Raw genomic sequence first — 72,089 nt, 5'->3', positions numbered from 1 at the left:
TGTCGTTGCCCGCACCACGGCCTTCGTGGTTGTTGAAGTCCCCCCCCCAGGGGCCAGAGGAGTCGAGGCAGTAGGAGGCCCTGCTGTAGCCCCTGGGGGTTGTGGCAGGTCGGGCCGCAGTGCAGGACAGTTGGGGGGCAGTGTTGGCTCATCCCCTGGAGAGGAGCAGTACCAAAAGCATACTGCAGGTATATCTCTCCCCTCCAAGGCCCAACCCCTCTTCCCCAGAGAGGCAGGGGGAAATTTATGTGCTGTTCCCTCCCCGCCCGCCTTGGTGGTCATGGGGCTGGAGGCCCCACCCCCCCAGCCTTTCCCAGAATACGATTGGCTGGGGGAAGGCAGGGGGCGTGGCCAGGGTGGGGAGTGTCAGCCATGTCACTTCCTGCCCCACCCCTGGTTTATCAGGAGGTGGGCTGGGCTGGGCTGGGCTGGGCTGGGCTGGGCGGGGCAGGGGCCTAGTTCCCTCTCCAGGGCCCAGACACACGGTCGCTGCGGGAGGTTGGGTAGCGGTGGTCCCCTGCAGGTTAGTGCCAGAGTGTGGCTGGCTGGCTGGCGTGGGGCGGGGCTCAGCTCGGGGTCCCCCAGGCAGAGTATTGCAGCGCCGGGGCGGGTGTTGAAGCCCCAGGGGTTTCTCTATCGGGGTCGGGTAGATGTGGGGTCAGGGTTCCCGCGCTGGGGTGACGCTGGCACGGCCGCAGGGCCATTGTCGTGCCGGGGCGGGGCAGGTCGTGGGCTGGGTGTCGGGGAAGGGGATAGGGTGGTCTCCCCGTGGGCGGGCTTGAAGCGACGCGTCTTTCTGAGCACCTTTTGGCCGGCTGGACGTTCACCCCCCTCCCGGCTGGAGGATTGGAAGCCTCCGGCTTGGGTTCTGGTGCCGGGGCTTGTGGTGTTGACTTTGGGGGAGGGGGAGTGGGTGTGGCGGCACCACCGTCAGCCGTTGGCGCGGTCTGGGCAGCCTTCTGGGTGGGGCAGTTTTTCCTAATGTGCCCCACCTCGTGGCACAGGTGGCACCGCACGCCGTCCGCCGTCCAGAAGGCGCGGTAGGCTGCGCCCTCGTGGAGGAGGGTAAACGAGCCCTCGGTGACCTCCTCCCGGGCCATGCAAATAAACACCTGGCATCGGAAGGAGTAGATGTGCCGGAGGGCGGGGTCCTTCAGACCGAGCAGGAGCGGTTGGATCCCTGACCGGATCTCCCCCAAGGTGGTGAGGTGGGGGAGAAGGAGCTCGCTGGCAATGAAGGGCGGGACGTTGGAGATCACGACCCTCTGGGCCGTAACCTCCAGAGGGTCAACGGGCAAATGTGTCCCGCCCACAGTGAGCCCTTTCTCCACGGCCAGGTGGACCGCCTGCTCGGTCTTCAGGAAAAATACGGCCTTCCCATACATTCGGGCCGCAGCGACGATGGCCAGTGGGCCGACCACACTAGCTATGGCCTTGCTGCAGGCCTTGATCATCATGTTGGGGTGGGGATAGGCCTTTACCCCCAGGCATTTGGTCAGGTGCCTGAAGTGGGTTTGGGTTGCGGCCGGGGTTGGAACAGCCAAGCCTAAGGCAGCGGCTACCCTGGCGTAGGTGCGGCTGGGCCCCGCAACCTTCGGGCTCGCCATACTCTGCTGCTGGACGTGGAGTCGGGCCTCTGGCAGCAGCAGTGGTGGAGGTTCTGGGGAGAGTCCCAGGCAGTGACGGTGGAGACCGGCCTCAGGTAACAACAGTGGTGGAGGCAGGCCTCGGGCGAGTTCCAGGTGGGCCCTCGGTCGCAGCGGTGGGGGGCTGACCTGTTGGGGAGGGTCCCCAAGGCAAATCCCAGGCAGCAGTAGCAGTAGTGGTGGTGGAGGTTGTGGGGAGGGGCCCGAGGCGAGTCCCAGGCAGCGGCGGTGGAGGCAGGCCTCAGGCAACAGTGGTAGCGGAGGCAGGCCTCTGGCCGCAGCAGTGGGGGGCAGACCTGCCGGGGAGGGTCCCTAAGGCAAGCCCCAGGCAGCAGCAGTGGCGGAGGCCACAGGGAGGGGCCCCAAGGCAAGTCCCAGGCAGCAGCAGTGAGGCAGCCCCCAAGCAGCAACAGGGAGAGTCCTTGCACGTGTGCACACACACATCCAATCTCCAAAAGGGGGAAAACACCAGAGTGGTCAGTGACAAGCACTGCCCTTCAAACCAAAGGGCAATGCTGTGTGATCAAAACAGTGAAGGGGAGGGTAGGGACTAAATCAAAATAGAGTTGGAGGCACTCCTGTTTATTTGTGTCAGTCAGGGCTCCTTGATTTGACCAGATTAACAGCCCCATTCAGAAAACACATGTTCTGTGAGATCCATCTGACTGACTTTGTCACAATTGCTACAGATACCACATTAAAGCAGTTCAGGAACAGGACTGCCCTTTGCAGCAGTCAGGTTGTCAGTTTTCAGGACCAATATGTTAAGATTTGCTGCTGTTATCTCTGACTGTAATGTGTGTAGAATTTCTGGGGTCAGTGGTTCTCCTATTCCTCAGTTCCTCAAATGATGATGCTTGGTGAATATATTAGGATACCTGAGTATATCAGACTTGCAAATACATATGTCAGACTTAACATGATTAAAAACTGACCAAAAGTTTTTACAAAAAACCTTAAAACTTATTAATTATTGTCAATATTAATATTAACAGCAATGGGCTTGCCACTTTATGTTGACGTATGTGAGATCCTATTTAGGAACTGCAGGCTTAACTGGGAAAAATTTTGCGTTGGTTTGAATGCACCAAACAAGTCAGTCATGACTACTGTATAGAAGCGAAAGACCGAAATAGATATATGGTGTTCAAACAGAAAAGGTGTTAATGAAAGGGGTAGTCCATGTGGAACTGGATATTAAACAGGATTAGGTAGGTACTTCAATAAAACACCACTCTAAAACACTTAAACTATGGCCTAACACTGAGGTCCAGATCCCATACTCTATGTATCAATGACACAAAATAACTTTCCACTTCATGCGAAAATGCTTCATTAACGCTTTAAAATAGTCTTAAAATTCGATCTTTACACGAGTATATATGGTGCTTTCTAGAGTAGAGATATGAGATGTGTTGGTTGCTGTATAGAAGGTAAAGAACTGCTCATTGTTCCAGGCAGTCAAGCGGAGACAGGGATTGGGGATGATGGTGGATCTGGAAGCAAGCCAGAGTAGGGAGCCTAAATGAGCAATTCTAAATCTCGTAGCTCACAAGGAGATGGAATACAATGTAAAATTTACATTGCTTACCCTCTGTGGCTATGGCTATGGTACTGGCAGAGTTTGAGGAATGGGTAGGCCACTGCTGGGCCAGCATCTCAGGTTAAAATGAAACACAAGCCTCTGGGTGGTGGATTGTCTATCTAAGAAGTGGGTTTTCTCGTTACTTTTAATTTAAAATTATGGTCAGCCAGATCGGGAAGGATAAGGAGTGGACTAAAGCCCACTCTTTAACCTGTCTGGTGTCCTTCAGGGACTGGGGAAGTTAATATCATGTTCAGAGTTACTGAGTATTTGGACAGGTATTAGTTGATTAAAATGAATCAACTTGCATTTGTAAATGGTTGGCTATCTGTATATATGGGTGTTACCAAGATAATATTTTGAGATCAGGCACAAGAGGAAATCAAATTTCAAGCACACTGTACAAATGAATGACAATGAGAAGAGGGACGGTTAGTAAAGGACTGAAGCTGTTTTATCTGAATGAACACAGTTTAAGGAATAAGGTAAATGAGCTTGTGGCATAGATCAAAATTGGCAGGAATGATATGATGGCATCATGATTGCAAGGGGATCAAGAATGGGAGCTGAATATCCAAGGAGATACATCCTATCGAAAAAATGGGTAGATGGTATGGGGTTCCTGTATTAGTAAGAAATGAAATTAAATCAATAGTAAGAAACAAAGTAGGGTCAGATGGTGTAGAATCTGTGGGGGTAGAATTGAAGAACTGCAACGGTAAAAAAAAAGACATAGTTGGAGTTATGTACAGGCTCCAAACAGTAGTCAGGAGCTGGGTGCTAGGTACATCAGAAGATAGAATAGATGTGGATGAAAGGCAAAGTTATTGAGATCATGGAGGATTTCAGTATGCAGGTGGACTGAGAAAATAAGGTTGGTAGTCGATTGTAAGAAAATAAATTTGTGGAATGTCCACAAGATGGCTGCTTGGAGCAACTAATGTTGGAGCCCACTACAGAACAGGCAATTCTGGATTTAGTGTTGAGCAATGACACAGATTTGATAAGGGAGCTTAAGATGAAGGAACCCTTAGGAGGCAGTGGTCATAATATGAATGAATTTACTCTGCAATTTGAGGAGGAGAGGATAGAATCAGAGGTAATGGTATTACAGCTGAATAAAAGCAACTGCAGAGGCATGAGGGAGGAGCCGGGTAGAATTGACTGGGAGAGCACCCTAGCAGGAAAGACAGTGGAACAGCAATGGCAAGAGTTAGAACATAGAACATTACAGCACAGTACAGGCCTCTCGGCCTGTGGATCCAATCTGAAGCCTATCTATCCTACACCATTCCATTTTCATCCATATGTTTATTCAGTGACCATTTAAATGCCTGTAACATTGCAAATCTGCTACAGTTAAAGGCAGTGTGTTCCATGCCCCTACTACACTCTGAGTAAAGAAACCACCTCTAACATCTGTCCTATATCTATCACCCCTCAATTTAAAGCTATGTACCCTTGTGCTAGCCATCACTATCTGAGGAAAAAGGCACTCACTGTCCACCCTATCTAACCCTCCGATTACCTTATACGTCTCAGTTAAGTCACTTCTCAACCTTCTCTCTAATGGAAACAGCCTCAAGTCCCTCAGTCTTTCCTCGTAAGACCTTCCCTCCATACCAGGCAATATCCCAGTAAATTTCCTCTGAACCCTTTCCAAAGTTTCCACGTCTTTCTTATAATGCAGTAACCAGAACTTTACACAACATTCCAGGTGCAGCTGCACCAGAGTTTTGTACAGCTGCAGCATGACCTCGTGGCTCTGAAACTCAAGCCCTCTACCAATAAAAGCTAACACACCATGTACTTTCTTAACAATCCTATCAATCTGCTGGCAACATTCAGGGATTCTTGGAATAATTCAGTAGACATAGCAGAGATCCATCCTGAGGAAAAAGAAGCATGATACAGGGAGGATGAGGTAACCATGGCTGACTAGGGAAATTAAGGATAGCATAAAAGCAAAACAGAAAGCATATAATTTAGCGAAGGGCAGTGGGAAACCAGAAGATTGGGAGGATAACAAAGACCAACAGAGGGCAACCAAAAAAAAGGAGGGAGAAGATGACATATGATGGTAAGCTAGTCAGTAATATAAAGGAAGACTGTAAGAGTTTAATTAAATATAAAAAGGACAAAGAGGCAAAAGGGGACATTGGCCTGCTGAAAGATGATACTTGAGAGACCGAGGTGGGGAACAAGGAAATGGCTGAGGAACTGAATAATTACTTTGCATCAATGTTCATGGTGGAAGACACGAGTAATGTTCCAAAGATTCAAGAAAGTAAGGATGACCATCACCAAGGAGAAGGTGCTAGAAAAACTGAATGGCCTGAAGGTGGATAAATCATCTGGACCAGTAGTTAAAACTTCAGCTCTACTCCATTCGAGCTTGTAATCTCAAATGTTAAGGCTGTTTCTGAGAGTATCAGAAAAATATCAGCTGGAAAGGAAACTTGGGAGGTGGATTGATTTTATTATTGGCTGAAATTCAGTTCACTTGTAGAGATGACACTGTTCTTTGTTTGTGCTCAGATGTTCATGGTACCAGTAAAATTTTTTTGTGCCACTGCTTAGCATTTTGAAATTGCTATCGCATGAAATTTAGTGGTAGTCTTGGGGATGAAATGTGCTATTTTCTATTGCCAGAACAGACCCCATCTAGTGGGTGGCATGGTGGCACAGTGGTTAGCACTGCTGCCTCACAGTGCCAGGGACCTGGGTTCAATTCCTGCCTCAGGCAACTGTCTGTGTGGAGTTTGCACATTCTCCCCGTGTCTGTGTGGGTTTCCTCCGGGTGCTCCAGTTTCCCCTCACAGTCCAAAGATGTGCAGGCTAGGTGAATTGGCTATGCTAAGTTGCTCATAGTGTTAGGTGAAGGGGTAAATGTAGGGGAATGGGTCTGGGTGGGTTGCTCTTTGGAGGGTCGGTGTGGACTTGTTGGGCCAAAGGGCCTGTTTCCACACTAAGTAATCTAATCTTGAGGAGGAGAAGGGAAAGAAAAGGCACTGCAATACACACCTTAATGCTCATTACACCATTTGTAATTTATCAGGTGAGGCATGGGTACCATGGGGAATGCAGTTTTTCATATCTAAGTAAGGGAGAGGAGTGGGGCCTGATAAAGACAGACCATTTTTCAAGTAAGGCTTTCAAATTGCTGTGAGTCTAACATACTTATTCTGTGACTCCAACATTCCAGGACCATGACTGAAGGCATGGAAAGCTGTTATATAGGTTTAAGTATGATTGGTTTAACACAATGAAAGAGTAGTTGATTATTGCAATATGGCATGGTTTTTCAGCATCACTATTGGTTATCATGGAACATAACACCTTTTGATAAACCCTTCAACCAATCTGATAGTTAACACAATTCTGGGATGTATGAGGGCTATTATTACTGATGTTGATTTGGTTGACGGGAGAAGTGGAGATCTCTGGTCAGTACTGGGAATTGACCTCTAGCATTACAAGATTTACATAGACAACAGTTTGTTTCAAATTACTGCTGCTCTCAGCAAATTACTGCTGCTGTAGTCAGTGATGAACAACCAAGTACTTGATTTTGAGTCAGTGAGAGTACAGTCTGTACTCAATGTGCAAGTACCTATAGCCAAACTGGATGGTGATATTATGAATACACTATGATAATTTATTATAGAGATAAATGGCCAGATGGCTTACATGCGGTTCCACTGGAAATTTCCATTGCAACTCCAACCGTTTCTTTTTCCTTTGTTATGATCATCACATAAAAGGAGAACAGAAGATCCTGAAATAATAAAATTTTAGATGACAAGGAGGAAACAGAACATCTATTACAGAATAGATTCAGTGATCTAACAGTTCCAATTTGGAGTTTTGTCAGAAATTAATGTCGGAGGTTTGGCTTTGACACTACAGTGCTAATTTAACAAATCTGAACCTGTCAAGTAAACGTCCTCACTGAAACCATGAAGATGCTGAATATATCTTCATACCATTGAATCCATATTATTACTTCTGAGGCCGACATTCTGGGTTTAAGTCCCATTTCAGGTAGTTCATAATGTGACCAGGCAGGTTGAGCAGTAATCTATAAATGCTTTTGAGATACCTGTGACAGGCAGTAAGAACAGGGGAGTTCTTTTTTGGTCAGGCAGAATGTGTGGTAATTGCAAAGCAATATTCTCCATATATTAAAATAAACACAGATTGTTGACTTGAACAAGTGTCATTCTCATTCTAAGGGATTGCCACAAATGCACACAAGAGATATAAATCTTAATCTGATAAGAAACACTGTTACTTTGTTAGTAAAGCTCACGATCTGCATACAAGTTGAAAACATTCTCAGAGTTATTTCAGGTCTATGCTGTCAATCCACCCCAAAACAAACAAAGTGGCAAGGTTCTTGGACTTTAGAGGTTTTAATTTAGATGTCATCTGGCTGAGACCAAGAAGGAAGGAAATGCATGACAAAAGTTGGGCAAACTTTTCTAAATCTCTTGACAATATTTTACACCGAATCTTTCTTAATGGAATTTATACATTCACTCTTTAATCCATCTGCTGGATCCAAGCTTCTTGCAGCTCTTCCTGTAGAACATTTAAGATGTTTTACAATCAAGAAAGGAGATATAACATGATTTCCCTCTTCTCCCACTCCCAATTTGTTAGTAACAGAGATTTTCCCTTTCCCTTGGCTGTTATTTTGCCAATTCGGTCTATCCCTGACGAAGTGCAGTCTGCAATATTTAAGTCAGCAGGTATTTTTACATTAAACACACAAACATTATCACATATACTATTCTAACCTTGTGGATTTTAGCAATATTACACTTCACACTGATATATACAAATATATTCTCAAATATACAAAAAAAAACAACTCTACAGAATAAGAGTTAAAGATATTAAACTTTGCCAACTAAAATGCAGTTTAAAGACTAAAATCAATAAAGGTTCTGATTGCATCCAAGTATTTTTATTTTTACTGAGGCAATCACTTTTCCATCCGAACTGGCATATTTCATTTCCTGCCAGAATCTCTCAACAACTTTTAGTGGAAAATCTGCGAAAGGGAATGTACACACTCTTTCTACCAAAATAAGGTTCAGAACTAAGATATAATTTTGATGAAAGAGATCGAGTGACATATTTATTTTGGTGGCTCATGTGGCCTTTGCCCAACTGGATCCTTACTACATTAGGAACACCAACAATTTTATTATGTGATGTCTCACATATTTGTACATTCCAAAGAACATAGAGGACTGGATCATACATAGTCATAGAGATGTACAGCACAGAAACAGAGCCTTCGGTCCAACTTGACCATGCCAACCAGATATCCCAACCCAATCTAGTCCCACCTGCCAGTATCCGGCCCAAATCCCTCCAAACCCTTCCTATTCATATATCCATCCAGATGCCTTTTAAATGTTGCAATCGTACCAGCCTCCACCACTTCCTCTGGCAGCTCATTGCATACACGTACCACCCTCTGCGGGAAAGTGTTGCCCCTTAGGTCTCTTTTATGTCTTTCCCCTCTCGCCCTAAATCTAAACTTTCTAGTTCGGGACTCCCCCACCCCAGAGAAGAAATTTTGTTATTTAGCCTATCCATGCCCCCATGATTTTATAAACCTCTATAAACTCAGCCTCCGAAGTTCCAGGGAAAACAGCCCTAGCCTATTCAATCTCTCCCTATAGCTCAAATCCTCCAACACTGACAACATCCTTGTAAATCTTTTCTGAACCCTTTCAAGGTTCACAACATCCTTCCAAAAGCGGCCTAACCAATGTCTTGTACAGCCGCAACATGACCTCCCAACTCCTGTACTCAATACACTAACCAATAAAAGAAAGCATACCAAACGCCTTCTTCACTATCCTATCTACCCATGACTCCACTTTCAAGGAGCTATGAACCTGCATTCCAAGGTCTCTTTGTTCAGCAACACTCCTTAGGACCTTACCATTAAGCATATAAGTCCTGCTAAGATTTGCTGCCCTAAAATCCAGCACCTCACATTTATCTAAATTAAACTCCATCTGCCACTCCTCAGCCCATCTGATCAAGATCCCGTTGTAGTCTGAGGCAACTTCTTCGCTGTCCACTACATCTCCAATTTTGGTGTCATCTGCAAACTTACTATCTATATCTCTTATGTACATATCCAAATCATTTATATAAATGATGAAATGTATTGGACCCAGCGCCGATCCTTGTGGCACTCCACTGGTCACAGGCCTCCAGTCTGAAAAACAAACCTCCACCACCACCCTCTGTCTTCTACCTTTGAGCCAGTTCTGTATCCAGATGGCTAGTTCTCCCTGTATTCCATGGGATCTAACCTTGCTAATTGGTCTCCCATTGGAGGACCTTGTCAAACACCTTACTAAAACATATATAGATCATGTCCACCACTCTGCCCTCATCAATCCTCTTTGTTACTTCTTCATAAAACTTAATCAAGTTTGTGAGACATGATTTCCCACGCAAAAAGCTATATTGATGATCCCTAATCAGTCCTTGCCTTTCCAAGTACATGTACACCCTGTCCCTCAGGTTACCGTCCAACAACTTCATAGCACAGGGAACAATTATTCTGAATATTTGATATGGATCACAATACAAGGTTTGAGTATAATATATAGTTTTGGTTGTCTTTCTTGAGAAAGGATTTACTGGAGGGGGTGCAGAGGAGATTCACTAGATTGATTCCAGAGTTAAGAGGGTAGGTTTATGAGGAAAGATTGAGTAGACTGGGTCTATAGTCTTTGAAATTTAGAAGAATGAGGGGAAATAGACAAGACAGAAGCAGGGAGGTTGTTTCCACTGGTGGGTGAAACTAGAACTAATGGGCCTAGCCTCAAAATAAGAGAGCAGATTTAGAACTAAGTTGAGGGGGAGTTTTGTCATCCAAAGGGTTGTGAATCTGAGGACTTCCTTGTTCACTGAAGCAGTTGAGGCTATATCGTTGAATGTTTTTAAGGCAAAGATGGATAGATTATTGAACAGTAAAAGGATTAAGGGTTATGGCAAGTGGATAGGTAAATGGAGCTGAATCAATGAAAAGATCAGCCATGATCTTAGTAATGGTGGAGCAGGCTTGAGGGGCCAGATGGCCTACTCCTGCTCCTACTTCTTACGTTCTTATATTCTTAACAAGTACAAGTGATTAGCAACATATTGTTATGTTCCCACTTAGTACTGATGCTTACATAAAGCATTGGTCAGACAATTAGTATTATAATGTTTAGTTCTGTCTCTTCATGAAATCTCCCATTATGCCTGAACAGGTTAAATGATATTTAAATCATCTATAATTTCTTGAAGGATGTAGAGTTTTAGTAAAGTTAGCATCTGACACTTTAGAAATTATATATTTCATTCTCCCAGGAGACAAACTTCATAAATCTCTTCTTCTACTTGAAATTGCTTCCTTGACAAATTCTGCCCCTGAGATGTGATGAAAAAAGTCTTCAGGGACTGAATGGTCCAGTCATACTTCAAATTTAAGTGGCAACAGAAAACATTGACAGTAACAAAGATCATGTATACTCAGTACCTTCGAAGGATATCAGAGGTTAATGTTTTCCACTGACAGAGGTGTGACTCTTTATTAGTGAGCAATTAATGCTGCTTAGCACCTCGGTAATGACACTTCTTTTCCAATTGGCCCTACTTCCTTGGTCTATATTAATAAATGATCTTGCATATTTGTCGGGCTTTATGTATGTTCTGACCCTGAAGCTCCTGCTGGCTAAGAAAATTTACGTATCTCTCTTTGACAGTGATTGGTAAATATTTCACCAGAACAATAACTATAGTCCACAGTCTGTTGTTAAGGTGCTAAGGTTCACTTGGCTGGGTGACTGGTTTATGATACAGAGTGACACCATCAGCATGGGTTTAACCTCTGCACTCATTAAGGTCTCTGTGAAGGACTCTCTCTCAACCTCTTCCTTTGCTTGGGTTGTGGTGACTGTCTGGTTAAACCACCACAAACTCTTGCTCGCTTACTCTCTCTCTCTCTCTCTCTCCCTCATGAGAGAGCAGCCCTGTGGCCTGATAAGACTGTGGTGACTTTACCTTATTCCCAGATCATACAGAGGGCAAGATTTTACACAAATTCACAAGTTGCAGCACATTAACACACTGTTAATGAATGTGCTGTTAATAATATTTAGAGAAAATTAAATGTGGCTGGTGTGGGGGCAAATATTATTGACTGTTTCAAAACATACCTGCAAATTGTAAGCACAGGTGTAACTAGCTATTGTAGTTTAATTCCATTGTGAAATTCATTGGAGCTCTGCAAACAAAGAGATTTCATTCGATCTGAATTCAGAGCAGTTCCATTCTCTTCAATCAAGGCCACCTAAATGGATAAGCAGGACCAGGAGTGCATAACCCAGGTATTCCAATTCTTTTGGTCTACAGTTTGGACCGGCTGTGAGCTAAAATGTACAAAGATGAACTTCAAATTGTTAGATTAGATTCCCTACAGTATGGAAGCAGGCCCTTCGGCCCAACAAGTCCACACCAATGCTCTGAAGAGTAACCTACCCACCCCTACCTTTACTTATCCGTTATGAATGCACCTAACAGTATGGACAATTTAGCATGGCCAATCCACCAGACCTGCACATCTTTGGATTGTGGAAGGAAACCCACAGAGATGAGGGGAGAATGTGCAAACTCCACACAGATAGTCGCCTGAGGTGGGAACCGAACCCAGGTCACTGGTACTATGAGACAGCAGTGCTAACCACTGAGTCACCATGCACTGAATTGCTAGCTACAGAAAAATGGATATGTGAAATAGGGCAAATAACCTTCCTAAATGTCTTATGATTCAGTTTGAAAGGAAAGAAGATCTAACATTAAGATATATTGGAACATGATTAGATTACTTACAGTGTGGAAACAGGCCCTTCGGCCCAACAAGTCCACACCGCCCCGCCGAAGCGCAACCCACCCATACCCCTACATCTACCCCTTACCTAACACTACGGGCAATTTAGCATGGCCAATTCACCTGACCTGCACATCTTTGGATTGTAGGAGGAAACCGGAGCACCCGGAGGAAACCCACGCAGACACAGGGAGAATGTGCAAACTCCACACAGTCAGTCGCCTGAGGTGGGAATTGAACCCGGGTCTCTGGTGCTGTGAGGCAGCAGTGCTAACCACTATGCCACCGTGCCGCCCACATGAATTGGTGTGGATAACTAGTTTTTATTGAAGATGCATTAGGGGAGATGATGGTCTACTGGTTATTGCTGGACTATTAATCCAGAGATCCAGGCAATGTTCTGGGGGGGAAATCGATGTTTCGGGCATATGCTCTTCATCAGGAATGATGAAGGGCTTATGCCAGAAACGTCGGTTCTCTTGCTCCTCGGATACTGCCTGACCTGCTGTGCTTTTCCAGCATTACACTCGCAACTCTGATCTCCAGCATCTGCAGTCCTCATTTTTGCCTGTTATTAGGTAATATCTGGTGGTGACAATGGTGAGCTCTATGTCTGAAGGCAGGTCCAATCTACAGCTCCAACAATCTCCCTGTGGGTAGAGCCAGGAGGCAGATTAGGAATCCACTCCAGGCAGAGTGGAATTGAGTCCAGTGTTGTTGGCGTCAATCTGATCCACATTAGCCATCATGTACTCCCCATCCCCAGGAGTCTGAGATGCCCTGATAACCAATACATTTGCATACCCATTGTAATCTGGAACAATAGATAGTGACAATAATGTCTCCAATTTTATTCTATTATATCGTCGACCAGGAATCTTTCCTGCTCTTAATGCTTGCCATTGCATTACGTTGGAAGTTGCTAATCAAATTGTTTTGCCACAATTTGAACATACTTCAATAAAACAAAGAACTATATGTGCTGGAAATCTGAAGAAAAATGGAAATTACTGGAGAAACTCATTTGGTCTGTCGAGAGAAAGCACAGTTAATGTTTCAAATCCAGTGAAACTTCTTCAGAACTCTTGTGTTCTGGTTCTGGAACATACTTCCCTTAGCAATCGAGGAGTAGGACTTAAACCCAGAGCTTCTGGCTCAAAGGAAAACATGTTACCCATTACACTGTGACCCTTTTCAATAGTTGGTAACTGCACAAAAGGGCAGGTTGGTGAATCAGCTCTTCAGTTTTGTAGTTCTATATGCAACCACTCAAGCGCCCTCAAGTGGAGGTTCCAACTGAATGTAGAAGATTAAGGAGCTTAGTGTGTAGGACAGAAAACCAGATGTTCTATCTAAAACAAACCATGAAGTTCTATTGCCAATAATCAACAGCCAATTACAAATATTCACCTCAACAAGGCAAAGATTGAGTAAATTCAGTCAATGTGAATCTTCCACTCTAGAAATGTGAAATGAACTTAAAATATTGATCCATTCATGGCCAGTTTAAACAATATGTTGCCATTTCCAACATGTTGACCATACCATTGTTCGCCGTTTAAATTTGCTGCTTGAAGGCTTTGCCAATCAACAGATTTTTCCACAGTCTGTGTCCTTTCTCTGCACATAGATACATTTGAATACAGTGTGAAACCTGAGCATTCAGAGTGAAATGGGCATCCTATTTCCTGTGATAGTGAGCAGCAACATAACAGGAAAGGATATCAAATTAATCTTAATAACCATTCAATATTTTCAAACCCAGTTACATATCTGTTCCAGATTCCTTTCGGGCCTCAGGTGATGTTTTAGTAGGGTCAGAGGTGGGGGCAAAAGAGGGGGGGGTGTGGCTTTGCTTGTCAAAGATAGTATTACAGCGGTGGAAAGGAAGATGGACGAAGATTTGCCATCTGAGGTAGTTTGGGTGGAGGTTAGGAATAGGAGAGGTGAGGTCACCCTGTTAGGAGTCTTTTACAGGCCTCCTAATAGTCCTAGAATCGTTGAAGAAAGGATTGCGAAGATGATTCAGGAGAAGAGCGACAGTAATAGGGTGATTGTTATGGGAGACTTTAACTTTCCTGATATTGATTGGGAAAGCTATAGCTCAAGTTCGTTAGATGGGTCAGTGTTTGTGCAATGTGTGCAGGAGAGTTTCCTGACACAATATGTAGATAAGCCTACAAGAGGTGAGGCCATACTGGATTTGGTTCTGGGTAACGAACCAGGCCAGGTATTAGAACTAGAGGTAGGTGAGCACTTTGGGGACAGTGACCACAATTCGGTGATTTTTACTCTCGTGATGGAGAGGGATAAGTGTGTACTACAGGGCAAGAGTTATAGCTGGGGGCAGGGAAATTATGATGCGTTGAGGCATGACTTAGGATGTGTGGATTGGAAAAGTAGATTCCAAGGCAAGAGCGTAATTGATATGTGGAACTTGTTCAAGGAGCAACTATTGAGTGTCCTTGATAAGTACGTACCTATCAGGCAGGGAGGAAAGGGTCCTGTGAGGGAGCCGTGGTTTAATAAGGAGTTGGAATCCCTTGTTAAACGGAAGAGGGCGGCCTTTGTAAAGATGAGGCGTGAAGGTTCAATAGGGGCAATTGAGAGTTATAAGGTAGCCCGGAAGGACCTGAAGAGAGAGCTAAGAGCAGCAAGGAGGGGACATGAAAGGTCCTTAGTTGGTAGGATTAGGGAAAACCCTAAGGCTTTCTATAGGTATGTTAGGAATAAAAGAATGACTAGGGAAGGAATAGGTCCAATCAAGGATAGTAATGGGAAGTTGCGTGTGGAGGCTGAAGAGATTGGGGAGGCGCTGAATGAATACTTTTCGTCAGTATTCACTCAGGAACAGGACATTGTTGTCGATATAAATACTGAGGCACGAATAAGTAGAATGGATGGCTTTGAGATATGTAGAGAAGAGGTGTTGGAAATTCTGGCAAAGGTGAAAATAGATAAGTCCCCTGGGCCTGATGGTATTTATCCTAGGATTCTCTGGGAAGCAAGGGAGGAGATTGCAGAGCCATTGGCCTTGATTTTTGTGTCCTCTTTGTCGACAGGAGTAGTGCCAGAGGACTGGAGGCTAGCAAACGTGGTTCCCTTGTTCAAGAAGGGGAGTAGGGATAATCCTAGTAACTATAGGCCAGTGAGTCTCACTTCTGTTGTGGGCAAAGTCTTAGAGAGAATTGTAAGGGATAGGATTTATGCACATCTGGATAAGAGTGATGTGATCAAGGATAGTCAGCATGGTTTTGTGAAGGGCAGGTCGTGCCTCACAAACCTTATTGAATTCTTTGAGAAGGTGACTAAGGAGGTAGATGAGGGGAAAGTGGTAGATGTGGTATATATGGATTTTAGTAAGGCGTTTGATAAGGTCCCCCATGGTAGGCTACTGCAGAAAATACAGAGATATGGCACTGAAGGTGAGTTGGAGGTTTGGATTAGGAATTGGCTCTCTGGAAGAAGACAGAGGGTAGTAGTTGATGGCAAAGGTTCATCTTGGAGTGCCGTCACTAGCGGTGTTCCGCAAGGATCTGTTTTGGGACCATTGCTGTTTGTCATTTTTATAAATGACCTGGAGGAAGGGTTAGAAGGTTGGGTGAGCAAGTTTGCGGATGATACGAAAGTCGGAGGAGTTGTAGACAGTGAGGAAGGATATGGCAGGTTACAGCGGGATATAGAGAAGCTGCAGAGCTGGGCAGAAAGGTGGCAAATGGAGTTCAATGTAGCTAAGTGTGAAGTGATTCACTTTGGTAAGAGTAATAAAAAGATGGATTACTGGGCTAATGGTCGGATACTTGGTAGTGTGGAAGAGCAGAGGGATCTTGGTGTCCATGTACACAGATCTCTGAAAGTTGCCACCCAGGTAAATAGTGCAGTGAAGAAGGCATATGGCGTACTGGCTTTTATTGGTAGAGGAATTGAGTTCCGGAGTCCTGAGGTCATGCTGCAGTTGTATAAGACTCTGGTGCGGCCGCATCTGGAATATTGTGTGCAGTTTTGGTCGCCATACTATAGGAAGGATGTGGAGGCACTGGAACGGGTGCAGAGGAAGTTTACCAGGATGTTGCCTGGTATGGTAGGAAAATCCTATGAGGAAAGGCTGAGGCACTTGGGGTTGTTTTCATTGGAGAAAAGAAGGTTTAGGGGTGATTTGATAGAGGTGTACAAGATGATTAGGGGGTTAGATCGGGTTGACAGTGAGAACCTTTTTCCACGTATGGAGTCAGCTATTACAAGGGGGCATAGCTTTAAATTAAGGGGGGGTAGATATAGGACTGATGTTAGGGGTAGGTTCTTCACTCAGCGAGTTGTAAGCTCATGGAATGCCCTGCCAGTAGCAGTAGTGGACTCTCCCTCTTTATGGGTATTTAAGCGGGCATTGGATAGGTATATGCAGGATAGTGGCTTAGTGTAGGTTAGGGGTGCTTTGATCGGCGCAACATCGAGGGCCGAAGGGCCTGTACTGCGCTGTAATGTTCTATGTTCTATGTTCTATGTTCTATGATGATGAGCATGCTAGCAAATGGGAAACGAACAAGGTTCGGTGGATTTATGATGACAACCATATACAGTAGTGTCAGACTTGTCATGGACAGCAGCAGATTTACAATAACAACAACCAGCATAAGCAAAGCCCAGAACTTTGCAATGACCCTGGTTCTCAGAATGACGAAGGTGGCCTGATGCATGCTGATCTCAAAACAACTGTCCATCTAAAATTGACACTGAAACAATTTGCAGATATCAGAAAATGCTCCAATGTGGTCTGTAAATTCTGCTCAAAGTAGAATAGTATCAAATATAGTTGGGCTTCAAGGATATTCTATACACTTGGATTCAAACCATAGGAAATGGGTAAGCCATTTAGCCCAACAAGCATGTTCTACCATTCAATGAGAACGTGGCTGATCTGTGGACTGATTCCATATATCTGCCTTTGACAATATCCCTTATTATCTTTGCTTAGCTAAAATTTGGCTATCTCAGATTTAAAATTGATTTAAAATTAACTGATCCTGTATTCATTTCTAGTTCTAGAAGAGAGTTCCAAATATCCCCCACCCTTAGTATGGAAAAGTGCTTCATAATATCTCCCTTGAATGGTCTGGCCCTAATTCTCAGACTGTGCCCTCTAGTTCTACAATCCCAAACCAGTGGAAATAGTTTATCTTCACCTACCCTGTCTTTTCCTGTTAATAGCTTGAAGACTAAGATCAGATCATCCCTTAACCTTCCAAATTCTTGAGAAAACAGGCCTAAGTCGTGTAACATCTCTTCATAAGTTAATCATTCAGATTTGAAGATAGAAGGATAAATTTTACAAATAAAAGTATCTAACATGGATCTAATCTGCTGCCAGATCAATTTGGAAATTGGGGCACACAAGTTAATAATTGCTACATGATTTTCTATCCCAAATGGTTTGAATATCTTTTGCAGTTTGATGAATATGTCTCCATATTTCCATAATGTGTGCTAGTAAACAAAGTTCTGTACAGGGAGTGCAAATTCAACCCTTTTATTCTATAGACTATTCTTATGGATCAGACCAGACATTTTATGAAGGGAGCCCAGACCCTAACGTTTCTAGTTGTTTTCAGGCAGATGTAAAGTGGATATCGCAGGATTGATGCAGATGGCTAAACCATCTGGCTTCAAGTAAAACAGAATGTATTTATGCATCATCAAAGGAAGCACAAGCAAATGAAAACAAAATTTGGAATAACAATGATTTGAAAACTTGACCACATGATATCCCCCACAACTTAGTAAAGAGTTATTCTGATTTCCTGCAACATCCCATAAACACTCTCCTTGGCAAAAAGTAAATTCAAACACAAGTTCTTACAGGAGAGAGAGAGAAGGTCAGCCAGAGATCACTTTCAGATTTTTCTCTGTCCCCAGCTAAAACTAAACCGATCTAAAAAAAATCCCTGAACAGGGAGAACTGACCACTCCCCTTTCATTGTGAAAGTGTTTTTAAAAAATCTTAAAAGTCCTTTTTCCTGATTTTTGTATTCGGCACAGTGTGTTCACTATAATCAAAATGGCCTTAACCCAGACAAATTGGAACCTTTGCCTTTTACAACCCCTTTGAAAAAAAACCAAGGACAACATGACCTTGTTAAAGGAGCAGCATTGTTGCACTATGAAGGGGGAAACTAGTCTGTTCCTGTGAAGGACCGCATGTCAAACTGAAATTTGAAAATTATGAAAAATATTGCACCTCTAATTGTTTCATTGCCTTTTAACTCTTTTTGATCAAAATGTATCTTTAAATTAACCCACTTTAATCAATAAGCAATATCACATTTCTTTTATTAGTGTCTGCACAGCTGTAAACTCTAACAGATTCTGGGAACAAGATTTGGTTTATATATTATGAAACAACATGAATTCATACAGACTATTTAACATCGGAAAAAAAAAGAAATTCCAAGGCTGGTTATGGTGTTACAATCAGACATAAATGGACTTTTAATCAAGGTAGTTATACATGTAGTTGGCAGAAATGGTGCTTAAATTAATTTTAAACATGATGTGTTATGGACCAGGCCAGACCCACTCAAAACATTTCAAGAAAGTAGCCCACCCCCTAACTTTGCTGGTTATTTTAAGCAGGTGTACATTGGCTATTCAGGAGTGATGCTGCTGATCAAACCACTTAGTTTTGAACAAAATAGAATTTATTTACAAGATTACCAAATGAAACATAAACAGAGGGGAACAGAACATAGAGTAACTTAACCTATCTGAAAACCTAACAGATTATCCAAATTTAATGATGCTGTTCCAAATTCCTGCACCAATCCCCATAGACACCCCTTGGCAAAAAAATGTAAAATCAAATACAAGGTCTTAGGGAGAGAGTGAGAAGACGGAGAGATTTTCTTCCATGTAGCTGTTTCTTTGACAGCAGCCTCATAACTGATTGAGGGCTTGCTTTGAACAGCTAGATGGCTGGGAGAACTGGCCACTCCCCTTTCATTGTACAACTTTTTTTTAAACATAAAAGCTTCTTCGAGTAGATAAAACCAGACATTTTGGAACCTGTGTCTTCACAAACTCTGAGAATAAAATAAGGACAATATAATCTTGTTAAAGAAGCTGCATTATGACAGATGTTAAAGTTGGAGTGCAAAGGTACAGAAGGGTAGCAAGGATATTTTAGAGTAAGAGATTTGATAATCTACAAGCATTGCCTTCATTGGAGTGTTGCAAGCAAGGGGAAATGCCCAAGGGTCAAGTTTTGATGCTTGAGAACAAGTAGGCAATTAATACAAATTTAAGTAGGTGGACTTTTTGATTATGTGAATATGGAGCCAAAAGTTCATCTCTGGGTTGATTAACACATTGAGGTCTTAAATAATTATGTTCATCAGGGTAGAATCAATTGAAAAGTTACTACAGCAAAAACCAAAGATCCCATCTTACCCACACTGAGCTAGAAGAATGTGGGGCTCAAGCAAGACTGGAGGTTAGACAACTAAACTGCATTCTCAGAAGCAGCACAGAGTGGAGAGATATGGCAAAGAAAGTGGGGTGATATGTGATCATTGTACATGCAGAAGCTGATCCTAGATTTGTAAATAATGTTGTCACAGGGCAGCACGTATCTATCAAAGAGGGTGTTTAGGACAAATGTCTTAAAATTCAGGGAGGATGTAAAGGAAAATGGAGAGAGAAATTGGATCAATATTAAGGCATTGAACATGAAGAAAAGAATGGAGTAAGTGTGGTAGATAAGTTGGATTGAATTTGTGATGAAGAAGTCACACTTATTATTAGAGTTCATGGTGAACAAGGCAAGTTTGAGGAGGTAGTGAAGAAAAGAAACTGGGAGTGTACTGTACAGGATAATCCTAGAGTAATGGCTGGTGGAATAGATGAGATCTGATGATGAGTAATTGCATGCACAGTTGGCTTTATATACTGAAGCTTGCACTATATTAACCTGAGGAAGAAAAAAATGTGGAAACTCCAGAGAGAGAGAGAGACACCTAAATTTAAGATTCATAGAATCATAGAATCCTTACAGTGTGGAATCAGGCCATTCAGCCCATTGAGTCTATACTGACCTTCCAAACAGCACCTTCCCGAAGACTTTCCTGAAGAAGGGCTTATGCCCGAAACGTCGATTCTCCTGCCACTTGGATGCTGCCTGACCTGCTGCGTTTTTCCAGCAACACATTTTTCAGCTCTGATCTCCAGCATCTGCAGTCCTCACTTTCTTCCAAACAGCACCCCAACCAGACCCAGCCCTCTACCCTCTCCCTACAACACTGTATTTCTCATGGCTAATCAACCTAGCCTGCACAACCCGGAACACTATGAGCAAGTTAACATGACCAATCCTCTAACCTGCACATCATTGGACAGTGGAAGGAAACTGGAGCACCTAGAAGATATATAGCCTTTGTCATTCTTCCATCAGTATACATCATCCCACATGACAAGACCTAAGCTACCTTGAATGATTCAGGAAAGGGTGCACAGCAAATATTGTCATAATGTAGTGACATATCAGATAAAAGTTACTATATGATTTCATTATCCTGTTTTCATGGCATGGAGCTTGTTTGGGAAAATTGGTAAAGTAGAAGGTTGAATATTAATGAGGTGGGTCATGCTGTTTCAAAGGCATTTGGCAATGATCACTGCCAATTGGCAACTTGTCACTGCCTAGCAAGAATCTCAATACACCATTTGTGAAAGCACAAAAGATGGCACAATTTGCTCCTGAAGTCAAGAAGGGCATCACCAGTTAAGTTACCTTATTCTGCCACATATTTCACCATAGCTTATGTCATTCAGGCCCCTATAAGAATCCATCCTATGCATTTTAACAAGCATTCCATAATTAAGGGAATGACCAATAGTTACAAACACAGGTGATATTGTCATTGAAAATATGAAAACATTAGTTTTGTTCATTATTGTATCAGTTTCCACAACACAAGAAAAATGATTAAGCACTGGAGATATGAGGAAAACTAGAAGTAAATCCAGATGACAAATTTCCTAGCGTTAATATGAAGATTCTTTTTAAGAAAATAGTGAGACTGAAGACTGATAAATTTCTAAAAAATGGTATTAATCAAACAGATAATGAAAGAGCAGGCACTTCAACCTCCAAAACTCCCTTCATTCAGTCCTTCATAGTAACCTCAGCCAATAAAGAAATCAGTCTGTACAGCCAATTGAACTATACAACCCTGGAGGTGACACCTCAACACACAGACTTTGGACTAGGATTGTCGATTCTTGGGTGAAAAAAATGGTCAATGTGATGTTATAATTTAAAGAAGGCAGGAGAGAGAAATCACAAACATACAAAATTAGAGTGGTTACAAGGACAGAAAAAGACGAGGAGGCTTGGGACTTGGATAACATGGGAGGAGGGGAAATGAGAAAACTGGAGAAATCCACATTGATCATGTATGGTTACAGGGTCCCAAGACAGAATATGGGGAGTTCTTCCTCCAGGCATTGGTGTTAAGGGTTTGGAGGCCCTGGATCTGCATGTCCGTGGCAGAGTGGGAGGGGGATTGGAAGTGTTGAGCCACAGGGAGCTGGGGTTGGTTGGTACGGGTGTCTCAGAGATGTTCTCAGAAATGGGCTGCAAGCAGACATTTTGTCTCTCCAATGTAGAGGAGACGACCATTCAGTCCATTATACCATGACAGCTCCAGGCCAGAGTAATTTAACCCATTACCGTTCTCCGCTGTTTTCTCCAGAGAGCTTTTAATAATTTCTCTTCAGATAATTATTGAATTCACTTTTGAAATACACATTTGAGCCTCCTGCATTGCATTTTCAAGCAATGCATTTCAGATCTGGGTCACTGACTGCTTGGAAATATTTTTCCTTTTTTTTAAAAAAGTCCAATTACTCTAAATCAGTGTTCTCTGATTCTCACCCCTTCCACCATCATGAATAGCTTAAAGGCAAAATACTATGGATGTTAGAAATCTGAAGTAAAAGCAGAAAGTGCTGGAGAAACTCAATGAGTCTGGCAGCATTCATGGAAGCAGAATTTGTTTTGAACAGAATAGAGCCACTTTCTTCTTTGCACAATTATCATTTACACCAACTTTACATATCTATTATTCCTTACAATTATTATCATTGCCTTTGTCTTTTGCTGTGGGCATGCTCATCAGCTTTTCCACTTGCTTCTCCTCCCCCTCTATCACTGGCTTAAAACACCACTTTCCAGCTTCTTGCAGTTCGGAAGAAGAATTATACTGCATTTGAAATATTAACTCTGTTTCTCTGTCTGGAGATACTGCCAGATCTGTTGAGTTTCTCCATATCTTTCTGGTTTTTTCTGTTACTAGTAGTATACTCTGTATAATATACCAAGATACCTCATAATTTTTAACAGTTTTATCAAATCTCTCAACTCTTCTACAGGAAGAACAGAGCCAGCTTTGGATTTATATGTGAAACTGAAATCCTTCAACTTTTGAAAACTTCTTGTAAATCTTGTCTCCAACCTAATGCTTGCATATCCTAAAGGCATGTGTTCTGAATTTGATGCCAAGTTACTGCTTTGTAGACATTCACCATGACTCTTTGTTGTTCTGCTTGTGTCTCTAGTTTATAATCGAGAGTGTGGTCCTGGAAAAGCACAGCAGGTCAGGCAGCATCCGAGGAGCAGGAGAATCAATGTTTTGGGCATAAACCCTTCATCAGGAATGAGGTTTGTGGGCCAGGAGGCTGAGAGATAAATAAGAGGGGGGTGGGGCTGGGGAGAAGGTAACTGGGAATGCGATAGGTAGATGAAGATGGAGGAGTAGGTGATTGGTCAGAGAGGTGGGTGGAGCAGATAGGTGGGAAAGATAATGGACAGGTCTGGAGGATGGTACTGAATTGGAAGCTTGGGATTGGGTTAATGTGGGGAGAGGGTAAATGAGGAAACTGGAGAAATCTTCAGTCTAGTAGAGGTCATCCATATTCTGGTTTGAGTTATATGGGAGTACCTTATTTGAGGCCATAATTTGTGCTCTGCAGCAAGCTAGAAGCCTTAAGAGCCATTTTGAAATAAAAAATTCTTAAATTAATCAAACTCAAATAGCCCACTGGAGTAAATATATTGCCCATACTGGCAAAAAGCTCATTCATTTTAAACTCTGTACTAGAAATTCCATTCCTACCTATTATTTTCTTATTTTATATGGAAAAGCCCAGGCATGGGCAAATTAAGCAAACCTATTTTTATAAATTCAGTGTTGCTAGGATGTAATACTCTTTGAAGTTTTCTCCCAAGAACATCTATATTATCTAAAATTTAGATTAGTTCAGCAATTGTATTTTTTTTTAAAAAAAGACACATTAACCTTGTTCCCCAATTAAATGGCCTGATCTACAGCTGTGGTTACAGTATTTAGAATTAAGTGTAGAAACCAGATGGTGATTTTGAGCAGAAAAGTTGGTCATGAATATTGGCTGGAGGGCAATGCTGGTAACATAGCAGAAAACTTTCAAGCCACACTGAAATTTTTCTAATATTGAGATAACCCTAGAATTTAGATATTGGTACAATCTCAAAATTATAAACCATCACTGTTTAATATTAAATATCTAAGTGAAGATAATAGCTCAGCTAGACCCTCCTTCTTAGATCTAACAGCCCTATCCAAAGCTAAATCAAATCAAGCAGTGTGTATTCTTATAAGCTCCATACACAAAGCAAAGATATTTAGGCTTAGCATCCATGCATGAAATCAAATCACTTGATAATTCAGCCAGTAGTATATTGTAATATAATGTGCTTGTAATTATTTCAGAAATGGAAATTTGCAAATTACTTCCAAATTTCAAAACAATATTGAAAACAATCCAACCATTAAACCATATGATTACAATCAATAAGCAATAGAGAAATCAGCCTCTACATTGTGAATTGACACTGAGCAGATAGTCTCATTCCCCTGTGATTTTTGCACCGTACCTGGGTCTGGCATACCCGTCCTTAAACTGTGTCTAACCGGGTTTTGCTGGGGACCCAATGGGATCAGAAGTTTGGGGTGTAAGGCTGCCTGCTTGGCAGCTGGATATACTTGCCCATTACTTTAGAAACAGAATCATTTTCATCAGCATGAGCCAAACATCTTGATAATTGTCAGATTGATTGAACAAAATGGCATTACTATAACACTGCCCCCTTGGAGGTTAAAAACCTTCAATGTTCAAGAAGGCTCTAAAGTTGTGGATCATATTAAAAGCACAATGAAGAGTCAGTGTATATTAGTAGATTTTCCTTTTGATAGGACGAAAGCATGTCGATTCCCAACGCCAGCTCCGAGGCAACACTAAATACACATTACTCCCCATTGGCCACATTTCAACAGTTAAAGCAAGGGCCAGGCAATTGTCCCTGGGGGATTTTGCTGTCTTGTTGCAGTCTCAAAGGTGAAATGCTGGGGTCTGCCTGTCCCTATTTTCAAGATCCCCTCGGGAAAAGGTTGTCCCATAGTCGTCGTCGGGGGGGCACATGAGATAGGTTTCACCCCCAGTGGGTATCCTGGTTCAAATCAACCCTTTCAGGGCTAGTATACAGCATTTGGGATCGCGGGGGTACTGGATATAATTAGTTTTACTTGTAACTTGCATCATGGTTCAGTCCAGTTCTGCCATCCCAATAGAAAACCACCACTCACCTCATTTGTGACTAAAAGTTCCTGGACTGGTTTGTACTGTATGTCTGGATCCTGACGGTGACTCCAGGTGGAAAACATTGTAAAAACATAGGGTTAAATAAAGGTAATTGAGCTTCTTGATTATTGTTCAATTGTTTGTCACTTCCATCAGACAGATAGGTACACCTCTCAGTCTTGTAATGCAAGCCATTCATGTTCAGGCTACTCCTAGAATTTTACTGCATTTACATCCGTATCACACTTGGACATATTGAGCAAATTTGGCTGGTTTGGTCTTGCAGTTAGAAGCATGCTTCATTAACATAATTCTAGTCCCCGGGATGGGACCCGGTTTAGGATGGTGCAAGTCACTCATCCCCATGATATTGACTATGAAGACTGAATGCTTCATTTTCAAAAGAAGGAAAAGTTTCAACAAGTGGATGGTTTAAATTAAGGCTGGGGACAATCAGGAAGATGATTCAATTCCCTACAGTGTGGAAACAGGCCCAACAAGTCCACATCAATCCTTCAAAGAATAACCCACCTAGACCCATTTCCCTCTGATTAATGCACCGAACACTATGGGCAATTTAGCATGGCCAATTCACCTGATATGCACTTCTTTGGACTGTGGGAGGAAACCGGAGCACCCGGAGGAAACCCACACAGACACGGGGAGAATGTGTAAACCCAGGACCCTGGCACTGTGAGGCAGCAGTGCTAACCACTAAGCCACTGGGCTCAGCAGGTGTACAGGAACAACATCCCAATTCTCAAAAAAGGTCAGAATGCTAGACATAGATTCTACTCAGAATCCCCAGCCTAAGTTCTTTATTTTACAGTATTGTTGCTTTAACCTTGTTTATATATTCCTCAACCTTAGTGGTCTTACATTGTTTTCTCATGTCATTTCTAATTTTATATATATATAACACCCATTCACAGTCACCTCCCCAGCTTTTGGGAGTTTATATATCCCTATCCCCCAATCATACGCAGGATTTCTTCAACTGGCCAGTAAGGTAGTTTTTCATTGTTTAGTTAACAATGAATTAATGCAGTCATGTTTCAAATTAACCATGAATCAGTATGACAGGTCACGGACTTTGTGTGAAGGAATCCTGCCAATTTATTTTGATTCGGGCTAATGCAATCGATTTAATAATATAAAAATTAATAACATAAATAATAATATATAATTATTAATAATAAATATTTATAATAATAAATAAAATAACCATTATCTTTAATTCAGGGTGGAAACCCAACAAGTGACTAAAACATCTTAAAAACTGTACTCTGCTGCTTTATCCTTCTTATTGCATCATTCCTTTCCCTTCTGTAGTTAACTTCCTTGCCTCTATTTTCAATTTAACCTCATTTAACCAACTTATCAATTTATGCTTGTCTAACTTTAAAGCCCGTTCCTAACTATACATTTTGGAATCTTGATTGTCATAATCTGAAAGCTAATTTTTGGATTTGAATTTTCAGCTAACTCCATGGCAATGGGGCCGTGATGCTACAAAAGAAATAATGATTAATATACCACCCTATTCCTCAATATGCTTGGCTGTCCCTATTGTCCAGAATGTGCAGTGCTGGATGACAGCAGTGCCTGTTTAAGTCAGGCAGTGTTCCTTTTTCATTTGTTAGGGACACCTAACGATATGGATAGAATCCAGTTTGGATTTTGGGGAGAGAATAGAGTGGAGTGGTACCAAGCATACTTTATGCATTACTGAGTGGGAATCCAGCTGAAGAAGCTTACGGAAAATAGGTTTTCAATTACTTTTGTGGACATTGGAGGATCAACAGAGCTTAGTTTTGAGAGCAATCTCCTCAGTGGTGATATATCAATGGTAATTATTTTTACAATATATATCTGAATAACATGCAACAGTTTATTTTCTTATATATTTTATAAATATATATATTTATATATGTTATATATAAATTGGAAATTCATTTATTCAGTATTTATTATTTAAAATGTAAAATGTATACAGTTCCCAACTTTGAAATCCACTATCATTACCTGGTTTTAGTCCTTTAATTTAAATCCAAGATTATGTTTTTTCATTAGTACTGACCAGTCATTGCTCAATTACAATGCTATAGATTGTGAAATAACTGGAGCTGCCTTAAAATGTTTTGTCTACTCAAATGAAAAAAAAACTTATAATGAATGAATAATGGCTGAATCCAAGGATATAGATATTGACCATAGGATTTTAATTTTTAGATGATTTATCACAGCCTAATGTTGAACTGAAACTTCAACTGTCATTGAGGGAGGGGACTCCTTCAATAAGAATACAACTGTCCTTATCAATAATCACCAATAAAACACAGCAGTCTTAAAATTAAGAGGAAACAAACAAGTTTGAAACAAAAAATGTTTATAATGTTGTCTTCCTCCGTATTAAACTGATTTGAAATCGAATAAGGTTGGCTTTCACGTAAGGATAAAAGAGATTAGTTAGAAACTGACAGTGGGGCAGTCATGACCTGTAAAAAGAACAGGAATTAAAATTTTTCTTTCATAATCACTAAAGAATTCTTAACCTTAAAAGTAATCATGTTAAATTTCCAAAATGCAAATCAGATTCAAAACAATCCCGAATCTCAAGCTCCAGGGAACAAAGCACAAACATTCAATCACCAACAAACAATGTGCATTCAAACCGAATCACAAAGGGTTAAACCTTCTACTAGCTGTACAGCTCTTTCTCTCTCTCTCTCTCTCACACACATACACATCATATCTCAGTCTTTAGTACAGTAGGGCAGTAATGACCTGTTAAAAGAACAGTCAAAACAGTCCTGAATCTTGAGCTTTTTCACATAATTTCACTAATCGTTAAGGTTGGATCATCTGTTCTGTTTATGTAATTACCTATTTTAAAATTACTTCAGTTTTATAGCAACTAATTTAAAAAATAATTATTACTCACTAATCAGAGTTCCACCAACCCTAATTAATTACACAAACCTTTTTTAAAAAATTAACTTTTATTACTTAATATTGCAATATTTTCTTTTAAAATCAAGCGATTTAGTTCAAGCGATCGAAGTTTTTTTAAAAAAACTGGAGAGGAACAAAGTTCAAGAGATCGAAACCCGAAAACAAACGAAGTTCAAATGATCAAAGTTTTTTTTAAAAACCTGAAATTAACAAAAGTTGGGAATTCAGATCTCAACCGTCCCCTCAGAGTTCAGCAATTTTCGAAGACTACTGTCTGTAAGTACCAAAGCACCTTCAACTTCAATTAATTTCTCCCTACTTTTAAAAAATATTTTAAAAGGTCCCCCAGACCCAACCCTTGCTAAGACCGATCCTTTCCGGCTGGACTGGAAAATAACAGCGAGGGGTCACGTCAGACACCACTTGAATGAGAGGAAAACCAAACTCTCTTAAAATACACACATCTGGCCGGCCGAATTCCTCAACACTCAATAGTGAAGGACATTTAACTCTTATACTGCTGTTCACAATCTGTCTGAGTTGAAAATGAGTCACAGCACTCGAGAGGCCTTTTGGTTTGTGATCGGTCAAAAGAATCAACAAATACAATCTGTTCAAAAAGCAAGATCATTAGTTTCTTGAATTAAGGTACCTTGATGCAATTCTATCCAGCAACACAGAGGTTAAGGCTTCTGTGCTCCCTCGTGATTTTGCACAATTACATTTGAAAATTACACTATTTATATGTTTTTAAAAAAATAGTACAGCCTTAATTACAAGAATCACATATAATAAGGTGACATGATTGAAGACAGGCTAATCCAATGGTATTCTTTGGAAAAGGTATCTTATTTCCGTAAAATTGTTGTGCCCTGTATCAGTTCAAGGTTAGTTCGAATGGTCAATTAATGTGTCAGTATTCACTTTATGAAAACTCTATTATCCTCTTATCTTTGAGTTTCAGCTTAATTCTGCAAATCAGCAGTATAGGTTCACAGGCCATTTTATAATATTCTGTTAAATCGAGAAACTATTTTGTGGTAAATAAAAATCTACATATAATTGTTGCCTAAATTCAAATTTTAGATCCTCAGTGGAGGTACAAGTAAACTTCTGTCGGATGTGAAAAGAACATTTGGAGCCTTGGATGGATGTGAGTGGGGAGGCGTGGGCACAGGTTTTGTACTTCCTGCAGTGGTAGGGAAAGGTACCAGCAGTTGGGTGTGGGCTGATGGGGGGGATGGGGAGGGGGACCATGGATCTAATGAAGGAGTCACAGAGGGAATGGTCTCTTTGGAACGCTGATGGGGGTTGGGGGGGGGGCGCGGTCATCTCCTCTGCTCTGAAGCTCTTCAGCCACACCTTCTCTCCCTCCAAGGATCTCAGTGAGTCTCTCTCTCACTGCACTCCCTAGGTCATCTCTTCTGCCCCGAAGGTCTTCAGCCACACATCTCACTTTCTCCTCTAATTTATTACGCTTTGATACCCTATACCTGATTAACTTTTCTCAACCTACCCTGCCACTCTGAATGATTCGTTCACATATATCCCTAGGTTTCACTTTTCCTGGATCGCCTTTAGCATTGCATCCATATTTTACATTGCCTTTCGTATACTTCCTACCAGAGTATATCATTTTAGATTTCTCCATATTAACATTGTGTCTGCTATATGTCCATCCACTGAATCAACCTGTCTCTATCCTTTTGCAGACTATCATTATGCTCCTCACAGTTCATAATATTTCAAAGCTTTCTCTAAACTACAAATTTTGAAATTGTGTTCTGTGCATTCAATCATATGAAGTAGGAGGACTCCTTCATGCTTACTTTGCCATTAATAATGTCATAGCTGATGTGATTCCCACCTACTCATGATAACCTTTCACCCCTTTGCTTATTAGAATCTATCTAAAACTCTCTGAAAAATATTCAATTACTGCTTTCTGAGGAGAGCTAAGATGAGCGAGGCGGGGACATGTAAAGTTGTTGGCAGATAGGATCAGGGAAATCCCTATAGCTTTCTACAGGTATATAAGGGATAAAAGAATGACTAGAGTAAGATTAGGGCCAATCAAGGACAGTAATGGGAAGTTATGCATGGAGTCAGAGGAGATAGGTGAAGCGCTAAATGAATATTTTTTGTCAGTATTCACACAGGGAAAAGACAATGTTGTCAAGGAGAATACTGAGAAACAGGCCTTGGATGCTGCCTGAACTGCTGTGCTCTTCCAGCACCACTAATCCAGATACTAGATAGATGGTTCACACGGAGGAGGTGTTTGAAATTGTGGAAAGTGTGAAAATAGATAAATTCCCTGGGCCAGATGGGATTTATCCTAGGATTCTCTGGGAAGCCAGGGAGGAGATTGCCGAGCCTTTGGATTTGATCTTTTAGTTATCATTGTCTACAGGAATACTACCAGAAGTCTGGAGGATAGCAAATGTTGTAGCCTTGTTCAAGAAGAGGAGTAGAGACAATTCTGGTAATTATAGACCAGTGAGCCTTTCTTCAGTTGTGGGTAAAGTGTTGGAAAAGGTTATAAGACATAGAATTTATAATCATCTTGATAGGAATAACTTGATTGGAGATAGTCAACACAGTTTCGTAAAGAGTGGGTTGTGCCTCATAAACCTTATTGAATTCTTTGAGAAGGTGACCAAATAGGTGGATGAGGGTAAAGTGGTTGATGTGGTGTTTATGGATTTCAGTAAGACATTTGATAAGATCCCCCATAGTAGGCTACTACACAAAATATGGAAGCATGAGATTGAGAACAACTTAGCAGTTTGGATCAGAAATTGGCTAGCTGAACGAAGACAGAGGGTGGTGGTTGATGGGAAAGTTTCATCCTGGAATTCAGTCACTAATGGTGTACCGCATGGATCTGTTTTGAGTCAATTGTTGTTTGTCATTTTTATAAACAACCTGGATGAAGGTGTAGAAGGATGGGTTAGTACATTTGCGGATGACACTAAGGTCAGTACAGTTATGGATAGTGCTGAAGGCTATAGAGGGACATAGATAAGCTGCAGAGTTAGGCTGAGAGGTGGAAAATGGAGTTTAATGCAGAAAAGTATGAGATGATTCACTTTGGAAGGAGTAACTGGAATGCAGAGTACTGTGCAGAGAGATCTCGGTGTCCATGTACATAAATCCCTCGAAATTGCCACCCAGGCTGATAAGGTTTTTAAGAAGGCATACAGTATGTTAGTAGAAGGATCGACTTTTATTAGTAGAGGGATTGATTTTCAGAACCATGAGGTCATGCTGCCACACATGGAGTATTGCATGCCATTTTGGTCACCACATTATTGGAAGGATGTGGAAGCTTTGGAAGGGTTCAGAAGAGACTTACTAGGTTGTTGCCTGGTATGGAAGGAAGGTCTTATGAGGAAAGGTTGAGGGACTTGAGGCTGTTTTCATTAGAGAGAAGATTGAGAGGTGACTTAACTGAGACATATAAAATGATCAGAGGGTTAGAATGTGTGGACAGTGCAAGCCTTTTTCCGAAGATGGTGTTGGATAGTATAAGAGGGCATAGCTTCAAATTGAGGGTTAATAGATATAGGACAGATGTCAGAGATAGTTTCTTTAGTCAGAAAGTAGTAGGGATGTGGAATGCACTGCCTGCAGCAGTTATAGACTCATCAACTTTATGGGCATTTAAATGGTCATTGTTTAGGCATATGGCCAAGAATGGAATAGTGTAGGTTAGATGGGCTTCAGAGTGGTTTCACAGGGTGGCGTAACATTGAGGGATGAGGGTTCTGTACTGCACTGTACTGCACTGAAGGCAATTCTGGATCTGGTATTGTGTAACGAAACAGAATTGGTCAGAGACCTCGAAGTGAAGGAGCCATTGGGAAGTAGTGACCATAATACATTAAGCTTCAATCTGCAATTTGAGAGGGAGAGGGTACAATCGGAAGTGACAATATTTCAGTTGAATAAAGGGAACTATGGAGCTATGAGGGAGGAGCTGGCCAAAGTTCAATGGTGCAATACCTTAGCAGGGATGACTGTGGAGGAACAATGGCGCATATTTCTGTGTATAATGCAGAAGTTGCAGGATCAGTTCATTCCTAAAAGGAAGAAAGATCCCAGGAGGAGGCATGGGTGGCCGTGGCTGACGAGGGAAGTTAAGAAACATATAAAGTTAAAAGAGAAAAAGTATAACATAGCAAAGATAAGTGGGAAAACTGAGGACTGGGAAGCTGTTAAAGAGCATCAGAGGATTACTAAGAAGGAAATACACGGAGGAAAAATGAGGTACGAAGGTAAACTGACCAATAATATAAAGGAGGATAGTAAAAGTTTTTTTAGGTATGTGCAAGGCAAAAAAATGGTTAGGACTAAAAGTGGGCCCTTGAGGACAGAAACAGGGGAATATATTACGGGGAACAAAGAAATGGCAGAAGAATTAAATGGGTAATTCAGATCTGTGTTCACTGGGGAAGACACAAGCAATCTCCCTGAGGTAACAGTGGCTGAAGGACCTGAACTTACGGGAATTTATATTTGCCAGGTTTTGGTGTTGGAGAGACTGTTAGGTCTGAAGGTTGATAAGTCTTCTGGGCCTGATGGTCTACATCCCAGAGTACTGAAGGAGGTGGCTTGGGAAATCATGGATGCGTTGGTGATTATTTTCCAGAGTTCGATAGATTCGGGGTCGGTTCCTGAGGATTGGAGGGTGGCTAATGTTATACCACTTTTTAAGAAAGGTGGGAGAGAGAAAGCAGGAAATTATAGACCAGTTAGTCTGACCTCAGTGGTGGGAAAGATGGTGGAGTCTATTATAAAGGATGAAATTACGACACATCTGGATAGTAGTAACAGGATAGGACAGAGTCAGCATGGATTTATGAAGGGGAAATCATGCTTGACTAATCTTCTTGAATTTTTTGAGGATGTAACTCTGAAGATGGATGAGGGAGATTCAGTCGATGTAGTGTGTCTGGACTTTCAGAAAGCTTTTGATAAAGTCCCACACAAGAGGTTAGTGAGCAAAAATTAGGGCACATGGTATTGGGGGCAAAGTACTAGATTGGACTGAAAATTGGTTGGCTGATAGGAAACAAAGGGTGGTGATAAACGGCTCCATTTCGGAATGGCAGGCAGTGACCAGTAGGGTACCGCAGGGATCCGTGCTGGGACCACAACTTTTTACAATATATATTAATGATATAGAAGATGGTATCAGCAATAACATTAGCAAATTTGCTGATGATACAAAGCTGGTTGGCAGGGTGAAATGTGATGAGGATGTTAGGAGATTACAGGGTGACCTGGACAAGTTAGGTGAGTGGGCAGATGCATGGCAGATGCAGTTTAATGTGGATAAAAGTATGGTTATCCACTTTGGTGGCAAGAACAGGAAGGCAATTACTACCTCAATGGAATCCATTTCGGTAAAGGGACGGTACAGAGAGATCTGGGTGTTCTTATACACCAGTCAATGAAGGCAAGCATGCAGGTACAGCAGGTAGTGAAGAAGGCTAATAGCATGCTGGCCTTCACAACAAGAGGGATTGAGTATAGAAGCAAAGAGATGCTTCTGCAGCTGTACAGGGCCCTGGTAAGACCACACCTGGAGTACTGTGTGCAGTTCTGGTCTCCAAATTTGAGGAAAGACATTCTGGCTATTGAGGGAGTGCAGCGTAGGTTCACGAGGTCAATTCCTGGAATGGCGGGATTACCTTACACTGAAAGACTGAAGCGACTGGGCTTGTATACCCTTGAGTTTAGAAGACTGAGAGGGGATCTGATTGAAACGTATAGGATTATGAAAGGATTGGACACTCTGGCAGCAGGAAACATTTTTCCGCTGATGGGTGAGTGCCGACCCAAAGGACACAGCTTAAAAATACGGGGTAGACCATTTAGGACAGAGATGAGGAGAAACTTCTTCACCCAGAGAATGGTGGCTCTGTGGAATGCTCTGCCCCAGAGGGCAGTGGAGGCCCAGTCTCTGGATTCATTTAAGAAAGAGTTGGATAGAGCTCTCAAAGATAGTGGAATCAAGGGTTATGGAGATAAGGCAGGAAGAGGATACTGATTCGGAATGATCAGCCATGATCATATTGAATGGTAGTGCTGGCTCGAAGGGCTGAATGGCCTACTCCTGCACCTATTGTCTATTGTAATGTTCTGTGTTCTATGTTCTGTAAGCTTCCAAAGACATAAGACCCTCCTACAGAAATCTCTGAATTTCTATGTTAAATGGGCCACCACTTATTTTTAAATTGTGTCCTCTAGTTCCAAAATCTCCCACAGGAAACATCCTTTCCACATGCACCATGTCAAAACCAGTGAGAATCTTATATGATTCAATCAATTTACTCTTTCAGTCCACAGCCCTGAATGCATTTTAAAAATCAAACAGCTTCTTACTATTTTAATTTTCGGTGGATACAAGCTTAGCCTGTCCAACTTTTCCTCTTCGGACAACCCACCATTACATGTATTAATTACTTTAGTATACCTTCTCTAAACTGCTCTAATGCATTCACAAGCTTCTTTAAATAAGGATACCAACTAGCACTCCGGATGTAGTTTCATTGACACCTTGAATAGCTGAAGCAAAACCTCCCTAATTTTGCATTCATTATGGACTAGGCCAGACCAGTCAAAACAGTCTTATGCAGGCAGCCCAGACCATAACTTTGCAATTTATTTTGGTAAGTGTACAGTGAAAATTACCCGGAGTAAGTTAGTGAGATTGACTACCAGGTTTTAAAACAGACAAAAATTTGTTCACAAAATTACACAATGAAACACAAGGAATAGAATAAAGAACCCCTACAGAACTCAATCTGTCCAAACTAGATTTAATTATGCTGTTCCAAATATACGTAGCAGTCTCACAAAACAAACCCCTTTAAAACACAATTAAAAGAAAGAAACAGATGCTACAGGTTGAAGTTAGAAGGGCAGAGAGAGGGAACTGTTTCCATACAACTGAGCTCCTAACTAGTTCTGGACTAAATTGCTTATCTAGAGAGCTGACCACTCTCCATTCACTACACAGGTCACTTCTAAAACATGACCACTTTGGCCTGAAGTCTCATCTGTTTACATATAAACAAAAAGGCCTTCAATGCCCTTTAATCTCTGTACCAAACCAGTCTAATCTGAACCAGGAGCGGTTTACGACCCCTCTGAACAAAACCAAGGACACAGTATCCTTGAGAAAAGGAACAGCTTTGTGATACATTTAATTATAGAATCATAGAGTCATAGATTCCAACAGTGCCAAGACAGACCCTTTGGCTAAACTGGTCCATGTCTGTCCATGCCAACATCCATTTCCCCACTCTTGGTGCATTTCCTGCTAATCTTTTCTATCTATGTATTTGTCCAAATCCAATACCATTCTATTAGCTTTGTTAATTATCTACTGTGCCTGCAGTCTAACTTTCTGAAATTCACGCACAGTGTCACTTAGATCCCTTTGCAGCTTAGAGCTCTGCAAAAAGGCTTTCACTCTTGACCCAATCTAACCCTCTGATTATCTTTATGTCTCTATGAAGTCACCTTAGGAAATACACTTTTAAAAGATTTCCTGCCAAAATGGACAATTTCTCACTTTCCCATATTTTACTCCATTTTCCAGGACTTTGCTCACTCACTTAACCTATCTATATCCCTTTGTGGTCCCCTTATATCATCATTGCAACTTATGTTCCAACTTATTTTCATACCATTAGCAAATTTGGCAAAAATACCTTCTATCCTTTCACAAAGTCACTTATATTGTTGTAAGCACTGATTCCTGTGACACACTTCTCATGACCATTTTGTTAACCTGAAAAAGACCCATTTATGTCTATTCTTTGATTCTTGCTAGCCAGCCAATTTTTTGTTCATGCCAATATGTTACCACTTCCTTACACGATGTGCTCTTATTTTTCACAATAACCCTTATCACCTTATCAAATGCTTTCTGGAAATCTATCAGTTCTTTATTCCTAGTACATGTTACTTCTGTAAAGTACTCCACTACATTTGTCTCTTTAACAAAACCACATTGACTTTATCTCATTGAACTTCTTGAAGTAGCTTGCTATAATATCTCTCAAATAAGTTCTAACAACTTCCCAGTGACACACGTTAAGTTGCCTGGTCTGTAATTTGATGCTTTCTGTCTCCCTTTTTGAAAGAAGAAGTTATCTTTACTATTTTCAATCTAATGGATCCTTACCCAAAGCAAGGTTATGTTGGAAAAGTAAGCCCTACATACTAACTGTTTCACCAGCCACATCTCTTAAGACCAATAGGTCAAAATTCACCATGGTGGAGGGAGTTTCCAGCCTACTGCTTCAACAATTTTCTCACAACCACTTCTCTGGTGATTGTAATTATTTTTGAGTTCCTCACTCCCTTTCATGTCCTTATTTGTGGTTATTTCTGGGATGTTACCTCTGTAGTGATGGAATCAAAATCTATAGCCAATGCAGGCCATGTGGTGATGCAAATTGCTGATAGTGAACTAGAAACTGGATAGGTGAATTGATGACACATGCAGGGCAGGTTGAGGGCTATTCCAACCATTTACAACCATTTTCTGGGCTGCTGTCCATCAGCTTCTGCCTGCTTAGACAATATTTACAGGGTGACCAATGTTTGATCAGCAATCCTGACACATCTACCCATTTGCCTGTGAGCTTGTCCCATAAGATCAGGACAACTCCACAGAAATTCCACCCATATTACAGTCTAAAAACAACTGCAGCAGATGTTAACATCTGAGTTCAGACAACTGGCTTCTGGATATCTTCATGTTTCTACAAAGCTTTATATTTTTCTCCTGAACTGATGTCTGGAAAATACCTTAATAATGATGTAAGGGACGTTACTTATCCTTCTTCAATGATATGTATCTGCTGATATATCAAAGGATACCTTTCCTGTTCCTACTTCCTTTATTGTGCCTAAATGGTACATTTGTCTACAAAAAGAATTGATTGAAGTCACAGTCTACAGCTGGGATCTCATATTTTCTGATTTTCAGATTGATATTGAACTAAACTCTTGGCCTTCACATCAAACTTGGACAGGGAATTTCATAAATATATATCAACTAGGTCAAGATGATGTTGGTCGAAATACCGGTGCAAGTTCCCTCTTCTCACATTGGGTTCCCATTAGTTCCTGGCCTTGACCAAGAAATGTAGGTGGTAGAATTTGGGAAGCAGCAATTTTGACTATCCATTAAAGGAATCTCCTGCTGCAATCATTAAAAAAGAATAACAAGAGTCTGGCAAACTTTATAGTTGATTATTTTGGTGAGAACTTATGATTTCAAATATTGAGGTTCATGCTACTATAGGAGACCTGTTGTGTCTCAAAGGTTTGCTTCCTTTCACTTTCATGTGCTGCTGCACTCTTTAAAATTAGCCTGTAGCAGTTAGCACAGAAAAACCCAATGTCAGTCAGGAGGTATTGGGTCTCCATTTTTCTGGATAAGTGTGGCTCCAACAATGTTAAAAAAAGCTTCAAAACACCTAAAAAGTTCCCTGTCAAGCCAGAGGTCATCTGACTTGCAACGATATCACTGTTTCCTCATTGAGGCTGGGTTACAGTCCTGGAAATGCAATCCTAACAGTGCTGTGTATATCTGCACGATATGGACTGCAGCAGCTCACCAGCACCTTCTCCAAGACAATTCGGAATGGGCGCCAACTGCTGGACCATCCAGTGACACTCATGATGCAATCATTTTGGACAGTTAAAATAACACTCACCCACGTTACCCACTGCCATCTGTTTCCATAATCTACCCTCAGCGCTAGCATTTGAGGAGCTTATTGACATCTCTGGCTCTGAAATTTAACTCATTTTAGGTGCTTTTACTAGTCAGTCCGATTTCTTTGCTATCGAACTAAAATATCTCTGACCCTCATACGGAACGTCATCTCTCTTCAGTTTCTTTTGTATGTTCTGTTTATTTTCAGGCATCACTCCTTAGCTTCCTCCTTATTCTCTGCTATCTGTTGCTCCTTTTGGCAGGATCATGTTAAACTTGCAATTGTCCACACATTATCTTGATCAACTGGGCCAGTGCACTGAGGATCCAGTAATCCAGAGAGATCTAGCCAATTGGGCAAAAAATTAGCTTGAAGGTAAAAGACAAAAGGTGGAGATAGAGGGTTGATTTTTCAAACTTGTGACCAGCGGTGTGCCACAGGGATTGGTATTGGGTCCACTGTTATTCATCATTTATATAGATGATTTGGATAAAAATTTAAGGGATGTGGTGAGTAAGTTTGTGGATGACACCAATATTGGTAGTATAGATGACAGTGAAGAAGTTATCTGGGAATACAGCGAGACCTTGATCAACTGGGCCAGTCACTGAGGAATGGCAGATGGAGCTAATTTAGACGCATGCAAGGTGTTGCATTTTGTTTGTCAAACCAGGGCAAGACGTATACAGTCAGTGGTAGAGCCCTGGGGAATGTGATAGAACATAGAGATCGAGGGTTACAGGTTTATAGCCGCTTGAAAGTAGAGTCACAGGTAACACGGGTGGTGAAGAAGGCTTTTGGCATGTTTGAGCATTGAGCATAGAAGTTGGGACATTTTGTTGTAGCTGCACAAGCAGTTGGTGAGGCCACATTAGGAGATTGCATATAGTTCTAGTTATCCTAATGTAGAAAGGATGTTATTAAACTAGAAAGAGTCCAAAAAAGATTTTCTAGGATGCTACCTGGACTGGTAGGTTTGAGTGAAAAGGACAGATTGGATAGTCTGGGACTTCTTTCCCTGGATTGAATGGGACAGAGGGGTGACCTTATAGAGGTCTATAAAGTCATGAGAGGCATAAAAAAGGGAGATAGCGAGCAGCTTTTACTCATGTCTAGGGAGTCTAAAACTAGAGGTCATGAGATTAAGGTGAGGGGGAGAGATACAAAATAACCTAGAGTGGCTGTTTTTCCACACGGAGGGTAGTGAGTGTCTGGAATGGGCTGCCAGAGATAGTGGTGGAAGCAGGTACAATTTTGTCATTTAAGAAACATTTGGACAGGTATATAGATGGGATAGGTAGGGAGAGATTTGGACCAAACAGAGGCAAATGGGACTAGTTTAATTGTGAAAACTGAGCAGCATAGACAAGTTGGGCTGAAGGTCTTGTTTCTATGCAGTAGACCTCTGTGACTCTCTGACCGCATTCCACTTTGTCATCACATCGGTTAATTTATTTGAGAATGCAGTCTCCTTGTCTCATCACCAGTCTTGAATGAGCTACAGGTTCATCCAGTTAAATATTATTAGTAAAGTGGAAGCCATTGTCTTTAACCCTTGTCAGAGGCTCTACACCTTTCCAAATGGTTCTGCATCACCTGAATACGAATGTTCACAACTCTAATGTGCTCTTCATCCTAGAGTTGAACTTCCGATTCCAACATCCTCATCAAAAATTTAACCTTCTTGCAGCTGACTACCTTTGCCCCTCAGTCAGCATGTCACCATAACCCTTTGATCATGCCTCCGGCCTTGACTTCTTGTGTATTTTTCTCCCTTGAAACATCCTGTTGTAAGATCATATCTACACTCTCAGGAATGAATTACACCTGGCTTTATTGAACATATCCTTATATAAAAGATGGTGAGAGAGGATCTAGTCCTATATGTACTGACATTACAACCTTTGACATGCTTAACTCTCTTTACATCTGCCACTGAAGGCACAATATGCTGCTTATTTGACACGATAGTAATTGAAACCAGGTGGATCTTATGGAACCATATCCCTCACAGGCACGATTCCCTAACATGTCCTCCAAGTTGCCTCTGTTTCTCTGCTTTAACATGCTTTAAATGTGAACCTTTGATCCAGTATTTCATTAACAATCTTAATATAAACTCCTAATGCCTTTATGAATGCCCATTTTTGTCTGTTCACAGTTCCATAAAGGGTGTTGAGCATTTTTGTTCTAATTTAAGAGTGATATATGAAGTTTGATTGTCATAGCAGATATTACAGATTTTTTGCTCAGAGAATATCAGAAATGCTGGTGTGCAGACGATGTAAGAAGTAGACTGTGACCTTGCTTATCGATTGTAGTGGATTGTTGATACAAATAATTTTGATAAGACAAACAAAATACACTGAAACAATTAATGATGCATTATTTTTATATTTTTAAAATTTCAGTATGGCTACATGTCTTTAACAGTGACCAGATATACATGTTTCTATGTGAACTAAAGAATAATATTGATAAAATTTCGCACTCAGCACAGAACTTCTTCCAGAATTTGTGGAAACTGGGGACAGAGGTCATCCTGCTGGATCTGCTGACCTTTGCAGTCTGATTCCCAAAATCTTGACAGATTAAAGGTTTTTGTCAGGAATGCAGAGTCATGAAATTTATTCTTCTGTTATTAAATCTGACTGACTCTGAATAACTGCATACAGTCTTTGACCTATAATGTATAACTTCTATTGCAGATATACAGTTGGTGTCATTTTACCTTCAGCAGAAACTTGAGAGATCCCTAATGCTACAGGGCATACTACAACATTTGTGAATCACTGCAATTTGTTTTATCGTCAAGCTTGGATGGATGGACCTTTTTGGTACAGTAGCCATCATGTCATCTCTCCCATTTTCAGAGCCAACTTTATGAACAGTTTTTGGTAATTGCTTTTTCCGGCTGTGTTCAGTGCTAAACAGTTGATGCTTAGTACACAAACGTTGTTCGTTTCTGGCTTTATCATGCAATTTCTGAACTTTCTTCATTTTCATCTCTCTGGAATGGTTATCAACACCTGAGGTCTGGCTGGAATCTGGATCAGAAATATAACTTCATTTATAAAGTCTAAAAGATTATAAAGTCTGATTTGACTGTATATATTTGGAAAGTGGTAAATTTTGTGTAAAAGCCGATCTCTGAAATTTGACCAAAAATCATTCATTTTTCAAAAATCTTATGTATGAGTTGACTCTTGGTTTGTTGCTAAAAAAAATCTAAACTTATTATATTTGCCTCATGCTTGCCACTGAGGTCCAACTTGCCCTGACACAGAGCTTTGAATAGAACCGTGGAACAGCAGAACATTGAAAACAACTGTTAATTTCGTCATGTCTGACCAGCTTAATGTCAAAATACATTTGGCTCTCTTAGTTCTACCTTTTGGGGATGAGATTGGTGAGAACGATCTCTAACATGGTAACATGAAGTGATAGGAGAATGTGGATTTTAGCCCCTCAACCATTGTATGTGTAAAAATGAAATGCCTATTTTTTGATGAAATGTTTAGTCTTGGAAAACAGACTACAGTATGTTATCTTACCTATGCCCTAATTGCACATTGCTATAGTATATCTCAGTTTGTACTTTGTGATTCCACAGGCTGAACACTTCAATTTAATAATTGTGACAGAGAAGGTAGGCACTAACAGTTGTGAACTATGCCAACTAGTACTGTATCTGGTAGAATATTTGAGCATGGAATATAAAAAGTAAATAAATGGCATGCTCTGCATCATGGAAATGACAAAATATTTTTTAAAATACCAGTGAATGGATCAATTTTTTGACTTTATGTAAAATGTATAGACGAGGGCATTTATGCTTTTCGTACATTCATTGGACATGACTGTCACTGGCTAGACCAGCATTTATTTTCTTTCTCAAATTATCCAGAAGGCAGTTAAGTGCCAACTATACCTTGCTGTGGATTTGGAATTACATATAGATCAGACCAGGTAAGGATGGTAGATTTTATTCCTTAGCCAGTGGACCAGATGGGTTTCTATGGAAGATTAGACTAGCTTTTTAATTCCAGATGTTATATTAGATTCAATCCTCACCTTCTACCAAATGCATGTTCCCAGAACATTAACCAGGAATTCTGGATTACCGTAGTGCTATGACTGCTACACCACTGCTTCTACTATCAATCAGAAGTTATTTAATCCTCATTCCTATAGGAAACTATTATAATCTTATAGACTATCTGCTTTTGTTTTGTCCTGCAGGGGATATTGTGGCAATGTTAACAGATGAATAATCAGAGGCTTGGATGAAATCTTAAGAGAAAGGAATTAAAATCCCACTCAGTTTAATACATTACTTTCATTAAGAATGACCATAAAATTGCTGAATTGCCATAAAATCATATCTGGTTCACAAATGGCTCTTGGCGGAGGGAAAGCCTGTCTTCCTTCCCCTTGGGCTAGCCTATTTGCGACTCAAGACCCACAATATTGACCTGGTTACATATTTTGTTTCCCTTTCTTACTTGAAATTGACTCTTTCCAAGTCCTCTTTCTGCACTCCTTTAAATGATGAATATCATGAAGAAGAGAGTCAGAGTTTCAGCTAAAATTTTAAGTGGACTGGTATATGAGTCTTCTGGTATTTACCTCTACAACAAAGCACCAGAGCATGTGCAAGAAATATCATTGACTAATTTTGCCATTGGGATCCCTTGTAAAAGGATAAATCTGCCCTGTCACCGACTCAAAATCAATTACAACCAACCAGCAGTAGTTTGAGAACACTGCCAGTTGTGCGTCGATGTAAAGCTTGTTTTGCTGGAGACCAAACCCTACATTAACAAAATATCTATGGTCTTGCGACAGCTCTCTGCTTCATTCTTTATCCCTGTATATTTCCAATATCAACAAAATCAGCTTTCCTGGACTTGGAATTTTCAACTTCTTTGTCCCTCTAACATAAGTAATAGTGGCATTCATAAATTTTGTTGAATTGTGTTAACTACCTGCTTGGCTGTAGGGTTTAACCACATACTGTTGCATGGTAACCATGTACGTTCTGCAGATCTGAGAACCCATCCTGTTTGGCAATAATCAATTACTTCCCCATAATATTAAATGGATTGTGATCACACATCAATTTGCACTACCTTCGATGCAGGTATAATCTTCATGTAAAATTGTCTTTTTTGTATGTGACATTGGAGTTACAGAACAAATGCAATGGGCTCATCAGTTTTGGAAATCTTTGGCTGAAAAATGATCTTTCTTTCATAAGTGTCTTTCCTTTCCCTTACTAAATTATGAAGAACTGTGTACTTTGCTCCAAATCATTAGTTCTCTATAGTGTCCATGCTTGAATTGATGTGAAAAGGGAGTTAAGAGTTATCAAATCAGCCATCATCTCATTGAATGGTGGAGTGGACGCGATGAGCCAACTGTCCTACTTCTCTTGCTATGTCTTATGAGTTAAAATGCAGTAATGAGAAATATATACTCTATTTTTAGTTCAGAAACAGATGATGTACAACAGCCAGCTCAAACCTCAAGATACATATCAGCAGAGATGGCTGACAAAACCCTGCACAACCATTAGCAAGATAGATGTCTGTGACCCTGCTATCGTGCCAAGTATCAAGGTACTGGTTATGGTCAATTAGCTACATTGTCCACATGCCTAATGGCATAAGACTTTCAAAAATGAGCTCTCTACTTTGTCAAGCTTTGTCACTGCAAGGAGTTATTGTGAAAACAGACAAAATGCTAAAGTTGCCCTTAAAACCTCCCTGAAAAGGTGCAACATCCTCATTGATTCATTGAAAATTCCTGCCTTAAATTACCCAAACTTTAGTAGAAGCACCTGCAAAGGTGCCGACCATTGCAAGTATCTTCAACAGGTCCAGGTAGCGACCCAAACATCCGACCCACCCGCCTTTTCAAATACTACCTGCCCCACTTGCAGATCCAGCACTGGACTGTTTCAACACCTCAGCATCCACAGCTCCAGAGGGGAAGAAAGCTGTCCTTGCACTCAAGGAACTGTCTAAAAAGAAGAAGAGAAGGAAGAAGATGATAAGCATTGAGTTGAGTGTCACTGTGCCTCATCATTCCGAATTAAACTTCTCTTGTGGCATTTGAAATTGGCAATATATCAGCACCGAGACCACTGTTAAACAACTTGGTTGTAGCAAGAATATTATGTGATGTCATTATCAGTGATGCAAAAGCAAATCACTGGAAATATTGCATTCTTTTTGCTGTTTGATGCCTTATGACAAGAATCACTTCCAATTTCTTCCCCAGCATACCATGCACTGAGCCAACTGCATATGACAAATGTCAAATATATTAAGTTGGATCAGGACATCAATGATTGACTCACTCTGATAGTTTAAGTACGGAACGCTAATCATTGTCTATTATTTAACTGGCTATGTGTGTCTGAGAGAGTTCTCCAGCGGTGATGGTGCTAGGTATGTTCAACCGAGACAGGCAATGCTGCAGGATGGTCAGGGAATAGTGACCCTATATCCCTGTGCTGCCAAGATAACATGCGTTGCAAGACGATGTTGCTGCCATGTGAATACTCAGTGACAAGTTGCAGATAAATCTCCCTCCCTCACAAGTCACATTCCTTCCTTACCTGTTGAGAGTTCCTTCACAGCCATTCTCCTCAACATTGAGCACTGTCCATGTATTTTAAAATTGGAATTACAGCAAGTGACTCTCAGTCTCAGTGTTAGTGTGCCACTGAGATACCCAATATCACCTTCACCTTTCTAGGTGCCCATTCTGTCAACCCCACAAACTTCATACTTCCAGCCTACTTTAGCCAAGCAATGTGTATTTGACTAAGACTATCTACCTGTCCTGCTCTTTCTCTAGCCTTCTCCTTCCATATTTTCTGCAAATTGAGGCAACAGGATAATTGTGGACCACCTATGGGTCACATGTGGGTCAGACTGAGTGAGGGTGACAGATTTGTGAATCAAATGGATTTTTACAAAAGAAAATTACTGAAAATATATTTTAATTCCTGATTTATTCACTCAATTTAAATTCTACCAGATATCACAGATCTGTACCTAGCGAATTAGCTTAAGCCTCTGAATTACTAGTCCAATCCCATTTTCACTATGTAACCACCTCCTACTTCTGACATTGATCTCAATGGCTATGTTATCCCACTTCTTTTTCTATCAAATCTCTGGAAGGACACCTGATTCCCTACAGATCTGGTACACCTTTCCAACTTTGCAGACCTTCATTGGTCTGTTCAAAAACCTTTACTGTAATTCATGTTTGTTACTGAACCAAGAACAGATCCATTACAACTTCCTGATACAGCCAACATGCTCCATATTTCTCCCCTTTTAAAACGTTAGACTAGCTTTAAGCAAAAAATGATTTTGACCCACAGGGGATGCAGCCAATGAAAAGCATAGACAGCGCTGGCTGTGTGCACAAGTCATTACCTGATTGCATTTCAATTAACGGCCACTGGTTAATCATATAATGCAACTTTTTTCTGTAGTAGTAAGTCTAAGTGATTATTATTTAGGGTAATCAAAGTGAACTGTTTGCCTGTTGAGAAAGAAACAATGGTAACATCTTGTTAATGTGGATAAATACATTCAAATTATGCTGCAAGAAATGTTTGATAGTTATTTAGTGGCATAATATTCTGAAAGCAGCCACTGTTTTTTTGAAGGTTTTTGTCTTGCATTTATCAGAAGGTTTAACATCCATTCATGCTGATTGACAGATAACAGTCAGGCTGTATTATATTTTTGAAATGCTGGTTGGGGAGCATGGAAATGACAAAGGCTGTCAAGTCAGCTGAGTTTTACAGCAGAATCCGCAAGGTCTGAGATTGAGGAAAGACTATGAGCAAGGTGGAATGTTGCAGAGTCAGTAAAAATTACACAAAGGTGTTTGCCTCCTCATCACCACAATGTTGAGACAAGAACCTGGAAACATCAGAGGGAAAAGCATTCATTACAAGGCCCTCATCTCCATTGTGGTCTTCTGTGTCGTTAGTTGGCAGCTTTGGGAGTGGCAGGAACTGAGGTGGATACAAAGAAAATCACCCAAGACATCTCCTGATTTGAGACATGCACAAGGCCAATACCAACAGGAGTCATTGACCAATGGTCAGGGACAGAAACTTATTGATTTATTTCCCTCCATTTACAAGGTTACTGAGGTCAATCATACCTCACTAACTAGCTGAGATCAACTAACTCAGCACTTACACAATATTGAACCGGAATCTTCTGGTCTATGGGATTTAATCCTAGATCTACCAACCCTTCCATTGGGACGTTAATTACCCTATGCTTAGGTATAACATTTCACCTTCCAATGCCTTCAGTAGATATTCTTGTGCCAATCTTTATATGTCTAAATGCAGCTTTTTAAAAAATGATTATTAAGTTAATATAGTCACTGCATTCCTGGTGCAGTGATAAATAAATTCACATCATATTTCTCACAGAGTGACAATCAAGCACATAACTTCTTAACTTGTTCCTTAACTCCAGTCATGAGAAAAAAACTTCAATACTCACAATATTGATGGTTAAGGAGACTTCTCCAGGTCAAGGACAAACGATCACACATCGTTCCCAATTTTTTAACCAATTCTGTGCCACAAGCTTTCTTGTCTCCACTATTAGTATTCATAGAATCTGCATAGAAGGGCAGCAATAGCCCCACCACCAGGATGACTGCAAGGCTCTTCATTTCAATTCCCAATGCTGAGGATCTTTTTGTTGCTTCAGTTTCTGACTGTTACGTTCATCTGATCCTTCACTCTTTATAGCAGTTTGTCCCCTTAACTGTAGTTCATTATCATCGTTTCTTATTAACTTTTGTCCCTTTTTCTGTTGACTCAGAAATTTCTTCAAAATCTCAAATCCATAATGTCCTAACCAAATGTAACTACAACTCTTTCTTTGATTAATGTTTACTCTAACTAGATGTAGTCTGTAACTGATATCAAACAGCTCTATATGGATCACTTGTGGGTGAACCATTGGATGCACTTTTGGTAACTCCTGAAATATCTTTGTATTGTCCCGAGTAATTTCTATTAGTTCATATGAGCGTTTAATTTATTTCTAGGATATTCTGTTGACTATAGTATACAGTTACATTAAGTAACTTCATTTCTTACAAAAAAAATTAAAAATTGGGAGATAAATGAATATTGAAATGAAAAAAATCAAGCATTAGAGCAGACATTGGAGCAGACTACAATGAAAAAGAGAACAGATTACTTTCTGTTCTACACAGGAAAACATTTTGAGAAAATGCCAGGCTTTTTAAAAAAAAAGTCAATCATACCAATTTGGTTCAATCTTGAAGTTTCCATTACACAGCTTATTCTTTCAAGGTTTATAACTCACCTGCAAAACTGAATGGCGTTCTGATCTTGGATGGGAATGGTACATTTAAGACAGATCCCACAGATTTCTCGATCAGCTTCCAGATGGTAGTGACATTGTAGGTCATCAATTTTCACACCAGCCATTTTGAGCAGGGCTTTTGCCCTACTCCTCAGATGCTGCTTGACCTGCTGTGCTTTTCTAGAACCACAGCATCTGCTGTCCTCACTTAAGCCAAGTCTCTTTTACAAAAATTCCAGTTCTTTGGTTATGAACATCCAGCTTCAGGCTGAACTCAACATTGATTCACGTGCACAATTCCAGCTCTTTTGCAGACATTTAGATCCATTAAGCTAAAGCTAGTTTTTGGTCTCATTGAACTCCAATATTTCTCACCTCACAAAGCAAATACTGATTGTGTGCTTCTTTCATCCACCCGGTCTAAGCGACCAAATGACTCCTAGAACTTACTGAGCTTCCAGCTCCTCTCACCTATCACTGCATATATGCTGTCTGGAGACAACTTCTGCTTCTCCTCTTTCTCCAATGCTCAGGTACCCACAGCTGTCTCATTTCCTGTATCACTTTAACATTGCACATTTGGATTATGCCATCTGCACTCATTCTTCACACTTCTCTGCATAAAATTTAATCTGTCATGATATATCTTAATGACTTACACTGCGGTGGACATATCAAAATTTCAAATTCACAGATGATATAAAACTTGGAAGTCTGGCAAAAGGTGAGGAGGTATCAACAGACTTCAATAGGAGATTGACATAGCCTGTTTATCCTGCAAGTTGTTCAAGCTTTTGTTCATTTCTACATCTTTCTCACCACCAATGTTAAACTGACTTACCTGTAGTTACTGGGTTTATCCTTACACTCTTGTTTTGACCAAATATGTAACATTTGCCATTCTTCAGTCCTTTCTCAACCCCTTTGCAACTATGGAGGTTGCAAAAGTATGGCTCGTCCCTTCACATTTTAGCGGCCTTGGATGGGTCCCATTCAGTCCTAGTGATTTATAAAATGTAAGTGCAATTAGCATTTCCATCCGCGAAGCTGACTTGCACCCTCTTTTATTATAACTTTGTGAGCATTTTCTTTGTTAGTAAAAATAGATGCAAAGTAGTTGTTTAATACCTCAGCCACACCCTCTACACAAAGCATCCATCCTGAAGCTGGTCCATAATTGACCCCACCCAGAGGTTGTTTGTTTGCCAATAGAAGATTGTTGGATTCCTATTTAAATTAGCTTCCATTTCTTCAAATGCTCACTCTTTGTTTCTTGTGGAGCAATTTCCTTTAGTTTCTCTTTGCAATTCCTTTTGAACTTCTTTCCTTTTTCTTTCTGTAAATGATCTGATTCTACTTCTATTATCAGCCTAACATATGTCATACAAACCCTTTTTCTGTTTCATCTGACTCCCCACTATTATATATCATTCAAAGAGATCTGACTTTGGTTGTCCTACTTTTTCCCTTTTGTTAATGCACCAAATTATTTCCTCTTTGAAGGCAAGATATTATTCCATTGCAGTTTTGCCTGTCAAACTTTAGCTTCATTTAAATGAGACGGTCTGTTGTCAGAAGTAACATTGTCTGTCCTCAAATTAAGTATCTGTACTCTGGATTAATCCTCATGCCTTTCTATCAATATCTATATCTTATGATCACTATTCCCTACACAATCACCTCCTGACATTCAATCCACTCAATCCATCTTATTTCCCAGAAACAAATCTGGAAATGCTTTCCTGCTCATTAGGTGAGAAACAAACTGATCAAGAAACTTCTTCTGAACACACTTTAGAAATATTTTTTCTCTCTCTGCCCTGTACACTATTACAATCCCAGTTAATATTAAGATAATTAAAGTCCCCCATAATTATTACTCTACAATTCTTGCACATCTCCATACTTTCCCAGCCAATCCAGCCTCTCCTTACAACTCAAGCCTTCCAGTCTCAATAACGTGTTTGTAAATCTTTTTTGCACCATTTCCAGTTTAATAACATCATTCCTAAAGCAGGGTGACCAGAATTGTAAGCGGTACTCCAAATGTGACCCTTACTAATGTTCTATATCATGATGTAGTAGCTCCTCTACTCAGTGCTCTGACTGATGAAGGCAAGTGTGCCAAATGTGTTCTTCACCACCCTGATTACCTGTGACACCACTTTCAAGGAACTATGCACAAACACTACTAATTGTTTGACAACACTCCACATAGCCCTACCACTAACTGCACAATGCCCTGGTTTGTCTTGCCAACATTTACTTTGCATTTATCTGAATTAAACTCCATCTGCCCTTCCTCAGTCCACTAGCCAAGTTTATCAAAATCCTATTGTACTCTAAGCAAACCTTTTTTTTTACTATCCACTATACCACCAATTTTGATGTCATCTGCAAACTTATGAACAATGGCTCCTACATTCTCATCCAAACCATTTATACAAATGACAGCAACAATGGAGACAACACCAATTCTTGAGGCATACTGCTGATCAGAGGCTTCAAGTCTGGAAATAAAAACCCTCCACCATCGCCCTCTCCTACCATCAAGCCAATTTTGTACCCAGTTGACTAGCTCTTCTTGGATGTCATATGACTTAATCTTATTAACCAGTCCACCACATAGGACCTTGTCGAAGGCCTTGCTAAAGTCTACATAGACAATGTCTATCAAACTTCCCTCATTTATCTTCTTGGTAACTTCTTCCAAAGAACAAGTTTGATAACCCACACACGAAACCATGCTGACTATCCCTAATCAGTCCTTGATTTTACAAATGCACGTAGATCCTATCTCTCAGAATCCTCTCGAACAACTTACCCACCACTGATGTTAGGCTCATGGGTCTGTAGGTCCATGGCTTTTCTTTGCAGTCTTTCTTAAATAATTATTCAACACCAGCACCCTCCAGTCTTCAGGCACCTTACCAATGGATATTGATGATACAAATATCTCCACTCATGGCTCCAAAGTTTCTTCCCTAGCTTCCCACAATGTATTGGGATACACTTGATCAGGTCTCAAGGATTTATCTACCTTTCTGCATTTTAAGACCTCTAGTACTTCCTGTTCTGTATTGTGGACTATTTTCAAGATATCACCATTTATTTCCCTGAGTTCCCAAACTTCCATGACTTTCTTTATGTGAAATACTGATGTGAAATATTTGTTTACGATCTCACTCATGGAGCCCCACATAGATGACCTCATTGGTCTTTAAGAGGCTCTGTTCTCCCCCAGTTACTTCTTACCCCTTAATGTACATATAGAATCTCTATGGATTCTCCTTTGCCTTATCTGCCAAAGCTATCTCATGTACCTTTTATTGCCCTCCTGATTTCTCTCTTGTGTGTACTCCTAAACCCCCTATACTCCTCAAGGAATTCACTTGATCCCAGTTGCCTATACCCATACTTCATTAATTTTCTTGACCAGAGCCTCAATATCTCTAGTTGTCCAGTGTTCCACATTCCTGTTAGCCTTACCCTTCACACTAAGAGGAACATGCTAGCTGTGAACTCATCTTGCTTTTGAAAGCCTCCCACTTGCCAGATATCCCTTTACGTGTGAACATCCAACCCCAAATCAACTATCTAGTATCTTATTGGGGCTTTGCCCCAGTTTAGAACTTTAGTTTGTGGACCAGACCTATCCTTTGCGAAAACTATTTTAAAACTAATAGAATTATGGTCACTGCTGACACTTCAGTCGCTTGCCCTGCCTTATTTCCAAAGTGGAGGTTGAGTTTTGCCCTTTCTTAGTAGGGCTATCTGAGGTGATTGAGAATGTTTTCCTGAATACACTTAAGAAATCCCTCCCCATCTAAGCCCTTAACACTTTGGAAACACTATATTTGGAAAGTTAAAACCCCCAACTAATACAATCTTATTATTCTGACAGATATGTGTGATCTCCCTACATATTTACTCATCCAATTCTCCCCGACTTTTGGAGGTCCCATCAAAGTGATCACCGTTTCTTATTACTCCATTCTCAATATAACTCACGAGATGACTCTTCAGGAATATCTTTTCTATAATGATATTTTCTCTATTCAAAAGGACCACTTCCCTAAACTAGTCCAGCAGATGGACAGTACCCAAAGCTGTAGTGAGACAAGAGAGAAGGTAGAGACTGGTGCAGAAGTTAAATAGACAAGGCAGGCAAGAGCACGGCAGGGAACAAAAAAAGACTGATTAATTAAACTGCTTTTATTTCAGTGCAATAGGCCTGTAAGGTAACGCAGATGAACTCAGTGCATGGATGGGAACATGGGACTGATGTATCATAACTATTACAGACACATGGCTGAGGGAGGAATAGGACTGGTAGCTTGATGTTCCAGGGTACAGATAGTATAAGAAGGAAAGAGAGGAGAGAGAATGGCATTTTTCATTAGGGAAAACATCACAACCATACCTAGAAAGGACATTCCTGAGGAATTATCAAGTGAAGCTATATTGGTGTTGGTACATAGTTCCTTGAGAATGGCATCTCAGGTAGTCAGGGTGGTGAAGAACATGTTTGGGATGCTTACCTTCATCAGTCAGAGGACTGAGTACAAGAGTTGGGATGTCATGTTATGGTTGTACAAGACATTGGTGTGATGATGTTGCTCTTTGACAAGGTTATTCTGTCCTTGTTTTTCTTTGGAAGGGTAGTAAATGCAGTGATTCTGATGTGTCTGGCTTGTATAGGTTTGAGGGCTAATTTGATTATGGCTAACAGATACAGTCCCGGGAAAGAAGGCTTCCATGGTTTAAAAAAAAACTGTACAATGACAGGGGAGTGGCCAGTTCTCTTATTTCAGGGTTTGGTTTGGTTTGGTTTTGGTGAGCTGTTTTGTTTGCAGCTGCTGGTCAAGCTTTAGCTGGGAACCCAGAGATGCAGCTGGACCCAAATAAACAGCTCCCTGCTGATCCTCTCTCTCTCTCTCTTTCTCTGACATCTCTCCTGTCAGAACTTGTGTTTGATTTTTTCTTTTTTGCCAAGAGGGTGATTACGGGGATGTTACAAGTATTTGGAACAGTATCATAAAGTTGCGATAGTGTCAGTTGGGTTTTCAAATAGTTATGTTATTCTAAATTCAGTTTTCTTTTGTTCGTGTATAAATAAAATCTGTTTTGTTTAAAATGGAGTGTTTGGGCTAGTTGCATCACTCCTGGAATATCCATTTACACCTGCTTAAAACAACTAGTAAAGTTACAGTCTGGGCTATCTTCTTGAAATGTTTTGAGGGTATCTGGCCTGGTTCATAACAATTGGTAAGGCCACATTTGGAACACTGCATACAATTCTAACAGCCGTGCTGTAGCAAGGATGTTATAAACCAGAAAGGATGCAAAACATATCTACAAGGATGTTATTGAAACTAGAAGGTTTGAGTTATAAGGAGAGGTTAGATTGCCAAGGACTGTTTACCTCTGAGTGTAGGGGGCTGAGGGGTGATCTTATAGAGGTTTATAAAATTGAGTGTTATAAATAAGGTGAACAAGATCAAGGTCTTTTCCCCAGGGGGGGTGCATAGGTTTAGGGTGAGAAAGGAAAGGTTTAAAAGGGAACTAAGGGGCAATATTTTGACACAGTGGGTGGCACATACAGTAGCGCCTCGACTTATGAACTTAATCCGTTTGGGACCCGGGTCGTGAACCGAAAAGTTCGTGAACTGAATCAATTTTCCCATTGTTCGGATATTCAAAGCGCGCGTAGCAAAGCAGAACAATGACAATGAAACCACAGGCTTTTTGCGTTCGTATCTTCGTTCGTACCTTGAATTTTGTAAGTATGTTGAAGCAAAATTTTACGTACGATCCTGTTTGTAAACTGATTTGTTCGTGAACGGGGTCGTTCGTATGTCGAGGTGCTATTGTATATGAAATGAGCTTCCACAGGGAGTGGTACAGGCAGGTACAATTATAATATTTAAAAGAAATTTGGAGAGATAGATACATGGACAGGAAAGGTTTAGAGGGAAATGAGTCAAATTCAGGAAAATCAGATTAGTTCAGTTTTGGAAACCTGGTTGGTATGGACAAGCTGGGCTGACGGGCCTGTTACCTTGTTGTATGATTCTATGACTCTATTACTCCTCTTTTGCATCCCTTTCTATCCTTTCTATAGCATTTGTCAGTCTTGTCTCCAGCTCAGCTAATTTCTGTATCAATTATAATATCCCAATCGTATACACATCCATGCCTGAATTCATCTGCCTTACCTATCGGATCTCTTACATTGAAATATAGGTAGTTTAATTCATCAGTCGTCCCTCATTCCCTGTTGTGCTCTTGGCTGCTTTGTCTATTTAACTTGCTCTCTTTAACTTCTGTATTAGCGTCAACCTTCTCTTTCGTTTCACTATTGTTTAGGGTACCACTTCCCCGCCAGATTAGTTTAACCTCTTTTGAATAGCTCCAATAAATTTCCCTACTAGGATATTGCTCCCCCTCCAGTTCAGGTACAACCCATCCCTCTTGTACAGATTGGGATCTCTTCTGAAGCAGAGGCAATGATCCAAAAGTCTGAATCCTTGCCCCCAGTACCAGCTACTCAGTCACACATTCATCTACCCTTCTCCCACCCTGCCTTCTGTAAAAACACTATAACTTATTCCCAATTTCTCTGCCTCTGCCGCATCTGCTCCCAAGAGGACCAGTTCCACCGCACCAACCAACCCCACTGCCCCATGGCCAAACACTTCAACTCCCCCTCCCATTCTGCCATGGACATGCAGGTCCTGGGCCGCCTCCATCACCACACCCTAACCACCCGACGCCTGGAGGAAGAATGCCTCATCTTCCACCTTGGGACACTCCAATCACATGGCATCATTGTGGACTTCACTGGTTTCCTTATTTCCCCCCCGCCCCACTTTATCCCAGCTCCAGCCTTCCAACTTGGCACCGCCCTCATGTCCTACCTGTCCATCTTCCTTCCCACCAATATGCTCTACCCTTCTCTCTGACCTATCACCAATATCTCCACCTCTATCTAACTATCGCACTCTCAGCTGCCCCTCCCTCAGCTCCCGCCTGTGCCCCTCCCAAAAAGGCTACCCCCTCGGCTCTCAAACGTTGATTCTCCTGCTCCTCGGAGGCTGCCTGACCTGTTGTGCTTTTCCAGCACCACACTCTCAACTCTGATCTCCAGCAACTGCAGCCCTCATTTTCTCCAAGCCCTACCCTCCTATTCATACTCTCACTAGCACATGACATTGGCAGTAATCCAGAGATTACCATCCTTGAGATTCTGCTTTTCAATGTCTCTATATTCACTCTGCAGGACCTCACCCCTTTTATCAATGTGTACATCAACCTTTGGCTGCTCATGCTGCCCTTTGAGAAACTGCTGTAACTGCTCCAAGATGTCCTTGACCCTGGCACCAGTAAGGCAACACACCATCCTGGAGTTTCTCTCACAGTTGCAGAAACACCTGTCTGTGCCCTGACTAGACAGAACCCTATCACAATTGCTCACTTGAAATTTGCCGTTCACTGCTTTATAGCAAAACCAGGTGCCACTGACCTGGCTGCAGTTGCTATTTCCCCAACAGTACTTAACAGGCTTTCTCCCCAATGGTATCCAAAATGCTATAATTTGTTTGAGGGGGACAGCCACAGGAGACTCCTACATTATCTTCCTACTTCTCCTAGTGGTCACCCATCTATCTGACTGAACCTGCAGTATGACCACCTATCTAAAGCTGCTATCTATTACATTCTCTGTCTCTTTTATGCTCCTGAGTGTGTCCAACTGCCACTCCTGTTGATCCATATAGTCTGAGAGGAGCTGCAGCCAGACACACCGCCTGCAGACATAGTTGCCAGGGACACTCGACTGCTTCCTGATCTCCCAAATCTGACAGATGGAGCATACCACTCCCTTGACTGCCACCTCTGCCCATTTACTCTTGTGTTGAGAGAAAAAGTCTAATTCTCCAAACAAGCTTTGAGAGGTGAAATAAGGGTCTCATTAGTCAGTAGTGCTGGGCCAATTAGCATGTCATTATTACCTAATCTCTCATCATTGACAAGCATTTTCCCCATTCTCTCACACAACTGATAAAAACTAGATGGTAAAAGTCAGCACAGATACTGGTGACTCCAGCTTGCCATTTGCTCTTCTGGTTCCACATTTGACATCAGTCTCAATGTATTCTCCATGAGCAGTGATTGCTTACACCCACTCACCCTTCCGTCCACAGAGGTTGCCACTGGCCACCATTTCACACTTTGGTGCTGCTCTTCAAAGCCCTAGCCTCACTGGTACCTTTCATTGTAATTATACTACAGGGATAATTTTGACCAGAGCTGTTCGCTTGCTCTTTCAGCAACTACTAACTTTGCCCTTGCTTTGAGGCTCACACATCACTGTCCTTGCCTTTACTCAGCTAGAGCTTAAAGGTTCACAAGACATTTGTCTTGTCTTATCTTTTAGCACAGACAAAAAGCTCATCATGGCTGCAAGCAGTTATCAGTCAAGGGATGGACATGTTGCTTTTCAGCCCTTACTATGTCAATCTCATACTTGCAGCATTTACCAGCAGCTTACATGTAACTTTCTGTATGTGTTTCAACCAAATGGCCACATCTCAAAATCAATGAGAATACTTCTCAGTCAGATTAAGCAAAACATTCATCATAGAGTCATAGAGACATACAGCACGGAAACAGACCCTTTGGGCCAACTCGTCCATGCCAACCAGATATCCTAAATAAATCCAGTCCCATTTGCCAGTATTTGGCCCATATCTCACTAAGGCAAACGTGAGGACAGCAGATGCTGGAAATCACAATCTAGATTGGAGTATTGCTGGAAAAGCACAGCAGGTCAGGCAGCATCTGAGGAGAATTCCTGATGAAGGGCTTTTGCCGAAACGTTGATTTTCCTGCTCCTCAGATGTTGCCTGACCTGCTATGCTTTTCCAGCACCACTCTAATCTATGCCCCATATCTCCATAAATCCTATTCATATACCCATTCAGATGCCTTTTAAAATGTTGTAATTGTACTAGACTCCACCACTTCCTCTGGCAGCTCATTTCATACACACACCACTCTCTGTGTGAAAAAGTTGCCCCATAGGTCTCTTTTAAATCTTTCCCTTCTCATCTTAAATGTATGCCCTCTAGTTTTGGACTCCCCCACTCCAGGGAAAGGCCTCGACTGTTTATCCTATCCATACCCCTCATGATTTTATAAACTTCTATGGTTAGAGAGTTCTAGCACAGTAAATCAAGACCCTGCTGCAATATCAATCCAAGAGGCTTGGGCATGAGCAGTTGGCCATTTGGGACAGTCAGGCTCAGTAATCTTGATTTATAAAAAGGTGTGGAGCTGTTGCCTTATTATGAGCTGTTTTCTCCTAGAATGAAAGGGAAGAAGTGAATCAGATGAAAGTGGCTGGCACATCTATTAGTGGTGGTGGTACAGGTTGGGAAAGGTGAGTGTGTCAGGCAGCAATAACATGTAATAGTGGGCGTGGAAAATCATGAGTCTTTGGGTGCAGCATTAGAGATAGAGTGAGAGTTAGGTAGCAATATGAAAATGGTAGCATTCACCATTCTACAGCAGCGAAGGTCTTTGGCCTTTTTTGCGGCATTGTTAGATGTTTTTCTGGATTGTCAACCGAGCATTAATCCTGATGACAACCTTGAACCAGACAGACAGGTTTTTGGAGGATGATATCCTTCGTTAGTCCTAAGAGAAGAAAATGGTGCTCCTTTGTATCAGGACCTCCAGCTCCTTGCCAGCAAAGCGTGGAACTGACTCACTTCTGTCTGTTATCTTCCGGAACATCACAAGATCCATACAGAACAGCTTTGCGCTATTATTGCTTGACCTGGTGCATAAATATGTTTTAAATGTGGCATTGGCAGAAGTCCAGGAGATCAAGATGAGAGTTCTGAATGCTCACTATCCCTTGTTTCCATCTTAAATAGGAATAAACTCTGTTCCTGAAATTTGGTGTCTCATACAAAGGGAAATATCTTTTCAGAATTCACCGTATATATCTGTACACCTGATAGTTTCAGTAAAGTTGCCTTTTACTTTTCCAGTGGAAGAATCCAGTCCAAGGAAACAAGCCAGATATATTCGACCTCTCCTCATAAGACAACCTCCTCATTCCAGGCTTTATTCCAGTAAACTATTTCTGAATTTCTTCCAATGTATTCACATCCTTACTTGAATAAGGTGACCACTACAATGCATTATACTCTGGATATATTATGCCAGTGACCTGCAAAGCTAGAGTCAAACTTCGCTACTTTTGTGTTCAGTTCACTTCATGATAAATGTTAACATTATATTAGTTTTCCAAATTACTTGTTGATCTTTTGTGATTCATGCACTAGGACACCCAGTTCCTTTCGCATTTTGAAACTCTGCAAACTCTCATAATTTATATTTTATCTGTTTTTCTTATTCTTCCATACCAAAATGTATAATTTCAGATTTTTCCACAATGCACTTCATTTGCCACATTTTGTTCCACTCACTTAACCTATTTATATCTATTTGTAGTCTCCTTATGTCCGCTTCACAAATGTTTATCTTGTGTCATCATCTAATTTGGCAACCAGATCATCCATCCTGTCATTGCAGTCATTCATACAAATTGTAAACAGTTGAGATCCCAGCACGATCACAATATATGTTCCAACTTGCCAACCTGAAAAGTTGCCTATTTGCTGTCTTTTTACTTCCTGCTTGACAGCCAGTCTTCTATTGATGCCAATATGATACGTCCATACAGAGTGAGCCTATACTTTCTGCAGTAACCCCTGATCAAATGCCATATCAAAGAGTAGTAGTTCCAGGTGGACTAGTATTGACATTGGGCAGACAGAACAATTTGTAATTGCCAAGATGATAATAGAGGTAATTACTGGTGAAATGGTTGTGGTAATTGACAAGGAAGTACAAGTGATGATTAGCAGAAGGAATCAAGCCACTGATTTCTGCAAAGCTGGTTAATGATTGATAATGGCATAGGGATAGTCATTAGCAAAGATGGTAATTGGCAAAGTGACTGAGTCAATGATGGGTGAATGTGTGGAGGTGGTTTTTGGTGAACCCACGTCAGTGAAGTAGTTTCAGATATCGGGACTCCTAACTGTTTTTCATCTGAATTTAAAGTCTAGTCTGAAAATTTACCAACATTCCATGAAGGACAGCAACATGAACTCATTCACAAGAAACTAAAGGAATTGTGGGCAAGTCACCTTATTCAACCCTTTTAGCTTAGACTCTTGAGCTACAGGATTTTCCCTAGTCATCCACTCATAACTGTTATATGTAGCTTAGTGTGTGTCTTTGTCTTGACTGTGTATGATAATGTGTATGTTTGTGCTTTTGGACTAAAGGGATACAATTTAAATCACATAGCTTAGCTGATAATCAAGCTGTTTGAAGAATAAGTTTACCTTTTAATAAATGTGCTATTTTTGAGTTTATTGAAAAGCCTGGTGAAAGTCTATTGGTTTCTAGTTAACAGTAATAAGGAGAAAAAAATGATGATTCATTAAGCCATTCACACTTTTGGTACGGCTTGCAGAGTAATAGGCCTTGATTTCCAGTGAATGCCTCACTCCAGAGTCATAACAATTGAACAGGAGATCTCTAAACTAAAGGGTTGTGGCCACCTTAATGACTCTGAAACAAAGCTTCACAGTCCACATATATTTACTGTAAACTGGATCAAGCCTGCATTTATGTGCTCCCACATTGTGCATTCATACAAAACCCAGAAGTTCATTTACAATTAGCAAATAAGTAGTAGACCAAATTTGCATAAAATTAACTATTTCTAGAGGAAGCTGGATGGGCATATGAAGGAACTAAAGCTGCATGGCTACAGGGATTAAGGGAGGGAGTGGAGCTGGTAGGGTTTCTAGGCTGGGTGTTGCATTTGCCTGATGAGTCGAATGGTTACCTTTTATGTTGTAATTTACTCTGAAGTCATTCGGTGTTAAGGCTCCCCTTTTAGCTGTCAAACATCGTGGTACATAGAGTGCAGGTGAGGTTTTACATATATCACTGTCTGACACTCATTCTTTGAGATGACAGTGGAGACATTGAAGAAGGATGATTCTGGGACAACCATATGATGTGTAGTCTAATGTGCATCTTTTCAGAATTACAGCAGTTTAAGGAATGCAGAGGGATATCACAGTATAGTACTTGGAAGGGACAAGGAAACGAGTTAACGAGTTACGTGGGCAAAACAAATTATATTCCATTATAGTGGTGGAAGAAGAACACTGAATTGTTACAACATTCTTTTTCTTCTTTCATGAGATGTGAGCATCATTGGCCATTTTGCTCAAGTCTAAACACCCTCGAGCAGGTAATGAGCGATCTTCTTGAATTGTTGTTGTCCAGTGGTATAGCTACACCTATGCTGACATTATGTCAAAAAAACCTTGTCTATGTATCTTATCCATGACTGTCATGATTTTATAAACCTCTATAAGATTACCCCTCAACCTCTGACACTCCAGGGAAAACAGCCACAGCCTTTTCGGTGTCTCCCCGTAACTCAAATCCTCCAATTTTGGCAACATCGTTATAAATGTTTTCTGAACCCTTCCAAGTTTCATGACATCCTTCTGATAGAAAGGAGAGCAGAATTGCACACAATATTCCCAAAGTGGCCTTACCAATTTCCTGTACAGCTGCAACATGACCTCCCAACACCAATACTCCATGCACTGACCAATAAAGGACAGCATACCAAATGCCTTCTTCATTATTCTATCTACCTGCGACTCTACTTTCAAGGAACTATGAACTCCAAAGTCTCTTTGTTCAGCAACACTCCCTAGGACCGTACCATTAAGTGTAGAAGTCCTGCTCTGATTTGCTTTTCCAAAATGTAGCACCTCACATTTATCTAAATTAAACTCCATTTGCCACTCCTTGGCCCATTGGTCTATCTGATCTATGGTTCTGTTGTACTCTGAAGTAACCTTCTTTGCTGTCCACTACACCTCCAATTTTGGTGTCATCTGCAAAATTACTAACTGTACCACCTATGTTCACATCCAAATCACTTTTACATAATGATGAAAAACAGTGGACCCAGCACTGATCCTTGTGGCCCACCACTGTTCACAGCCTCCAGTCTGAAAAGCAACGCTCCAACATCACCCTCTGTCTTCTACTTTCAAGTACATTAGTGTTAATGACATGGAACAAATTCATGGATACAATTTCCATCGTTATGGTAATCCTTTATTAAATCATCGAGCAGTAGAACATAACAACAACAGCAGTTGTTTCATGATATTTTGTGTACAAGAGCTCCTTATGGGGGTGAAGTGAAATCATTGTCCCAGAACATTCCTCTGCATGCTTTCTTGTGACTGGAAAAGTACTGTTTCTAGGTGCATCAACATTGTCCTTGAGAGCTATAGTTTTATACATATCTGTGATCCTGGCCTCTTGGCATATAGACATTGCCTTAAATTAAGTAATCCAATTGGTTTATTAATCCCTGGCTGTGCAAGACCACATAGATGCATTTGTACCCTGCTCCCAGACAGTGGAAAGTGTGTTTCCACATGCATGCCAGCCAACAATGATGTGACTGCTGTAGCTTGGTAGGGCAGGAGGTCGTCATGCACAATTACTCCAGAGAGCATTGTCTGTCTGGATGGTACTCATAGTCATACTTGTGTGAGTTGGTTGGAATTTTTTTCCCTTTGAAATCCCATATTCCTATTACCCAGTTCCCAGCCCAGGACATTGGTCCACCTCTCAACTGGTACATTTTAACACAAGGCTATGTTCAAGACGTATTAAAAGATTAAGAAAGGCCTTCTGTTAAATATGCAAACTATCAAAATGTCTTATGCCCGGTGTGGTCAAAGCAAGGGTAGTGAGTTGCTGAATTACCTCTTTTCGATTGTACACACTGTTTCCGCTGTGCATCAGTAGTGGACGGAGTGAATATTTAAGATAATGGTTGAGGTGCCAATCGAATGGGTTACTTGAATGCTGTTGAGCTGAAATGTTGTTGCAGTTATACTCATCCACGCAAATGGAAAATATTCATCACATTCTTGACTTTTTAAAGTCTCTCTTATTCTCCCTTTTTGGAGATGATTTGTGGCACTTGTGTAGTATGAATACTACATGCCACTAATCAGTCCAAACCTGAGTATTTGATAGGTCTTATTGTGTGTAGTATGGACTGATTCAGCATTATCTGAGGCAGTGTTTACTGTGGAGAAGGATATGGAAGCGAGATAACTTGGGGAAAATAATATTGATATCTTGAAAAGTGTCCATATTATAGAGGAGGAGGTGGGGCGTCTTAAAATGCATAAAGGTGGATAAAATACTGGGATCTGATCAGTTATATCCCAGAACTTTGTTGGAAGCTAGAGAAGTAATAGTTGGGCCTCGGACTGAGATATTTGTGATGTGGAGGTGCTGGTGTTGGACTGGGGTGGACAGAGTCAAAAATCACGCAACACCGAATTATAGTCCAACAGGTTTATTTGAAATTGCAAGCTTTTGGAGCTCCTATTCCTTCCTCAGGCAACTAGTGAGAGAGAATGCATTGGACACAGATATTTAAGTCATTGATAGCCACAGGTGATGTGCTGGAAGACTGTAGGTTGGCTAACATAATGCTATTACTTAGGAAAGGTGGTAAGGAAAAGCCAGGAATCTATAAACCGGTGTCCTGATGTCAGTAGCGGGTAAGTTGTTGGAGGTGATTCTGAAATGGCAGGATTTAAATGTATTTGGAAAGGCAAGGACTGATTAGGGATAGTCAACATGGCTTTGTGTGTGGGAAATCATATCTCACTAACTTCATCGAGTTTTTTGAAGAAGTGATGAAGAAGATTGAAGACAGAGTGGGGGATGTTGTCCATATGGACTTCAGTAAGGCATTAAACAAAATTCCACATGGTAGACTGGGTAGTTAAAAATGTGTTTGGTGTATTTATTTTTATTGGTCAGTGCATTGAGTATAGGAATTGGGAGGTCATATTGCAGCTGAAAGTACATTTGTTAGGCCACTTTTGAAATACTGGGTTCAATTGTGATTTCTCTGCTATAGGAAAGATGTTGGGAAACTTGAAAGGGTTCAGAAAAAATTTAAAAGGATGTTGCCAGGTTTGGAGGGCTTGAGCTAAAGGTAGAGGCTGAATAGACTGGGCCTATTTTCCCCAGAATGTTGGAGGCTGAGGGGAGACCTTATAGGAGATTATCACATCATAACATTGGTTAACTGTAAGCCTGTTAGCTTAACTTCTGTAGTGGGGAAAGTGCTTGAATCTATAATCAAAGAACAAATAGATAGACATTTGGATAGAAATTGTCCCATTAGGCAGGCACAGCATGGGTTCATGAAAGGCAGATCATGTTTAACTAATTTACTGGAATTCTTTGAGGACACTAAAAATGTGGTCGACAATGGAGAACCAGTGGATGTGGTGCATCTGGATTTCCAGAAGGCACTCGACAAGGAGCCACACAAAAAGCTGCTGCATAAGATAAAGGTGCACAGCGTTATAGGTAGTGTATAAGTATGGATAGAAGATTGGCTAACTAACAGAAAGCAAAGAGTGGAGAAAAATGAAATTCCGCAGAGGAATATAGTTAGGTTAAGTGAGTAGACAAGGGTCTGCCAGATGGAGTACGTTGTTGGTAAATGTGAGGTCATCCATTTCGGTAGGAATAACAGCAAAATGGACTATTATTTAAACGGTGAAAAATTACAACATGCTGATGTGCAGATGGACCTAGGCATCCTTGTGCATGGATCACAAAAAGGTTGGTTTGGAGATCAGCAGGGAATTAAGAAGTCACATGGAATATTGTGCTTCATTGCTAGAAGGAGGGAGTTTAAAAAAAAGGGAGGTTATACTGCAGCTGTATAGGGTGCTGGTAAGGCCAAACTTCGAGTATTGCACACAGTTTTTGTCTCTTTACTTGAGAAACTGTCCTTTGGTCTCCTTACTTGGCACTGGAGGGGGTGCAGAGGCAGTTTACTAGATTGATTCCAGAGTTGACGGCATTGGTGTATGAGGAGACATTGAGTAGACTGGGAGTACACTCTTTTTTTTTTTGGAATTTAGAAGAATGAGGGGGGATCTTATTGAAACATATAAAACCATGAAGTGAATCGATCAGATAAAAGCAGGGAGATTTGTTTCCACTGGCAGGTGAAACTAGAACTAGTATATAAAGCCTCAAAATAAGGGAGAGCAGATTTAGGACTAAGTTAGAAACTTCTTCACCCAAGAGGTCATGAATTTATGGAATTCCCTGCCCAGTAAAGCAGTTGAGGCTACCTCGTTGAATGTCTTTCAGACAAAGATAGATTTTTGAACAGTAAAGGAATAAAAGGTTATGATGAGAGGGCAGATAAGTGGAGCTGAGTCCACAAAAAGATCAGCCATGATCTTATCGATTGGCTGAACAGGCTTGAAGGACCAAATGGCCTACTCCTGCTCCGAGTTCTTATGTTCTTATGATGGACATGGATAGGGTGAATATCTAAGATCTTTTTCCCAGAGTAGGGGAGTCCAAATCTAGAGGGCATAAGTTTAAGGTGAGAGGGAAAAGATGTAAAAAGGACCTAAGGGGAATTTGTTTCAGAGGGTGGTGCATGTACGGAATGAGTTGCTGGAGGAGGTTGTGGAGACTTGTACAATAATAAAATTTGAAAAGCATCTGGATAAAACTGAATAAGAAAGGTTTAAAGGGATATGAGCCAAATGCTGGCAAATGGGATCAGTTTAGGATACCTGGTCAGCATGGATGAGTTGGACCGAAGTATCTGTTTCCCTGCTGTACATCTCTATGATTATCTGACTTTGAGTTATGAACGGTACTATACACTGTACAAAATACTAATTTATAAATAAATTTATATGATAAAGTGAAAAGTATGACTCTGCCTACTTTGGTTTGTGGTTTAAATAAAAACAAGTGGAATAACTTAAAATACTTTTTCATGGATATGTTACCCTGAGCACCAAAAGCAATGGAAATAGTATATTGAGGAGATTCACTGATCTGCATCATTCTTTGTCAATATCTTGTGGTAGATGGGGATTAGCAGCAGTTCTGTCTTTTTTTTGTTTCAATCATTCGTTAGTGAACAGTGTTTATTCTGAATGGCACCCTTCACAGTGAGATATCTACCAAGAAATGAGGCATAGCGACAGATATGAGTTACAAATCTGAAATGATAGGGAGAAAATGCAACTGACAATGAAAATCAGAACAAATCCATCATCACAGAACACAAATACTTAATCAGCATTCTGCTCACTTGGTAGTAATACAATAATATTACCTGGACTGATGTAGAGTTATGGCTGGTAATCAGTAATTTGCTGAGTTTTAAGTGGTTCGAATCACCCCCAGAACTCTGGTTCTAACACTGGACTTATTGAGGGACTGTGAAAGGAAGAAGGCAGTGGACAGGTATTTCAGGGCAAAAGAAACTTTACATTTATTTAAATACAAAGAAAGGTAAGTATAATAGAAGAAATACAGGTAAAAGCACTAAACAGTGAAATTAACATTAATACAGAGGACAGTAATGAAATACACCATTACATTAAATATAGATTATACACTATTAGAACCTAAACAACCGTCTTAATCACAAAACTTTTCATCAGGCTTCTTAACCTTGGGATCTCATACACTATTACCATGCACCTTCCCCTCCCTACTACCTAGATCGGAAATTTGGGTTCTTGGGGGTTTCAACTCACCACTGAGGAAAACACAATTTAAAGTGCATCCAGCTGCTGACGTTCTTGCTGTTTGTTCTCTTGCTTTGGAACAGACCTGTGTCTGGAAGCTCTTGTTCAGATCAGACTTGTTTGGCTTCCCCTCTCCCAGATGTGCTTTCTTGCAATGATACCCTTGGTTTGACTTCTCGATTCAGCTTCTCTGTTCGGCCTCTATGGTTTTGGTTCTGAAGCTGCTTGTTGGGGCTTGAAGCCTGTGGGGAAGCTGTTTGTGCAGACGCTTGTTGAAAAGGCTGTTTCCTGGGGTCAGATCATTGTTAGCAGTTATATAGACGCTGTACCGCGTTATCACCCCTCAAATCTGTGTTATTCACTGTGTTTCTGGTGCTTCCTTCTGAAGTCAATTAGCTTCACGATAGTTAAGAGTACATATAAATGGATTTTGATTGACGTTGAATGTTCGGTATCTATGCAGGCCCCCGTTACTGGCTGTGCTGGGTAGCCCAAGGTGTAAAAATTAGTTTCAGGGTAGAGTGTTAGATTTGGTTCATTGTTCTCTTGGAGTGGAGGTGCAAATTGAATTCCAGGGTGAACTATGGTTCCAAGCACCCATCTGTGTACAGTATATGCATTTTTCCCAGCATTCAGTCCAGCTGTCTCCTTTACTTTTAAAAGTTTTGAGAAGTCCATGGTTTTGTCCAGTATTTTAGATGATGGGGATTTTTGCTTAATCCTACACTGTTCAGGTTTGCTACATGTATAACTTCATGAATACAGCATCAATAAGCAATTACTCTCATGAACAGAACAATTAAGTGAGATCTATAAAAAGCTACAGCATGTAAGTTACCATCTTTGAGGAAAAATCACAATATCCTCTTTTTAGAAGAAATGACTAATCAGTAGTTATCACGTCACTCGAAAGGGTTCAGAAAAGATTTACAAGGATGTGGCCAAGGTTGGAGAATTTGAGCTATAGGGAGAGGCAGAATAGGCTGGGGCTTTTATTAACATACAATGTCGGAGGCTGAGGGGTGACTTTATAAAATCATGAGGGGCATAAGTAGAATGAATAGCCAAGATGTTTTCCTTCGGGTAGCGGAGTCCAAAGCTAGATGATGTAGCTTACAAGGTGAGAGGAGAAATATTTAAAAGGGACCTAAAGGGCAATATTTTCACAAAGGGTGGTGCGTGAATGAAATGAACTGCCAGAGGAAGTGGTGGAGGCTGGTAAAATTACTACAATTACTGGGGTATATGAATAGAAAGAACTTAGAGGGATATGAGCTAAATGCTGACAAATAGGATTAGATTAGTTTAGGATATCTAGTTGGACTAAAGGTTCTCTTTCCATGCTGTACAGCTCTATGACTTGATGACATCACAATAAATATAATGTTCATTTTATAATTACACTACAGCACATGCCTTTCTATCTGTCTTTCAGTTCCATTGATTCTGGCACAGCTAAATAGGTTGTCAATTTTAAAACACAAATACATTTTAGGGTTTTGTCAATTTTAAAACACAGAAATTTTAGGGTTTTTTGAAAAGAAATTACGTTCGAAATTTTGAAAATATATTTTTTAAGTAGTATACGAACACACAAAGTGCAAGAGAAACTCAGCAGGATCTGGCAACATCTGTGAAAAGAAAAACAGAGTTAACACTTCAAATCTGATATGATCTGATTCAAAGTGTTAACGCTGTGTCTCCCCCGATGCTGCCAGACCTGCTGAATTTCTTCAGTACTTTGTGTTTCAGATTTCTAGCATTAGCACTATTTTGCTTTTATTATTGCTAAGTAGTACATCTATTTAAAACAAAATGGGAAGGAGTTCACAAACTATCTGTACTATGCATAGTCAGATTGATAAATGAGCTTTTTATCTCCATTGCAACACTGTGTAGGATGGGCAAACAACATGAACTTAAAAGATTCCTTTGCTAAAAACAAAATTTTAAAAAATCACTGGATAGTTTCTTAGTTGATTCCCACTTCAGTACATAAAGGTTTAAAAACCAATTATTCCCGCAGAAAATAATGTCTTAGTTTATTTTACTGAAATATTATGAATTGAAATTAATGTAATGAAGTGAATATAATGACTGAAAGAATGATCTGCCCCAAAGTGAAATAAAAATTGAAAGAATTTTGGATGCTGTAATCTGAAGCAAACACAGAAATTGCTGGAAAAGCTCAACAGATCTGGCAGCACCTGTGAAGAGAAATCTGAGTTAACATTTCTGATCCTCAGAAGGATGATCGGATTCAAAATGTTAACTCTGATTTCTCTTCACAGATGCTGCCAGATCTGCTGAGCTTTCCCAGCAATTTTTGTGTTTATCCTGATGTTAATTTGGCATTTGAGATCAGTGATGGATGGTGGTTTAATAATGCTTGAAAAACCAGTAAATAAGTTTATGCTGTCTGTTAGCAGAATCTTAACATAACCTGATAACCATCTTACTTCAGGATTTGGTATAACACTCAACACAATCTCAATTCCAGTATTTTGTTAGGCATTTCAAAGATGCAATTGAGAGGAATATGGACTTGGAAGCATGTAAGGCAATGGTTTGGATCATGCAGTCAGTGCAAAATAACATGCTTACCTTCTAGCCTTAGTGGACAGTGAAGACGGTTACCTCAGATTTCAACAGGATCTTGACCAGATGGGCCAATGGGCTGAGAAGTGGCAGATGGAGTTTAATTCAGATAAATGTGAGGTGCTGCATTTTGGGAAAGCAAATCTTAGCAGGACTTATACACTTAATGGTAGGGTCCTAGGGAGTGTTGCTGAACAAAGAGACCTTGGAGTGCAGGTTCATAGCTCTTTGAAAGTGGAGTCACAGGTAGACAGGATAGTGAAGAAGGTGTTTGGTATGCTTTCCTTTATTGGTCAGAGTATTGATTACAGGAGTTGGGAGGTCACGTTGCAGCTGTACAGGACATTGGTTAGGCCACTATTGGAATATTGCATGCAATTTTGGTTTCCTTCCGATTGGAAATATGTTGTGAAACATGAAAGGGTTCAGAAAGAATTTGCAAGGATGTTGCCAGGGTTGGAGGATTTGAGCTATAGGGAGAGGCTGAACAGGCTCGGGCTGTTTTCTCTGGAGCTTATGGAGGTTTACAAAATTATGAGGGGCATGGATAGGATAAATAGGCAAAGTCCTTTCCCTGGGGTTAGGGAGTCCAGAACTAGAGGGCACAGGTTTAAGGTGAGAGGGGAAAGATATAAAAGGGACCTAAGGGGCAACTTTTTCATGCAGAGGGTGGTACATGTATGGAGTGAGCTGCCAGAGGATGTGGTGGAGGTTGGTACAATTGCAACATTTAAGAGGCATTTGGATGGGTATATGAATAGGAAGGTTTGGAAGGATATGGGCCGGGTGCTGGCAGGTGGGACCCTAGATTGCGTTGGGATATCTGGTCGGCATGGACGGGTTGGACTGAAAGGTCTGTTCCCATACTGTACATCTCTATGACTCCATGACTCTAAAGCTGTTCACAAAGAATTCATGATCTCAGTGGTACAGCCATCTCCAGAAATGCAGCAGCAGTCATGTGAGCAAGCAAGTGAACAGCCAACCAAACTGAAATATTCCTAAATTAGCAAATTGGTAAGTTAAAAGCATTTTAATTTGCAGGCAGTTGTATAGATGAAATATTTTGTTTTCTAACCCTGCTGTAAGATCTAGGCCTTTGTGTCACAATTAATTCAGAGCGTTCTGTGCTGAACTTCCACAATGCTCATTTGATGTACTACTGAGGGCTGTAAGCAGCCACAAGGAGATCATTTCCTTAACAAAGGATGGGGACTAAAACCGATGTTGCTACAAAGTAGACAATACTCATAGTGAGTTAGGAGATCAACAGCAAGAATATTATGCCACATTCCTGTATTCAGCAAAGGAAGCACTTTAATGGGCTAACCAGATCTAGATAGGCGAGTCCAGTGTCCTGTGTGTGCACCAAATTGTTTTGCAATATCGTTCTAACTGATTATCATGGCTAATTGCCAACTGGCTCCCCCCTGAGATGGTTGTGTGCAACAAGCCGAACACATTTGAGTGAAAGAAAGAAGTTGGCAGCTTTGAATTGGCTTTCTAGCATGCTCATACCTTAACTTTTACCCATGGTGAACATACAGACTCCTCCAGATTAAATCTATATCCTATCATTACAGATTACTACTTGATAATTCTTTTGATAATTTGATAATATCTGTCAATGGACAGTTCAGGGTAAGGTCTACAATTATTCTGTTACTACTTAAGGACAAAGGAGATCGTGAAGGTCTGTGATACCGCTGGTATGCAGAAACAAACAGGTCCACATTCTCTGCTTTATCTCTGGCCTCAACATATATCAAAAATACCAGGATGAGACAAAACAATCTCTGTGCATATGGAGTAATGAAGTATCGACAAGCGTAGCCGATAATATTGATTCGAGGGGAAAAAAAAGAGGAGCAGAAGAAAACACAAAATACTCTGTGTGCTGTATTAGTTGACTCCAGTCTGTCAGGAGGTTGGATTGCTTGATCAGACATAGAATTGAAGTTCTAAAGTCCATGATCCTGAGTTTAATCCAAATGTTTTGATCAGATGAGAGCAATTTAACATTAGGGAAATCCATTTTTCATTCCATTCCTCCTTGATGATTCAAATTTAAATTTACACTGCAATTGTTTGACTTTGCAAAGGAGTGAGAAACTCATGAATCAATAAGATGATGCCTATAAAGATAATATATGAAATGTAACACATTGGAATTTATCAATAATTGATTTAAGCATGTTTGAAAAGTACTTTTGCAAAATTGCATCACTTATCAAAGGATCATTTGAAGTTTTTATTCCATTTGAGCTGGTGTCTGTATCAACAAGAATTTACAATATTGAAGCAATATGGCAGACAGAGACAAAGAGCATTCTTGACGAAGGGCTTATGCATGAAACATTGACTCCCCTGCTCCTCAGATGCTACCTGACCTGCTGTGCTTTTTCAGAGTCTGCAGTCCTCACTTTCTACCAGAGACAAAAAGCTGGAGAACAGAGATGCTGAACAAGTCAAACAAAAGAGCTGGATACCCAAGCAGTCAGCAAGTGTGTATAGGACGACTACCATTATTTCTTGCACTTCTGATTGATTTGAGTTGCCTGGGATTGGCCAGACCATATGAAAATAAAGGTGGCTCTGGGAAATTATTAAGGTCAACACTGTCTAAGAGTTGAGAAGGTTCAGTTATGGTTCTTTCTAACTTTTTTTTAAATGCCCTGACCTCACCTGATTATCCAACCATTGGTTATCATGGGGGCTATGTTTACTACGTTCTAATGGATGGACAAACAATTGGAGGAAGAGAAACAGCAACAGAGCAATTTGAAAAACCAGGAAAATTAGCTGCTGCATGGGTCTGTTAACAAACAGGAAGTGAACGCCATACCCAGCCCAAGGGGGCTACAGGTCAAGACTCCACTTTTTCAACTATTTCTGAGGAACAGTACAGGACAAGTGCAGTCACTTCACTGGACAGGTTATTATACAGCTTGTTGCAGTAGGATCTGTTACCTACTGGACCAGGAGGTTATGGTTTGCTTGTGGATCTCAAAATCATAATCCACCTTAAAGTTTCTTTACTACATGCTGTTTCAAGACTACAACTAAGGATATTAACTGAATGACCCAGTCTACAACAACAACCAGTAATGTCTAAAAGGTCAGTGATTTGGTCAATGGTCTATTGGAACTAGAAGCAGGGAAACTATTCCTGTTCTGGAATTGATGACTGATCCACGCATGAGGTAAAATTTCTAGGATTTAACATAACATGACCGCATGGTTCTGAATTTTTCTTCAAAATATGTTCCAAACTTGGGCTGAGAAAAAAAGTTTCAAGTCAGGTTGGGGAAAATATCCAAGACAATAAGTACTTCAATTTATCTTTCACTAGAACATCCAATTGTAAAAGTTTAACTTGAGCTTTACTGGTATCCTGCTTTATATCACGGATGCAGTGATCATTTGCGATAGGGTGTGCTTTTGTGGTATTTTACAATACAAACCAGATCTTGTCAGAGATGAAAGGCAATGTTAGTTTGACTTGTAAAATGGCAAATTAATCTGTCTTCAAATATTGTTTGATAGGCTGTCTGAGAGGAAGCATTTGAACATGATCCTGTGGCCTCTGCTTTGACAAAGCAGGCAAGTATTATCACTTTGTCTACAGTTCACTAAAACAATGAATCCTCTTTGCCCCTGCTCTGTTACCTTTCACGGATTTAACCTGATCCACCTCCTCTTCAACTACATGCTGCATTTTAGAATTCTTCACAAACGTTGGATCCATTTTTGTAATCATGCTGATGGCACTCTCCTCCACCATCTCTGTGTCACTCAATATATCTACTGTCTCTGAGATCACAGCTTGTTTATTTAACGGTTAGTTTTGGATAAGGAACGATTTCCTCCAATTAGAGTTTGTTAGTATAGAGGCTGTCGACTGAATCATACCACATTTTGGCCAAGTGTCAGTTTTGTTGGCTTTTGTGGAGGGCTTATTTTCATGAGGCCTTATGGTAACGTCACAAACTCCCCTCATTAACTGTTTAATCACACCGCTCTCATCCAACAATTGCCTGATTCTCCCACTCACTGGGTGTACTCGGGCATTGACAGGATATCACCTGGGATTTTGCAGCGTCCCTGGCACTGGTGCCATCTTTGACTCCAACCATACACCACACTTTTGACTGACCCACTGTGCTTTTCCAGCACCACAATTTTTGAATCTGATCTCCAGCATCTGCCGTCCTCACTTTCTCCAATTATGTACCCAGTCAAGCTTTGGCAGTCCACGGTTAGTATAGGGGTACAGCAGCTTCAATCCAATACTTCTCATGGCACAGTCTTGGTACTGCTGATGTACGACAGTATATCTCTACACTGTTTAAATATCAGACCATGCATCTTGCCTGTCCTTAGCCACATCCCATCTTACAAAGCTCTCTAAGCCACTGTTCATCTTTGCCCATTTAACAGTTGTAGCCCGGATCCTATCATTTTTCAATATGAGACCATCACATACAGTGAAGCCTTCAAATGATTTACCTCTACTGTATTTGCAAACACAAAAATGAGTAGAAATCAAATAATTGGAAGCTGCATTTGTCTCTTGGAGAAGGAAAGAATTGTCTGCATTTTAAGCACCAACAATTTTACAGTCAATGAATGACCACTGCTTTTGTCTACTGGAACCGCATGTCATTTTATTCCTGTCTGGTTTATAGCACCCTAGCAGTTGCACTCCATCATGAACATGGTGATGTTCCTCCTCCTCAATATCCTCAGCCTAGAAAGACTGCTCCTGCTCTGCCTTTTTGTCAGCACCCATCACATAACCCATCACATAGTCAGTTTCAGTTGTACAGAGCATAGCTTGCTAGGA

At 40.8% G+C, this 72,089-nt stretch overlaps 2 long non-coding RNA genes across 2 annotated transcripts; one reads left to right on the top strand and one right to left on the bottom strand.

Moving 5' to 3' along the window:
• Positions 1-27,577: 27,577 nt before the first annotated feature.
• On the top strand, positions 27,578-40,325 carry LOC140493471 (uncharacterized). Its single transcript, XR_011963684.1, has 3 exons — positions 27,578-27,663; positions 27,850-28,039; positions 40,221-40,325. It is a non-coding gene; the product is annotated as an uncharacterized lncRNA (long non-coding RNA).
• A 181-nt stretch (positions 40,326-40,506) lies between these two features.
• LOC140493473 (uncharacterized) lies at positions 40,507-46,234 on the bottom strand. Its single transcript, XR_011963686.1, has 3 exons — positions 46,065-46,234; positions 43,442-43,537; positions 40,507-40,559 (listed from the first exon to the last, which is right to left on the bottom strand). It is a non-coding gene; the product is annotated as an uncharacterized lncRNA (long non-coding RNA).
• Between the last annotated feature and the right edge of the window lie 25,855 nt (positions 46,235-72,089).

Source organism: Chiloscyllium punctatum, chromosome 2 (assembly GCF_047496795.1).
Source record: "Chiloscyllium punctatum isolate Juve2018m chromosome 2, sChiPun1.3, whole genome shotgun sequence".
NCBI lineage: Eukaryota > Metazoa > Chordata > Chondrichthyes > Orectolobiformes > Hemiscylliidae > Chiloscyllium > Chiloscyllium punctatum.
The sequence above is the reverse complement of the archived record's forward strand: the minus strand, read 5'-3'. Positions and strand labels throughout refer to the sequence as shown.